The 72,089-nt window shown below is 39.5% G+C and overlaps 2 protein-coding genes across 2 annotated transcripts; both read right to left on the reverse strand.

Annotated features, from left to right (window-relative positions):
- Positions 1-23,785: 23,785 nt before the first annotated feature.
- On the reverse strand, positions 23,786-27,738 carry LOC126068825 (E3 ubiquitin-protein ligase RLIM-like). The gene is given in 2 exon segments (XM_049871521.1): positions 23,786-25,419; positions 27,492-27,738. Coding segments are annotated over 2 exon segments (1,881 nt in total).
- A 5,972-nt stretch (positions 27,739-33,710) lies between these two features.
- LOC126069389 (serine/arginine-rich splicing factor 2-like) lies at positions 33,711-34,772 on the reverse strand. The gene is made up of 2 exons (XM_049872719.1): positions 34,333-34,772; positions 33,711-33,906 (listed from the first exon to the last, which is right to left on the reverse strand). The coding sequence occupies exons 1-2, from the start codon at positions 34,770-34,772 to the stop codon at positions 33,711-33,713; spliced, it is 636 nt and encodes a 211-aa protein (XP_049728676.1).
- Positions 34,773-72,089: the final 37,317 nt, after the last annotated feature.

Raw genomic sequence — 72,089 nt, forward strand, 5'->3', positions numbered from 1 at the left:
AATTTCACTCAGCATAATGCCTTCCAGATTCATCCATGTTATGAGATGTTTCACAGATTCATCGTTGTTCTTTATCATTGTGTGAATATACCATGTTTTCCATTGTGTGAGTATACCATAATCAGATTATCCATTCATCCGTTGATGGGCATGTCGGTTGTTCCCATCTTTTTGCTATTGTAAACAGTGCTGCAATGAACATAGGTGTGCATACATCTATTCATGTGATGGCTCTTATTTCTCTAGGATATATTCCAAGGAGTGGGATTGCTGGATCATATGGTAGTTCTATTTCTGGTTTTTTAAGGAAATGCCAAATTGATTTCCAAAGTGATTGTACCATTTTACGTTCCCACCAGCAGTGTATAAGTGTTCCAGTCTCTCCACAACCTCTCCAACATTTATTATTTTGTGTTTTGTAGATTAATGCCAGCCTTGTTGGGGTGAGATGTAATTTCATTGTAGTTTTGATTTGCATTTCTCTAATGGCTAATGATCATGAGCATTTCCTCATGTATTTGTTAGCCACCTGAATGTCTTCTTTGGTGAAGTGCCTGCTCGTATCCTTTGCCCATTTTTTAATTGGGTTATTTGTCTTTAGTTGTTCAGGTTTTGCAGTATCTTGTAGATTTTAGAGATTAGATGCTGATTGAATTTGTTGTAGCCAAAATATTTTCCCAGTCTGTAGGTTGTCTTTTACTGTTTTGGTGAAGTCTTTGAATGAGCATAAGTGTTTGATTTATAGGAGCTCCCAGTTATCTAGTTTCTCTTCTGGTGTTTGTGCACTGTTGGTAATGTTTTGTATATCGTTTATACCATGTATTAGGGCTCCTAGCATTGTCCCTATTTTTTCTTCCATGATCTTTATCATTTTAGATTTTATATTTAGGTTTTTGATCCATTTTTAGTTAGTTTTTATGCATGGTGTGAGATATGGGTCTTGTTTCATTTTTTTTTGCTGATGGATATCTAGTCATGCCAGCACCATTTATTAAAGAGACTGTCTTTTCTCCGCTTAACTGACTTTGGGTCTTTGTCAAATATCAGCGGCTTATAAGTGGGTGAATTTATGTCTGGATTCTCAGTTCTGTTCCATTGGTCTATGTGTCTGTATTTGTACCAGTACCAGGCTGTTTTGACTACTGTGGCTGTATAATAGGTTCTAAAATTAGGTAGTGTGAGGCCTCCCAGTTTGTTCTTTTCCAGTAATGCTTTCCTTATCAGGGGCCTCTTCTCTTTCCATATGAAGTTGGTGATTTGTTTCTCCATCTCATTAGAGAATGTCATTGGAATTTGGATCAGAATTGCACTGTATCTCTAGATTGTTTTGGGTAGAATAGACATTTTCACAATGTTGAGTCTTCCTATCCATGAGCTAGGTATGTTTTTCCACTTATGTAGGTCTCTTTTGGTTTCTTGCAGTAGCGTCTTGTAGTTTTCTTTGTATAGGTCTTTTACGCCTCTGGTTACATTTATTCCTAAATATTTTATCTTCTTGGGGGCTATTGTAAATGGTTTTGATTTGATTTCCTCTTCAAAGTTCTCTTTGTTGTAGAGGAATCCAAATGATTTTTGTATGTATATCTTGCATCCTGATGTTTTGCCGGACTCTTCTATTAGTTCCACTAGTTTTCTTGTGAATTCTTTAGTGCTTTCTGTGTATAAGATCAGATCATCTGCAAATAGAGATACTTTTACTTCTTCCTTACCAATTTGGATGCTCTTTATTCCTTTTTCTAGCCTTTATGCTCTGGCTAGGACCTCCAGCACAATGTTGAGATAGAGTGGTGATAATGGGCATCCTTGTCTTGTTCCCATTCTCAAGTTCAAAAGGGGAATGTTTTCAGACTATCTCCATTTCAGATGGTGTTGGCTGTTGGCTTTGTATAAATGCCCTTCATTATACTGAGGAATTTCCCTTTTACGTCTCTTTTGCTGACAGTTTCTATCATGAATGGGTGTTGAACTTTGTAAAATGCCTTTTCAGCATCAATTAATAAGATCATATGGTTCTTGTCTTTTGTTTTATTTATGTGATGGATTACATTGATTGGTTTTCTAATGTTGAACCATCCCTGCATACCTGAAATGAATCCCACTTGGTCATGGTGAATTATATTTATATTTATAAATTATATTAAATATTTAATATGATAAAATCCTCCTGGTATATTGTCCCTTTAATCATTATATAGTGTCCTTCCTTATCCTTTGTGGTGGGTTTAACTTTAAAGTCTATTTTGTCAGAAATATTGCCACTCCTGCTCTTTTTTGATTGTTGTTTACTTGATATATTTTTTTCCATCTGAGTTTTAGTTTGTTTGTGTCTCTAAGTCTAAGGTGTGTCTCTTATAGGCAGCATATAGATGGATTGTGTTTTTTAATCCATTCTGCCACTCTCTGTCTCTTTATTGGTGCATTTAGTCCATTTATATTCAGCGTAATTATAGATAGGTGTGAGTTTAGTGCTGTCATTTTGGTGTCTTTTTTTGTGTGTTGTTGATAATTTCTTTTTCCCATTTAATTTTTTGTGCTGAGTAGTTTATGTTGTCTTCTCCTCTTATTTGTTGTTGTCGATTTTGTTTCTGCTGAGTCTCTGTTTTTTTCTTGTGTTTTATTTTGATGAGTAGGATTATTAGTCTCTTTTGTGGTTGCCTTAATATTTACCCCTGTTTGTCTAAGTTTAAACCTAACTTTTATTTCTTTATATCACCTTGTCTTCCTCTCCGTATGAATGATCTATGACTACATTTCTTAGAACCACTTTATTGTTTTAATGTTTTCTTCTTTTACATAATAACATTGCTGCTTCCCTGTTTTGAGTGTTTTTTATCTTGATTTATTTTTGTGATTTCCCTGTCTGGGTTGACATCTGATTGCTCTGTTCAGTGTTCTAGTCTTGAGTTGATACCTGATACTGTTCATTGTCTAACCAAAGAACTCCCTTTAGTATTTCTAGTAGTTTTAATTTGGTTTTTACGAATTTCCTAAACTTCTGTTTATCTGGAAATGTCCTAATTTCACCTTCATATTTGAGAGACTGTTTTGCTGGCAATTGTTTTCCTTCAGTTTTTTATATAAGTCATCCCATTGCCTTCTTGCCTGCATGGTTTCTGTCAAGTAGTTCAAGCTTGTTCTTATTGACTCTCCTTTGTAGGTGACTTTTCGTTTATCCCCAGCTGGTCTTAAAATTCTGTCTTTATCTTTGGTTTTGGCAAGTTTGATTATAATATGTATTGGTGACTTTCTGTTAAGATCTAGCTTCTGTGGAGTTCGATGAGCATCTTGGATAGATATCTTCTCATCTTTCATGATATCAGGGAAATTTTCTGCCAACAAATCTTCAACAATTCTCTCTGTATTTTCTGCTATCCCTCCCTGTTCTGGTACTCCAATCACTCATAGGTTATTTCTCTTGATAGAGTCCCACATGATTCTTAAGGTTTCTTCATTTTTTAAAATTGTTTTATCTGATTTTTCTTCAAATATATTGGTGCCAGTTACTTTATCTTCAGTCTCACCAATTCTCTTCCACTTGCTCAATTCTGCTCCTCTCACTTTCTATGGAGTTGTCTAATTTTTTAATTTTATTGTTAACCTTCTAAATTTCTGATTGCTGTCTCTTTATGGATTCTTGAAGCTTATTAAATTTTTCATTAAGTTCTTGAATAACCTTTTTAATTTCTTCAACTGCTTTATCTCTGTGTTCCTTGGCTTGTTCTGCATATTGCATGATCTCCTTTCTAATCTCGTTCCTGATGTCTTGAAGAGTTCTGTATATTAATCTTTTGTATTCTGCATCCAGCAACTCCAGGAACGCACCTTCATTGAGAAGATCCCTTGATTCTTTTTTTTGAGAGCTTGTTGAAGCGATCATCGTCTGCTTCTTTATGTGATTTGATATTGACTGTTGTCTTCAAGCCATCTATAAGTTACTGTATTAGTTTATTTTGTTTTCTTACTGTATCCTAGCTTCTTATTTTGTTGTTTTTTTTCTGATATGCCCAAATGGGTTGCTTGAGTGAGCTATCTTGATTATTTTTGCCTTTGAAGCTCTGACGTCCTGTCACCAGATAGCTAGAGCTGTTATCAGGTATATGAGCCTAGGAGTCCATTCACTTTTCTTGTATGGATTCAGCTCAGGTGTCCAGGTAGCTGGTCATAAAGTGTGTGGTACAGGCTCTGTCCTACAGTCTTAGAGGGGCAGAGGTGATTGGTGTAGGTACCGGTATCTGGTTGCAGCAGGGGGTCATGCTTGGAACAAGGCAGGGGGCTGACAACCATCCCCCAAGTGTCTGTGAGGAAAGCGCATCCCTGTTCCCTAGAGCATACAGGTGGGTGGGTTCTGCAACGGACCAGGGGCACCCAATGCTTTTGGTTGTAAGCACTGGGAAGTACCAGTCATCCTTGGGCCCCTGTTGTGGATGGCTGGGTGATCCGAGTGGAGGTACCAGTCCTTAGACCCCTGATGTGGTTAGGCGAGGACCCTGTTCAATAGGCAAAACAGTGTCAAACATCAAACACCCACCTCTCCACTGCACAGCTGAAACAATTGCAGTCTGCCAACAAAGGCCTATTCTGAAATAGGCCCGCACAGGTCCATGCAGGGGATAAAGGTATTCAAAGTCCATGGACCGTTTATGCCTGGACAGGAGCTGCTTTTCTCCTGAGGTCCCCAGGTTAGCAGAGCTGGCAAATGATCTTTTCCCCCAGTTGTTAACTTATTCCTTCTTCGAGGCCGGGAAAATGGCTCAGGCTGCTCAGCAGAACCTATCTCAGGCCCAGGGAAATCAACAGCCACTGAAGCCTGCTTCAGGGTCAGAGGGGCGGGGGCACGGTAAAATATACACAAGCACTTAGCTTTTGCCAAGAGCACCGTTCTCTGGTTCCGGAGGTGTGAGTAGGGTGTGTGGCTGGCTCTTTCTCCCTGAGGAGACTGCAGCTGAAGCTACCACCATCCCTCCATAGCCACTCCTGGGAATAGTGCCTGAGCGTTTCCCAGCGATTCAGGTCTGGCAACCCCTCTCCGCTTCTGAACTGTCTCTCCCTACTCCTGCCATTCAGTCCATTTTCTAACTTTGCCTTTGAAGTTCAGGGCTCTTAGCTTGTCATAAATATAATAGTTTCACTTGTTTTTCGGGTCTTTGTTGTAAGAGGGATCGCCGGAAGCATCTGGCCATTCCACCATCTTGGCTCCCCCTTCTTGTTTTGTTTTGATATACCCAAATAGGCTGCTTGAGTGAGCTAGTTTGATTATTGACCCCTTTGTAGCTCTAACATCCTGTCAGCAGGTGGTTAGAGCTGCTACTAGGTATATGAGCCCAGAAGTCTGTTTACTTTTCTTGTACAGATCAGCTTAGGTGTCCAGGTAGCCAGTCACCAAGTGTGTGGTGCAGGCTCTCACCTACAGTCTTAGATGAACAGGGGTGATTGGTGTAGTCACAGGTATCTGGCTGTAGTAGGGTGTCACGTGTTGAGCAAGGCAGGGGGCTGACAGGCGCCCTGAGAGTGTGTAAGGAAAGTGTGTCCTTCTTCCCTAGAGCACCTAGGTGGGAGAGTTTTGCAGCTGGAGTATGGGCACCCAGTGCTGTTGGCTGTAAGGATTGAGAGACACCACTTATCCTTGGACCCCTGTTGCAGGTGGCTAGGTGGTGTGGGTGGAGCCACCAGTCCTCAGGCCCCTAATATGGGTAGGTGAGGGCCTGGCTTAATAGGCAGAGCGGTGTCAAATGTCATGAACCTACCTCTCCACCATATAGCTGAAACAGTTGAAGTTAGACTTCAGGTATATACCCTGTTTTACTGTGATAATGAGGGCCTAAACTGTTGGAATGGGCCCACGCAGGTTTATGCAGGGTGAAAGGCATTCAAAGTCCATGGATCCCTTATGCCTGTGCCTAGGCAAAAGAGCTGTTTCTGCCCTGAGTTCCAGGCTTAGGGGAGCCAGCAGATTATTTCTTCCCGTTTGTTAATTTGTTCCTTTTCCAAGGCCAGGAGAATTACCAGGGTACACATCAGGCCCTACTTCTAGCCCAGGGAAAGTGGCTATCACTGAAGCTGACTTGGGACCCAGTGCAGAGTGGGGAGGATTCAGGTAAATGGGAGAGAGTTTTTTTTCCAAAAGGGGTGTTTTTTGCCCCATGTGGTAGATTAGAGACAAAAACCCACTGCTGTCGAGTCGATTCCAACTCATAGCGACCCTATAGGACAGAGTAGAACTGCCCCATAGAGTTTCCAAGGAGCACCTGGCGGATTCAAACTGCCGATCTCTTAGTTAGCAGCTGTAGTACTTAACCACTACGCCACCAGGGTTTCCAGATTAGATGCAAGTACTTACCCTTTCCCGATTGTGCGCTGCTTTTTGCTAATTCTGGATGCATGAGTGGACTCTCTGCTGCTTGGTCTCTCCTGATGTGGGAAATGCATCTCGAATGCCACTATTGTTTCACTGTGCTCACACCAGTGGATCCAGCCTGTGGGGTGTTGGTTCCTGCAGGGTCAGGTCTGGCAATTTCTCACTGCTTCTGAACCATCTCTCTCTAACCCTGCCACTCAGTCCAATTCCTTAACTTTGCCTTTGATGTTCAGGCTAGATTGCCATATATAATCAATTCATTTATTTTTTCAGGTCTTGGTTGTAAGAGGGACCATAGGAAGTATCTGACTACTTCTCCATCTTGGCCTTACCTCCCTCCATGAGGTTTTCAATAGCTGATTTTTCTAAAGTAGATTGCCAGGTCTTTCTTTCCAGATGCCTCTGGGTGGACGCAAACCTCCAATCTATTGGTTAGCAGCTGAGCAGTTAACAGTTTGCACCACCTAGGGATTCCACTTGACTCCTAGAAGTCCTATAAAGTGGCTCTCAAAACCATGCAGGCATGTGGAGAAAGGACAAAGAATTTTCCCACTGACTGCGAGTGCAGGGTACTGAGAGGGCAGCCTGGGCAGCATCAACACCTGCTGAAGTAAGGAGAGAGTTGTGGTTGGCTTCCTTTGGAGGGATCATGATAGGTAAGTGAGACACCGTCAGGTTGTGTGTATAAGAAGTCCGTCAGCCCAGTAAGCCCTGGAACCTGGGAGGTGTGAAGCCAAGGTGAGGTGTCTGGCACAGATGTATAGTTGTATATTTGTTTTCACTTATTTTACTGGTGTTTCTATGGACTTCTTCAATCTGAGGATTGATTTCTAACTTTGCCTCTGAAAAATCCTCATCAATGATTTCTTCAAATAATTACTACATTAGGTAACTCTCATTTTACCTTCCAGAGCTATTATTAGATGAATGTCAGTTTTCTTGTTTCATCCTTCATTCTTTTATCTTTCATATTTTAATTTCATTTCATTATATTTTTCTCTAATTTATTTTTTCACTTATTAAATTCTGTCTTATATGTATCTAAGCACTTGGCTGTTAACTAAAAGTACTTAAGGAGCTCTAGTGGTGCAGTGGTTAAGAGCTCAGCTGCTAACCAAAAGGGCAGTTTGAATCTACCAGCTGTCTATGAGTTTTGAACTTCACTGAACACATTTTTTTTAATTGTACTTTAGACGAAGGTTTACAGAACAAACTAGCTTCTCATTAAACAGTTAGTACACATGTTGTTTTATGACATTGGTTAACAGCCCCATGACATGTCAACACTCTCCCTTCTTGACCTTGGGTTTCCTATTACCGGCTTTCATGTTCCCTCCTGCCCTCTAGTCCTTGTCTCTGGGCTGCTGTGCCCCTTTAGTCTTGTTTTATGGGCCTGTTTAATCGTTGGATGAAGGTGAACCTCAGGAGTGACTTCATTACTGAGCTAAAAGGGTAACTGGGGGGCATACTTTTGGAGTTTTTCCAGTCTATAAGGCAGTAAGTCTGGTCTTTTTTTGTGAGTTAGAATTTTGTTCTACATTTTTACCAGCTCTGTCCTGGACCTCCTATTGTGATCCCTGTCAGAGAAGTCAGTGGCGGTAGCTGGGAACCATCTAGTTGTACTGGACTCAGTCCGGTGGAGGCCATGGTAGTTGTGGTCCATTAGTCCTTTGGACTAATCTTTCCCTTGTATCTTTAGTTTTCTTCATTATTCCTTGCTCCCAAAGGGGTGAGACCAGTGGAATGTCTTAGATGGCCCCTCACAGGCTTTTAAGACCCCAGATGCTACTCAACAAAATAGAATGTAGAACATTTTCTTTGTAAACTGTTAAGCCAATTGAGCTAGATGTTCCCTGAGACCGTGGTCCCCACAGCCCTCAGCCCAGTAATTTGGTCCCTCAGGCAGTTTAGATGTGTCTATGGAGCTTCCACGTCCTTGCCTTGGACAAGTTATGCAGGCTTCCCCAGTATTGTGTACTGTCTCACCCTTCACCAAAGTTACCACTTATCTATTACTAGTTAGTGTTTTTCCACCCACACGCCTCCCCAGTGAACACATTTTTATGTTTACAATTCCAACTTGGTATTTTTCAATGATGTCTATTCTATTATTCATATTTGGTTTCTTATTTATTAAGATTTCTCTTTATTCCTTCACTTCTTTAATAATATGAAACACATCACACATTTTATATCCTAAGATTATTATTTTATTTCAAGTTACTTTTACCTCAAGATATTTTTCTATCAAGTTTTATGTAAACATGTAAAATATGCTATTTGATGGGTTTCCTGACTTCTTTATGGATTGTTTTCTCATGTGGTTTATAATGAACTTTGTACTCATTTTCAGCAGGGATGGTTTCTTTCTTGGTAGTTCCATGTACTCTGGGTGGTGCAAGAATCCCTAAAGAATGAATTTGTGTTCACTTCTTCCAGGAAACCAGAAGTTTGAAAAATCTGGAATGAGATAGTTTAGAGCAATGTTTCTCACACTGGAGACCTGTGGATTCCACTATGTAAGGAAATTTAAATAAATAAAGCTTGAATCTAATGCTAAATGGTGTCCCTTTAGATGATCTCTTGGCAGCCTTGCAATCCTAATCACAAAAAAAGGGCATAAAAATTACGTGTTAGTATTTGGTTATAAATTTGTAATCCAAGTGATTCCAACCATGCTTCAATAATTACAATTATTTTCTTGAAAAAAATTTAAAGAGTGTTCTGGAAACTTTTCAACTCTTGAGATTGTATTGTATACATAGACTCTTTGGTTGAGAAACATGAACTTGCATAGGACAGTGCTATACAGGCTTTCAGATAGATTTATGAGTTATAGTTATACATGTTACTTATAAACATGTAAACAATGGATAGGAGCAATGAATGTAAAACATAATGATAATGGTTACCTATGTCTAGATTTAGAAGAGATGATATAGGGAAGAGTAGAGTGGACCTACAGCTGTTTCTGTGACCTTTCAGCTCTCTTAAAAAAATTATGTTGATAAAATGGAAAATCAAAGTGCAGAATTTCTAGACCTGTGCTGTTCAGTATAGTAGCCACTGGCCACATGTGGTTAGGGAAATGTAGCTAGTATGACTGAGGAACTGGATTTTGAATTTAAATTTAAAAATCGACATTCATTTCAGTTATTGGAAAACCTTTGATTATATTTGTAACAATTTGGGTATGTCAATCTATTTTTTAAACTGTAAATTTTATAAAATTTAAATACAGATTTAGTATTTTCACTCAAAATTCTGCATCTAAATTGATGTCTACTTTAAGTGTAAAATACACACTGGATTTAGAAGACTTAGTTTTGAAACAAAAATGTAAAATATCTCATGGATATTTTTATTTTGATTACATATTGAAATGATAGAATTTTGGATATACCGGGTTAGATAAAATATATCATTAAAATTACATATGTAGATCATATTGTATTTATATTGGACAGTATTGAATACAATAACCATGGAAGCAGTTGAGAAAGATTTCAAGAAGACATTTTTCTCCCAAAAATGAAGTGATGGGGCTGTCTTATTTCATATGTAAAGTCTCTTTTACTTTTTTCCTGATGCTGAATTTATATTGAATTATATAATTATATTTAGTGTATTTATATTTAAAAACATAAAAGAAAATAGGCTCTGGCTCAAGATGTTGTGCATACCCAGCCATTTCTTTTTCTTCACAAGAACCCATTGAATGATGGAGAGAAAATATGAAAGAAAAGGAAGCCCCTTCCTAAATTATGGAGCAAGGGAACTTCAGCTTGAGAGATGTGTATCTACCCAACAGAACTCCTGAGTAATTCAGGTTGGCAAGAGGGAGAAGTGGACTGAAAGGCAACTGTACGGCAGAGTGACTCCACTTACACCTTTCTGCCCCAAATGCCTGGGAGAAAGGCACTTCATCACCCACTTACCAATTTTATTTCTTTAAAAATGAATATTTTTCTTTAAAGAAATAAAAAAGCCCTCTCCACAGAGAACTAAAGTGGCCAGTATGGTTGTTATATCCCCAGACCAAAGCCTCATTATTTCAGCATCTGCAGGTCTTCAGAACAGTGGGAGCTCTCCATGTATTCATGGGAAAATTAAGCCTTTCAGAAGCCAAGCCCTAACTACATACTTAGAGCTCATAGTGCTCATTCTTGAATATGGATGGAAAACCAAGTATCACTAGAGGTCAACGAGAATGTAAACTGCTACAAAGCAAGAGTTTTATTTTTCACTGCAGTATTCATAGCACCCAGAATACTCCATAAGTATTTGTTGAAATAGTTGAGAAAGGTGTGAGACATGAGAGAATAAGATTTAAAAAAAGAAGAAAAAAATGAATACCAGGAGTTGTAGTGTGCCATCAAGTCAATTCCAACTCATATTCTGTGACAGAGTAGAATTTCCCCATAGGGTTTCCTAGCCTGTAACATTTACTGGAACAGATCCCCAGGTCTTTTCTCCCGCAGAGCCACTGGTGGGTTCAAACCACTGGACCTTTTGGTTAGCAGCCAAGCACTTCACCATTGCACTATTAAGGCTAATTCGTGCAATAGGAAGGAACTTTAAAAATGCATATCAGAGAGAGATGAGAAAAATATGGTGTCTGTAACAAATGAAAATGATGCTGTAAAAATAATTAATGAAAATAAGGTAATGGAAATTAAAAACACGATTTCAAAATTTAAAAACAGTATCAGAAGTCACATAGATATCCATTAGTGGTGGAAGTGATAGTTTATGTTATATCTATATTATGGGATTCTATGCTACAGTTAAAAAGAAAGATATTTTTATATTTACTGAAAAAGAACTACCTTCATTTAAACCCCAGAACCAAACCCACTGCCGTCGTGTCAATTCTGACTCGCAGCAATCCTAAAGGATAGGACAGAACTGCCCCGTAGGGTTTCCAAGGCTGTAGCCTCCACAGAGGGGGACTGCCACATCTTTCTCCCTGAAGAGTGGCCAGTGGGTTCGAACCACCGACATTTTGGTTTGCAGCTGAGCACTTTAACCACTGCACCACCAGTTAGATCTTGTTAATTCAGAACAGCTAGTTGCAGAATATTACGCTGGAAAAAAAAATCTCTATGCATGAAAAAGGTTTAGATGGCTACATGCCATAGTGGTGACAGTGATTAAAATAGTGGGAGAAATGGAACTGGAATTGGAAATGAGGGTGATCTCAAGAGGGACAAATTTATTTGTATTTGATGTTTTGTGACAAGTATGTACTGACTCATTATTACTTGTTGAAATAAACACAAATAGCAGTTTTAAAACTCAACGTACAAATTGGTGGTTCTTAATTGGAAAATATTTTCAAAATGTTTTATTTTCTGGGAAAAATAAGGAATATGTGTAGCAACTAAAGGAGTAAATATGAGTGGTTAAATCATCGTGAAAGATGTTGAAAAAGGATCCAAGAAATACACTCACAAAAAAGCACTTAATATGGTTTTTTTTTAAGATGAGCAAGAAATTAGTAATGTTCAAAGAACAGAACATTCTCAAATAATATAAATTAATCCTGGGGTTTTTGTAAAAGCTTCAAATTCATTTGACCTAAGGAACATAATTCTCACATTAATACCTAACTTTGGTAATACAAGAATTAAAACGGGAGGCCAAGCCCAAAGCCTAGAATAATAAGCCCAAACAGCACTTGTTCTATTTAATGCAGGGGTGGTAAAAATATGACTAATAATAATGAAATCAGTTTCAGTACGTTCTCAAAAGTCATTTTGCAGAATCCAACATCAATTTCAAATTTTAAACTGGAAAATTGATAATTTCTAACTTGATGGAGAGTATCCTCTTTAAACAAACAAGCAATTTCTCATTTGGTATTAGAGCACTGGTGGAATTCCTACTTAATTAGAAGAATTAAAAGGGTGCTAGATGTACCTAACTACAGCAACAGATACAATAGTTTCAATATTACACAATGTTAATGAGGGAAGTTTAATCTGAGAATCAGATTAAAGGATTAAAGAGTTAAATGAATCTATATTAAAAATAAAAAGCAAACAAAAATACTTATTCGATTTCTAAATGAGGAATTACCTTTTATGTATATGAGCAAAGGAAGAAATAATAATGGAAAAATCATAGATTTAACATTATTCTGTATTACTTCTAACCATTAACAAAATCATAAACATAAAAACCAATTTGAATCAATTCTGACTGAAAGAGACCCTATAAGGTTTCCAAGGCGTAAATCTTTATGGAAGCAGACTGCCACATCTTTCTCCAGTGGAGCCACTGGTGGGTTCAAACCACTGACCTTTTGGTTAGCAGCCAACTGCTTTAACCACTGAACCACCAGGGCTCCTAAACGTATAAAGGTAGAAGACAAATTGTGCAACATATGAGCAAGCTGCATGCCAAGGTATTTAAGTGGATAGCTGCCTTTAAGTCAACTCTAACTCATGCCATATATATAATGTACATATATATTTTGAGAATATATGCATACACATATATATGTGTATATGTATATATAATTAAGTGATCTCATCTGAAGTAAGAAAATATCTATCATACTATTTAAAAAGGTGGCAAACAACATAACCAAGTAATTCATCAAGTCCCATGATGATATGCCAAACTAAAAAAAAAAAAAAAAAACTAAGTTCACTAATAATCAAATGGTGTCACTGGAGTCAACTGGTAATAAATAAATTAAAATGAAAGCAATGGGCATTTTTGCCTATCATGTTGACAAAAGATTGCTGATGTTTTGGCATTGTATAACAATAACCTTTAAATGATTTATAGCTTTTGACCTGGTAATTCCAAATCTATGAATTTCTTTTTAAGAAAATACATAGATATAGCCACAAATAATTTTTTCAGTGTTACTTAAGATAGCAAAAATATGTAAAGATTTTAAATGTTCAATAATATCAGAATTTCTTATAAATTGTACTCATCAGCCATCTTCTGGAGTACTAAGCTTGTATTAAAAATTGTTTTGAAATAGAGGATCTTAATTTTTTTTAATATATTTAATCGTTTTTAAACTAGAGAAACTTCTTCAAATGGACTCTCTGGGCATTCTCCTGGAAGTGTTCTATTTTCTGGTCTTGTGTGACATCACACTTGTATGATTCTATTTTTGCCTTTTTTTTCCCAACGTCTGGATTATCTTTGCTATATCCTTCCCCTATGTCTGACCTTGTAACTTCTGTTCCTTGGAATTTCATCCATCTCCCTCCATTAATACCTTATTTGAATTCAACTAGCATCTTTATTCTGATTTTAGAAGTTGCTTGGTATTTCATGATAGCTAGATAGACATTGCTACTAAAGTATGACTCTGACATGTCAGGTCTTACAGATTGCAATCTAGCCCACTACTGTGACAAAACAGTTACACAGTTTAAGTCTTTGTTTAGGAAAGAATGTCCATCCAATTTACAGACAACTGGTACTTGCCTTTTAATGTGATGTAAATTTGCCCTCACTTTGAAAGGATTGAACCAACCCCCCACTGCAGCAAACTCTTCATCACAATCACCTTTGCTTACTGCACGTGTGGCTTTTAAATGGCCGAAAAGGCTTCAAGCCTTTTCTCGCACTAAAAGCCAAACCAAAACAAACCCGTTGTCCTGGATTCCGACTCATGTGACCCTATAGGACAGAGTAGAACTGCCTCATAGGCTAAATAAGAACCGTATGCACCCGTTCTGACTTCTTTACAAATCCGACTTAAAGACACGCTTAAGAATGGATCTCATTTGTAACTGCATTTCTTGTATGAGTGGAACCTCCTACCATCCACTCCGTTGCCCAAGCCAGAAATTTGGGATCGTCTTGAAATCAGCCAAGTAGTCACCAGATTTGTTTGATTCTACTTCTTTAACATGGCTTGAATCTGCATGCACTGACAGCCCAACTGCCATGGCCTTATTTCAGGACTTTATACTTTTTCATCCAATTAATACCACCACAAGGCCATAACTGGGGCAATTTAACTTTCCCGTAATCTATTCCACACATTCTGCTAGTATGACAGCCCTAAAAATCTAATCATTTTATCTCTGTTACTAAAATCATTATTGGCAGTGCATTGCTTAAAAGATCTAGTTCAGCTCTTTAGTGTGATATACAAGGCCACTTTTTACCTCTCTCTGCACTCATCTTTTGATCTCTTGTTAATGTATTCAAACCTCTTCTTCTCTTCCCCTGGGCATGAGTCACTCCTAACGTATTGCTTACTGATCTTGAATTTTCTGTGCTCTGTTACGCATCTCTACTGTTGCATGCATTGTTTATTTGACGTAGAATAAAATCAAGGACTTCATATCACTGGCTAATTGCTACTACTCCTACAACATACCACTCAGATACCACCTACTGTAGGCAGTTTCGACTTATTAATATAGGTTGCTCCTCCTAGATCATTCCAGTATATCCTGTGAAAGAACCTCCTTCCTGGTGGTTTGATCTCTTTAAAAAAAAATTACCATGTGTTTAATAGGAAAATTAATAACAGACATCTTGCTTGGATTTTAAGGTTTTTCTTATCCATGAAACCAAATTATTAACCATGAAAAGCCCAACCCAAAATGCGAAAGTCTGCCCGATACTGCTCTACAGCAATGTAAATTTGTCTTATCCTGCTAGAAATGGATAGTCATCTAACAATTACCTCCTAATTTAAATCTTCAAGAAGTCTCATGGCTGCAGGTGGGTGAGGGCTAACTATTTGCAGCCTGGCCAGAAGTAACCTGATATCAGTAGATCTCAGGAAAGGGGGAAGGCAGTGTTCCATCAATCATGTTAAGATTAGCCAATGGTTGATCTTCTATATTTCTCCTTCCTCTTTTCTTTATAAGCCTCATCGTACCTACCTTCTGTGAGCCATTTGCTTTTTCTGGAATCAAAATGGTCTCCCTATATGGATATAGAACAACTGCTCAGAATAAACCTTATGTTCAAATTTTGGTGAGTTTTGGTTATTTTTAACACATGTAACATCCTTTTCCTATGTATTTTCCCCCCGATGTCAACTTTATCAGATATTACTATAGCCACTCCTTTTTTTTTTTTTTTAATGTTTGTGTTGTATAATTTTCTACCTCCTTTTGCTTGTAACCTACGTCTGTCATTGAATTTGAAATAAGGTTCTTGTAAATAGAGTGGGGTCATATTTTTTTTATCGACTCTACAAATCTCTCTGCCTTTTAATTTAAATTTAAGGTAACTATATTAAGTCTGACATTTTATTATTTGTTTTCTATGTGTTCTTGCTGTTTTGGTTTCTGTTTTCTTTCTGCCTTTCTGTGTGTTACTTAATCACGTTTAGGACTCCATTTTGATTTTTAGTGTTTTTCAGTGTATTCCTTTATATTGTTTTCTTGCTGTTTTTTCTGAGTATTGCAATATACATATGACTTATCATAGTGAGATGGGCAGTCTGCCTGCCATCTTAAATAGGGAAAGGACTCTGCCTGCCATCTTCTGTGATACAGGAACTAACTCCTCGTCTTTAAGCTATCTCCTTATTTAGGTATACATCCAGTTTCTGGCCAAGTTGAGGAAAACAAGACACGGGGGTTGCAGGATCAGCTGAAACTGGCAAGAACTAGATCTGGCCCACCTGACATGTGCAGAGCCATCGGCCCCATCCTCTGGGAGACCCTGGAACTCTTCTCCCACTGGACAGAACTAAACTTTAGTGACCCAAAATTGGGGGAAGTCTTTCAGAAGCAAGGGGTCTGAGCCTAAGATCTGGTTTGAGAGACCACCCCCCCCCAGCTTTTTAGACTGAGCAAGTGCAGAAAGGCTGGATTGCTCTGGTAATGGCTTTTTAGGCCAGGTCAGTCAGCAAGCTGGCCCCACCTGGAGGTGTTCTGAAGACACCAGACCCAATTTACTTCACCCATATAAACCCCTTGGGCTACTGTTCTGGAACCCATCTTGGCGATGCAAGTCCTGGTATGCTCCTTTGCTTGGCCAACCAAATAAAGCTTCTTCTTTCACTTTCACCCGTTTCATGTCTCTGTGGCCACACCGAGCAGGCATGGAACAATTCAGTTCCAATAGTATACTGGTATCAGTATTTTACCATGTCAAATGAAGTATGGAAACTTTACTTCAGTTTAGGTCCCTTTACCTTCCCAAATTTTAAATATTGTCTTGGGTATCCAGTGGTATTGAAATTTTTGTATCATTTATCAAATATGACTTAGAGAACTTGTAAGGAGAAGAATAGTGTTGTATTTACCATATTTCTGCTCTTTCCATTGTTCTTCTGGATGCTTCAAGATTTCTTCTTTTATCACTTCCTTTCTGTTTGAAGAATTTTCTTTAGCCATTCATAAGGGTATGTCTGTTAGGGACAAATTCTTTTAATCTTTCTTTATCTGAGAATGTCTTTACTTCCCCTGTCATTCCTGAAGCATATTTTGCAGGATATAGAATTCACAAATGAGAGCTCTTTTAGCACTTGAAAAATGTCGTGACACTTCCTTCTTTCTTCCACAGTTTCAAATGAGAGATTATCTGTTATTCTTATTGGTACCCTTCTGTCCTAGTCATCTAGTACTGCTATAACAGAGATACCACAGGTGGATGGCTTTAACAAAGAGAAATTTATTCTCTCACAGTCTAATAGGTTACAAGTCCAAATTCAGGGTATCAGCTCCAGGGAAAGGCTTTCTCTCTCTGTCACCTCTGGAGGAAGGTCCTTGTCCTCAATCTTCCCATGGTTGAGGACCTTCTCAGGTGCAGGTACCCCAGGTCCAAAGGGCACACTCTGCTCCTGGTGCTTCTTTCTTGGTGGTATGAGGTCTCCAACTCTCTGCTTGCTTCCCTTCCCTTTTATCTCCCCAGAGATAGAAGGTTGTGCAGGGCACACCCCAGGGAAACTCCCTTTAACTTGGATCAGGGAGGTGACCTGAGTAAGGGTGGTATTACAATCCAACCCTAATCCTCTTAACATGAAATTACAATCACAAAATGGAGGACAACCACACAACACTGGTATCATGGCCTAACCAAGTTGATACACACATTTTTGGGGGGACATAATTCAGTCCATGACATTCCACCCTTTGGCCCCCCCAAATCATATCTTTGCAACAAGCAAAATATATTCACCCTATCATATCATAGCAAAAGTCTTAACTCCAAGTCCAAAATCCAAAAATTCTTCTTCATCTGTGAAATCTAGAATACCAGTTATCTGCTTCCAAGGGTACAATGGCAGAACAGGCACAAGCTAGACATTTCCATTACAAATGGGAGAAACTGAAGGGAAAGAAGGTATAACAGGCACCAACAAGTCAGCAGAACACATTACATTAGCCTTTCAAGCTTTGAAAACAATCCTCTGTTCTCTGAGACAATTTACACAATAGCCCTGCCCTCCAGCCCCTAGGTATTGGCCACACTCTCTGGATTCTAAGTGGAGGTCCCTTGGCTCTGGGCTTCAGCTCTGCCTTCCAGGACCACTGGGACAGCAACTCTGCCTCCTTGGCTTTAGGTGCACCATTCGCCTAGTCCACCTGAGTGGCAACTGCACCCTTAGAAACACTAGAGGCCATGGCTCCACCCTTTGAAACCCCTGAGGTCATGGCCATACCTTTTGAGACTGAGGCAGCTCAGCTTCTTGTGTTCCCTGTCTCTTCAACTTCTGTTTCCTGGTTTCTTGGCCCCTTGGCTCCTCGGGCCTCACACCTGCATCTGCTCTGCTGGAGCAAGTGTTCCAAAGCTCAGTAGCTCCACCAATAAGTGCCTGGTGGCACCCCACTCCACCAAGAAGCCTCCTGCACACAGGCACTCAGCTCTCGCTCTGTGGGTCGGCTCCAGCGCTGTCTGGCGCTGGTGTCCTGGTTCTGCTGCTGCTGGTTCTCTGTCACCGCTGCCTTTCTGCAGGTTCTCAGCTACTGCTGGCCCTCTGTCGCTGCTGCTACTCTATCCATTCACAGTTTCAAAACTGCTTCCACATTTAAGGTATCTGTTAGAGCAGCACCCCACTCTCTCGGTACCAAATTCTGTCTTAGTCATCTAGTACTCCTATAACAGAAATACCACAAGTGGATGGCTTTAACAAAGAGAAATTTATTCTCTCACAGTCTAATAGGTTACAAGTCCAAATTCAGGGCATCAGCTCCAGGGAAAGGCTTTCTCTCTGTCACCTCTGGAGGAAGGTCCTTGTCCTCAATCTTCCCAGGGTCAAGGAACTTCTCAGGCGCAGGGACCCCAGGTCTAAAAGATGTTCTCTGCTCCTGGAGCTCCTTTCTTGGTGGTATGAGGTCCCCAACTCTCTGCTTGCTTCCCTTTCCTTTTATCTCTTGAGAGATGAAAGGTGGTGCAGGCCACACCCCAGGGAAACTCCCTTTACCTTGGATCAAGGAGGTGACCTGAGTAAGGGTGGTGTTACATTCCCACCCTAATCTTCTTAACATGAAATTACAATCACAAAATGGAAGACAACCACACAATACTGGGAATCATGGCCTAACCAAGTTGACACACACATTTCTGGAGGGACATAATTTAATCCATGACACCCTCAATAGCTAATAAGTCATTTCTCCCTGCAGGCTTATAAGATTTTTGTTGTTGTTTGTTTCAGAAGTTTAATTATGATGTGTAATATTATAAATTTCTTAGGGTTTGTCCTACTTAGGGTTCAATTCACTCAGTTTCTTGAATTGTGTCTGCCTTTTGCCACATTTGGGAAATTTTCAGGGTCGCCATCAACTAGACAGCAACTAACAACAACAATTTCTTCTAATACTCTTTCAGGTCTACTCTTTCTCCTTTTTTCTGGGACTCTGATAATACAAATTTCGAGTATTTTATTACTATCCAACAGATCACTGAGGCTCTGTTCATTTTGTCCTTTCAGTGTCTTTTTCTCTCTGTTGTTCATTTCGGGTAAATTCTATTGATGTTTTCAAGTTTACTGATTCTATCTTATCTCACTCTACTACTGAGTCATCAGTGAGTCTCTTATTTGTCATTGTATTTTATGTTCTATAATTTCCATTTGGTTTTTTAAATAATTTGAATAATTTCCATTTCTTTGCTGTGATTTTCTATTTTTTCATGTGTTTCAAGAGCATTTGGAATTGTTGAATTATTTTTGTGATGGCGGCATTAAAGCTCTTGTCAGATAATTCCAACATCTGATATATTTAGGAATTGGCATCAGTGAATTGTCATTTCTCAGTCATGTTGTGATTTCTCTGGTTCTTGGACTGATGACATTTTTATTGTATTTTGGAAACTTTAGCTATTATGTTAGAAGATTTTGGTTCGTATTTTTCAGGAGGCAGTCATCCTGTTTAGGTTATCATGCAGGTCCTGCCATACTTTTGTGGGCTGTGGTTACAGTGACAATGTAATTTTCAGAGCTTTGGTTTATCTTGTGCAGGTAGGCTAATACTTGTCCTTGCTGGTGCTGCTTAAGGGGAAAGAAAGAGCTTCCCAGTCAGGGACATCTCTTGACTCTAGGTGGGAGAAGGGACTGTTTGACCTACTGGGATGTAGTGCCCTTCCTGGCCCAGGCATATGTTGTGGCAGGGTCTCCCCTGCTTTTGGGGGATGGGAGCAGCTGTGACAGGATTCTCCTTGCCAGAGCTGGCTATACAGCTTACCAGTGTGTGTGGGTGGGGACAGGGAATCTCATGCCCACCAGGAAGGAGAGCACTTTCCTTGACTGTTTATTGTCACAGGGCTTCCAGTTGTTCCCCCTTGCTGGTTATACTGGGGTCAGCCTGGTGTTTTCAGTGGAACTCTCAATTCTCTCTGGGGAAGGAATGAGCATACCTGGACCGCCTTCTGGCATTAAGTTGGGAGTCAGAAAATGCTGAGCTTGGGTTACCTTTTTCTGTTGGGTGGGTGAGGGGGGTCACTATATCATTCTTCCATTCCCAGGGTCCCTAACTAACTCAGCTTCTTCTTTACACCTTCAGAGGTCTCCTTTAGTTGTCTCATGTTATTTTCAGGGTCTAGAGTTGTACTTATAGGAGGAACACGGAGAAAGGCATCTAAGTCATCTTATCTGGATTGGAAGTCTTTTCTGTGCCTTTTAAAAGGGCTCACTTGATTCGGTCAGGCCCACTCTGGATAATCTCCCTTTCTTAAAGTCAACTGTGTCATATAAAATAACCAAATCACAGGAATGATATCCTATCATATTCAAAAGTCTCTCCCACACTGAAGGGGTGGGGATTATATAAGAGTATGGGTACTTGGGGATCATGTTAGAATCCTATTTACCACAGAAGGATGTGTGAATGTACTGGCAATTATCCTGTTGAAGGTAGAAACCTGTTAAGATATCAGAAGAATACCTTTTACAATCAACTCACTTCAAATGAAGTCGATCTGGTATTAGAAATACTTAATAAAATTCAAAAGACTTTCAGAATTTAATGTGAATGTCATAGGTTTGAGCTATTTAAATATTTCTGGCCATGGGAATACCTTCTGTGTGAAAAACGTGCTAACTCAAAGATGAATTAAAAGCTTATTCCCCCCACCCTGATTGTATTTTATAGTATATGTAATTACAGTGGCTGCCAGCAGTTCACGTAGAAAATAAAGGTCAGCGATGATTCTGATTTTAAAATCTTACAGCAGGTTTATGCTTAACGTTGTCCACATTTATATGGGTTGCACATTGCACAAAATTTATGACTATATATTGCTTTAGGTTATAATACAATGTCCTCTCACCTAAAATAAGATTAATAATTTTAAGCAAAATTTGCTGGGCTGGCCAATATGCCAAAAAAAAAAAAAAAAAAAAAAGGAGTCAAGTTTCCAGGCTAAATTAGAATCTGAAGGGAAATCCTTCACTATGTTTGGAAAGGAAGTAAGACCTGAAATTTAATTTTAAATAGCAATGGTCTTAGGGTGATATTTTTTACCAGGGACAATTAGAATTGAATTAGCCAGATACGATTTAGAACTCACGTTTTGCTTCTAAGGCTTTCAGATTATCACTTGGGAGGCTCCCAAACAGGAATTGGGTGCTTTTGATAATGTGCACAAAGATGAAGAGTCATAATACCAAAACCCAAAACCAAACCCACAGCTATCAAGTCGATTCTGACTCATAGTGACCCTACAGGACAGAGTAAAACTGCCCCCACAGGGTTTCCAAGGCTGTAAATCTTTATGGAAGCAGACAGCCACATCTTTCTCCCATGGAGCAAATGGTGGGCTCAAACCACTGACCTTTTGGTTAGCAGCCGAGTGCTTTAACCACTGCACCACCAGGGCTCCTGAAGAGTCATATACAACCCATAAAACCCTTCATAAAAAAATAAGGATCTGTTTTTTTTTTAAAGCTGCATTACATAAAGTTAACTATAAGAGGAATTGAAACATGAATATACCCAAGAAGCAAAAATTAAATACCTATGCTGCCTTCTGTCTTTAGCTGTTTTCAATCACAGTAAACTTAAGTGGGAAAGCTTTAAGAGAAAGGTATTAAGTTCTAAGCATTTGCCATCTTCTCATCGCTTCTAATGATGAAATGTACTTGTTCTCTCCTTTATCATACAAGATCTGAGTAATCAGAGAAAAGGAAAATTAAAAGAGCAGAGTTGAAAGAATAAAATGGAGGGCGGGGGAAGAGGCAAGAAAGCCTACGTGGACTGGGTTTGAAGAGAGTTGGGAATGCTAATTGTGCTAGATGGTCTCTGATTTCCTTTCCAGATCCACTCCCTAATCCTTCTCCACCCTGTTCTGTGACCCCAAGAGACTGACCTTTATGGGCTTCATCAACCAATCTCCCTTGTCCTGTGTCTTCATGTTGGCTTTGGCTAATGGGAACTACTAACAGGAGATTAGAGGGCAGGAGGAAGGAAAGGGTATTTCCCAGGCTCCACCCCCTACAAGCTTTAGGTTGGTAGTGGCTACATTTGGCACAGTCTAAGGTCACAGCTTCTGTTGGGTGGCCTTCTACTACGCCTACAAGACGTGCTGGGTTTCAGGAACTGCTACTTCTCCTTGCCCCTTCAAGCTTGGTGGTAGAATGGCTTCTTACAATTGCCGGCTGCAGGGTACTCCATTTCTTGGTTTCTCTTCATTCTTTACATATTTTTTTTATTGCACTTTAGATGAAGGTTTACAGAGCAAATCAGTTTCTGATTAAATAACTAATACACATATTGTTTTGTGACATTGGTTGCCAACCCCACCACATGTCAGTACTTTCCCCCTCTTGACCTTGGGTTTCCCATTACCAGCTTTCCTGTCCTCTTCTGCCTTCTCGTCCTTGACCCTGAGCTGGTGTGCCCATTTAGTCTCATTTTGTTTTATGGTCCTGTCTAATCTTTGGCTGAAGTGTGAACCTCAGGAGTGACTTCAGTACTGAGTTAAAGGAGTGTCCGATGACCATACTCTCGGGGTTTCTCCAGTCTCTGTCAGACCAGTGAGTCTGGTCTTTTTTTGTGAGTTAGACTATGTTATGCCAATTAAGCTAGGTGTCCCCTGAGACCATAGGCCCCAGCCCTCAGCCCAGTAATTCAGTCCCTCAGGGAGTTTGGATGTGTCTGTGAAGTGTCCATGACATTGCCTTAGTAAGTGATATCTTCGTTAAATTCACCCAGCCATCCCTTTCAAGTGTGCCATTTATTTTCACGCAGGATCCTGACTGATACTTTGGTAGCAGGGGATGGGAGAAACTCTAAGGCAGCTACGGGGGTAGGATAAACTGATGGTGAAAGAGATAGGAAGAGAAGATGCTTAAGGCTTTTTACAGCATGCTATTAATGTTAACACCCCTTCTTCGTAATTCTTAAACTGCGTTTTTTTCCGGCTGGGTTGGTGTTTCTTTATATGCATGTTCAAAATAAGACAGGTCCATTAACTGTCTTGGATTTACATAATTAAATAAGACTATTCAAATCCATCTGGTGGTACAGTGGTTAAAGCGCTTGGCTGCTAACAGGTCAGCAGTTCGAACCCACCAGCTGCTCTGTGGGAGAAAGATGTGGCAGTCTGCTTCTGTAAAGATTACAGCCTTGGAAACCCTATGGGGCAGTTCTACTCTGTCCTATAGGGTTGCTATGAGTTGGAGTTGACTCGATGGCAACAGGTTTTTTTTTTTTTTTTTGATTCAAATCTATCTAGAATTGAGTGTATCATTTTAAGACTTTCTCTCATGGAATCAGGAACATCCCAACCCTGTGTACCTGCTATGTTTCTAGAGAAATTCAATGACACATCATGGTATCAAATTGATTTCTACTATCAGGCTAAAGACTTTTTTTTTAATATTTCCTTTTATTTTGGAACAGCAATTGGGAAAATAACAATGATTCCTTCAGAAATCAATGACTCCATCCAGGTTGTTACTTCAGGTGTCACTCAAAAAATGGACAAAAGGCAAGTGATTGCTATTTGTCCATCATTATACCAGCCTATAGAGCTGAGAGTTCAAATCTCAAAATTTTCTCCATCACCAGAAACTATGACTTCTCTTCGACAAATTGGACAGGTAGTGTTTTCAGCCAGCCAGCGATCGATACAATGGAGATGATAGTCGTGGGAGCAAGGCAGTATGCGAAGCTTGGTGCCCTCCGTGTAGTCTGTGATACAAATGCTACAGGACTTCAATGCATCGGGTCCACCGAAGCTTCGCATTTCCAAGGTGTCAATCTGTTCTTTGGTGAGTCCTGTAGGTTGATCCTGATGACTTTCATTTAGGTGGAAAAATTCAGCAAGGTTAAGAAAAGGCCAAGGGTCATTTTCATCCCATATTGATGGGGACCCATCTTGACCCCCTTGCCTGGCCTCTGATGAAGACCCTGATGTTGCACTATCTTCATTACTGCCTTCAAACAACTCTGAGCTAATTTCTTCACTGGAACTGGATATTGGGCTAGAACTTGAACTGTGAGCATAACTGGAGTTTGGGCTGGGAACTGATATAACACTTGGACTGTAACTGGAACCAGCATGGCTAATACGATCAGAACCACCACCGCTTCCATTCTCTGACTGTGCATGTTCTGTATTTTGACTGGGAGATGAGCCACCATATTCTAAATTAGGATCACTCTGCATAAACTCGTTTGACTCATCAAATCCTGTCATTACCTGCCTTAATGTGCTCTGAATTGCAACAGGTGTAGTAGTATCATTTAAATCAGTATTTGAAGCACTATGAATGGGGATTCTGATTGTACTGACATAAGTTCTCACACCTGGCTGCTCAGATTGTGAAAACGTATGCCTGAAAACTTCTTGTTCACCTTCATAAGTGATGTCATTGCTTGGTGCCTGAGATGTTAATGGAGCTCTACTAGCTATGCTGTCTGTCTGCAAATATTCTTCAGGATAAACTCTTCTTACTTCAAGATCTAAGAGTATGGTTGGGTTTCTCTGTTCTGATATCGAAGATTCTTCATTGCTGGTTGTATCTGGAGAACTTTCTCCTTGAGAGGCATCCCTTGCTCCAGAAGTTGTAAAAAGGCCCCTACTTTGGAACTCAGTTCCAGTTATTTGCTCTCTTGGTGTTTCATGATGCTGAGTTCTAGAAAAAATCTCAGTCTCATTGACTAGAGGATGCTCAGACGTCTGAGACGAAGTAATATGATGAGATCTTCGTGAAACTTCACTCGTTGGATTCACAGGTGACCCACTTTCAACTCTTGCTCTGGTCCTCCGATGCTCTGGGCTCCTGCTTCTCGGTCTTCTCTGTCTTCTAAGGCAGACAGGTATGGGTTCTCCTGTTGATGATGCACTTAGTTCAGCTCTAGACTGCCATGGAGGTGTTGATTCAGATGCTGGATTTCTCACCTGCCTTTGGCTGTTATTTTCCATATTTTCTCCACTGGAATATCTTGCAGATGGTGCATATTCATTCTCTGGATTTGGGCTCCGATTACGGTTAAAACTTATTTCTAAACTGAATCTGAAATCCCCACTGTTAGGATCAGTCTGGCTTACTACTCTCCAAGATTCATTTCTTGTTTGTCCACTTCTTGTCATATTTTCAGTTTGTCGAAGTGCATTAAGCCAGTCTAAAACAGAGTCACTATTAGACACTTCCTCTGAAGAGTCTCCACCTTTTAACAGAAATGCGGGGGATACTAAAATTAGGACAATCATGAAATAGTGCTCTGACACAATATTGCAAAAACAAACAAAAATGAGAACTTAAAATCCCAAGTGTTTTAAACAGGTTTTACGTTTATAGAATTCTTTTGTAAACTACACTGTCTAGATTTACAAGTAAAGGTAGGAAAGTTTCGATTTGATGTTTAAAAAGTGAACTCATCCTAGAGAAACTTAGAGAATTTTTTTAAGTAAATCTGGAAGAAGTCTACTTTCAGTATTTAATATTTCTTTATATACAGAGCCTAGCATAAACTGTGGGGATAGGAGGAATATCAAAAGACAATTTTTTTTAATCCACTATCAAAACACTAAAGCAATTAAACAAAGTAAGCACTAGTAAGGTATAGTACCAGTATTTGAGTTCAAATTTTCATCAAATTCTCATTAGTCTACATTAGTTCTTCTAGGCTCTTAAGTGCCTTTGATAATAATCATGAGGTTAAATTAAAATACATGACTGTTTTAGCTATTGCCAAAATATTTTTTTAAAAATTGCCATCGAGTCAATTCTGACTCGTAGCGACTCTATAGGACAGAGCAGAACTGTCCCATAGGGTTTCCAAGGAGCAGCTGGTGGATTCAAACTGCTGACCTTTTGGTTAGCAGCCTGAGCTCTTAACCACTGCACCACCAGAGCTCCATTGCCAAAATAGACTTATATATTTGAAAGGCTTATATATTTGAATGTATTTGAATACCTGTTATTGAATTGAATTGACATGGAATGGAAGGTCAGACCAAATGAACAGGCTGAACCTAGCATCATACATAAACAGACATGCTCAAGAACCACACTATTATAGTAGCCTCTTAGAAAGTAAAATTCTCTTCTTCACACTGGGAGGGAAACACCAGAGGCGAGGTTAGAGTAGAGTTTCTCAGACTCAGCACTACTGACATTTGGGCTGGATAATTCTTTGTTGTGGGAGGCTGCTCTGTGCCTTGTAGGATATTTAGCAGCATCTCTGCCCGCTGCCCACTAGATGCCAGTAGCAGCAGCACCCCCCCCCTCCCGCCCCACGGCCTCAGCATCATAACCAAAAATGGCTCCACCAAAACCCGGACATTACCAAATGCCTCCAAGGGGCGGCGGGCAAAACGGCCTGTCTTGGTTGAGAACCACTGAAATGAATGGATCTAGAATTCCTTTGACGCTTACTCGATATACTTCCTAAATGTAATAGAACATTCTTTGCCCCTCTAATGGGAGCTGTGAGGCCTCGTGTGACAACCAAAATGTCTGCAGACATTGCCAAACATCCCCCAGGGAGGGGGAAGCAAAATCACACCCAGTTGAGAACCACTTAAAAAAAAAAATCAAAACAGTTGCCCTGGAGTCGATTCCGACTCATAGCGACCCTAAAGGATAGAGTAGAACTGCCCCATAGGGTTTCCAAGGAGCTTCTGGTGGATTCAAACTGCCGGCTTTTTGGTTAGCAGCCGTAGTTTTTTTAAAATAGTTTTTATTGTGCTTTAAGTTAAAGTTTATAAATCAAGTCAGTCTTTCACATAAAAACTTATATACACCTTGCTAAAAAAAAATACATACTCCCAATTACTCTCCCCCTAATGAGACAGCCAGCTCTCTCCCTCCACTCTCTCTTTTGGTGTCCATTTCGCCAGCTTCTAACCCCCAGCAGCGGTAGTTTTTAACCACTGCGCCACCAGGGTTTCCGAGAACCACTTAAAATATGCAATATTTCTTTTTGTCGGTGACGAAGTCACATGTCTATATAGAAGCAGTAATTCAGTAACTAGGAGAAATTTCCAAAGGAGGTGGGAAGCCAAAAATTTTTTTTCTCTGTGTCCCAATTAAAATAGCCCAAATGTGAAGCAGAAAAAAAAAAACAACTGACAACAAAAAACCCCACCTTGACATTCTCACCAAACATCAATGCCGATTTTCTTTTAATGGGCATTTACTTAATTTCAAATTAATTTGTGCCATTTCTGTATATCTTTGATATTTACTATTATGAAGTTCCTCATCCATTTATTTTTACCCCATAGCAAAATATACTTCAATTTTTACCTGAGTCTTCCTGTGGCGGGGCCTCTTTAATTTCTTGTAGTCTTTTCTGCAACTCTTCCTCAGTAGTTTCACCTGGGATGCCTAACAAATTGTTATCCCTCATAAGCCTGTAATCTTCGACGCTCAAACTATCGACAAATCGGTAGAAAGCTTCTTCCCGAAGTAGTCGGTCCATCTGACTTCTGCGGCGGGCTGCGGATTCATTTTCTTCATCGTCGGAATCTGAGTTTTCCATCTTGATGAACAAGTGGAAAATTACTTAATTACTAAGTGATGAAAAACAATAAACCGGATTTTAGCATTTTTCACTTTCTGCATAAGTTTTAGTGGTCGGATCCGACTCAGTCTGTTCCGCCACGGGAAAGGCTCCTACAGGCCTCCCCAACTCCAGCCTAGGCTGACTCTCTGGTTCAAGCCGGTCTCTAGCCCAGCCCCTCTAGGAGCGGTTGCCTAGGCAGCCATTACCCTCCCCTTTGTTACAAAACAGAAACCCGATTCAGATTAGATTTCATTTCATTCAAAACCAGTAAATATTGCCGAGCACTTACTGTGTACTCGGAGCCCCGATGGCGCGGTGGTTAAGAGCGCGGCTGCTCACTAAAATGTCAGCAGTTGGGCTCCACTAGCCGCTTCTTGGAAACGATAGGGGGCAGTTCTACTCTGTCCAATAGGAATCGGCTCTCCAGCAACAGTTTTGTTTCCTATTGTGTAGTAGCAGTGTCTGTCCTCCATCTCCTCACACCCACAGGAGCCTATTTTCAGACTTTTCAGAAGGCTTTTTCAGGCTCTGATATGCTCCAATTATTTGTAAGCTAAATTACAGGACCCCGAATGCATTCAGAAGTTATGTTTCCTACGCCTGACTTCTTCAAAGCGCCGTACATAAGTCCTCCTAGTTAAATGCAGTAGTTCTCATCTTCAGGTTCCCAGCGACTTACTGTCTTATTTTCATGAATTCCTCAATCATAGATTCTCACTTAGAAATCCCACAATTTTTGATAATTCATCAGGGCTCTAGCTGAACCCTGGTGGCGTAGTGGTTAAATGCGACGGCTGCTAATCAAAGTGTCAGCAGTTCGAATCCACCAGGAGCTCCTTCGAAACTCTATGGGGCAGTTCTACTCTGCCCTATAGGGTCGCTGTAAGTTGGAATCGACTCGACGGCAGCGGCAGCTAGCTGAATCTCTTCATTTGGTCCCTCTCCTTTTTAACTCTTAATGGCTTCATCTCGCATTAAACAATCCCTCCAGCTTGTATTAAAAAGCTTTGGCAAGTTTGCTACTAACCCAGAGAATCCCTTAAGGAATCCTCTACGAAGGTGTCCAGTTTCATTCTTATTCTCCTTGCTCATAAATATTGTAAATATAAGTGAAACAAACCAGCACATCACAGGCGCTTTGAAAACAGATCCATAAGGCTATTTTGCCTCTGGTAATGAATGCTGACTTTGCTTATCTTGTTCTATATGTGTTAGTGCAGCGAGTTTCTGGACTCATTACCAGCCCCTCTTAACACTGATTTTGGAATCCTTCGTTCAGGTTGCTCACGTTAAGCCAGGATTTGGCTACTGAATTTGAGAAATGTTATTCAATTTGACTTTTTCAATAAATTAATTTCTCCAACATAAACTGAGTCGATCGCTGTCCTAGCCACTAGAAATATGTCAGATGTGTTTTCCTTGGGAATACAGACTGGTACTAGAAGGGAAACACATTCCAGGTGAGGGAAACATTCATATAACAAATTATCAAAATACAATCTATTATATACTATAATAGATTTATATATGTAGTATTGTGGAAGTACAGAGAAGTGAGTGACATTGGTTATTTAGTGGGAGTTAGGAAGTGTTTCATAAAGATAGTACATTTAAATCTGAGCCTTTAAATATTGAGAGTTTCTGCAGTGGAAGGTGGTAGTTGGAGGGCGTGTTGGTGGAGAAAGACCACGTCACACAGAAGGAACATATTTGAATGAACTTGGCTTGTTTGGGAAACTGTGAACACCCACATATTCGGGGTTGGGGTGGAAATGTGAAATTAAACCAAGAAGGAATAATTGACACAGACTATAAGTTGGGTTTTGATTTTTCCCATAGGAAATAGGACATGAATTAAGATGTTTTGTTATTTTTTGAGGACAATCAGTGAAATTTTGTTGTTCTTGCCTACCTAGCATGAAGTTAACAGCACCCTGATTTTCTGTAGGGAAGGGCCCATTCCCCAACCTTAGTCCAGGTGGTTTAGGTGCAGCCGATTTCCTTACCATGGCTAAGGGGATGGACACATGACCCGGCCTTATCAAATCAGCATATCACATTTTGTTGGTTATGGTTGTTGCTTTAGGCATGAGCATGTGACCAAAAGATGTCCAATAAGGGTTACATCTGAGATGTTAGCTGGAACTACTGAAAATAAGAAATTATCTTTCCACTATGGTTACTAAGCTGGTAGAACCTAAAGATTTCTGGGATCATCTTGTCTGAGAATGACGAAAACCAATAAAAAAAAAGACAGAAAGAAGAATACAGAGACACAGACACCTGAGAATAATTGAGACGTACCTGAAGCCAGAATGTACCTGAAGTTTTTTAGATCGGTAACACGATGTATTACATCTTTTATATAAGCTTGTTCCTGAAGAATGTCACTCACAATTGAAAGGGCCTTAATAGTTGCACAAGAGGAGTGATGTGATCAGTATTTCTAATTAAATATCAAAAAGTGATTTTTAATAAATCATCATGAAAAACTTACTTGTGATTGCCCATTCTATAAAGTTAACATGTTTGTATAATTTAGGTTTTAATTGGGTTTAGTCTTTTTTGAAAATAATACAGAACACAAGTTTTTTTTTGTCAATTGTTTCATATTGGTTATACTGACATCGTGTATAATTACGTTGAAAGAAATGAAAAACCATTTTCATTTGACTATGAATTAAATGTGGTTATGGCATATAATGTTAATTCTGTTAGATGAATTGCTTGCTTTTCTGTACCATGAAGTCATTTCAGAATGTCCCTATTTTTGTATTTGTTTCATATATTGTACCATGTATTCTGATACCTTGGCCTAATAATATTCCTTTAATTCTCACATAAAGAGAAAATATCCTGAAGTAAAGTACCATTGAACATTTGGTTTAAATTAAGAAAGAAAACGGTCCTGGTGGGAACTGAAATCTTTCACTGATACCTTAATAAAGAGTGAGATAATGTTATGTGACCAATTAGCTCCCTGCTGGGATTGTGGGATGCCTAAGCTTAGCAAAGTCTTAATTAGTAAGAGGAGGGGTGTGTGTGTGTTTAAAATGTTTAAACAGATGTTTGGTTAGGTTAATAACCATTGACTTAATTGTACTTTCTGGCTACTAGTAATAGTAGAAGGAGCCCTAGTGGTGTGGTGGTTAAAACGGTCAGCGGTTCGAACCCGCCAGCCACTCCACGGGAGAAAGATGTTGACAGTGAGCGTCCATAAAGAATTACAGCTGAAAAATGGACGGATGGAAATGGGGAATTGAAGTGTGGAAGGGGAGACTGTTGACACATCGCAGGGATTGGAACCAATGTCACAAAACAATGTGTATAAATTGTTGAACGAGAAGCTAATTTGCTCTGTAAAGTTTGACCTAAAGCACGAATTAAAAAAAAAAAAAAAGATTTACAGCCTTAGAAACCCTATGGGGCAGTTCTACTCTGTCCTGTAGGGTCGCTATGAGTTGGAATCGACTCCATGGCAATGGGTAATAATCCTGTTGCCATCCAGTGGATTCCAACTCATAGCGACCCTATAGGACAGAGTAGAACTGCCCCACAGGGTTTCCAAGGAACGGCTGGTGGATTCGAACTGCTAACCTTTTGGTTAGCAGCCTGAGCGCTTAGATCTAATTCATTTCTGAAATTTCCTCTGCGATGAGAATGTGTTTCTTCTCAAACACCGAGGGCCTGCAACATTATCGTTCTTATCTAAAATAGTATTGTTCTTAATATTTATTCCCAAATACCTCACACACACATACACACACACACTTCAGTATATTGTAAAAACAAGGCAGTATACTGAGACAATTCGATATACAGTAAGTCCCCAGGGTACAAACTCTCAACTTGCGGACAATTCATACTTGCCCTTTAATGTTATGCAAATTTGCCTCAATTTGAACTTCACTGGCTGCACTTGCAGCTTTTAAATCACTGAAAAAGCTTCAAGCCTTTCCTTGCACTAATTTAAAAAAACAAAAACAAAAAACCTTATTGCCCTCAAGTGGATTCTAACTCATACAGACCCTATAGGACAGAGTAGAACTGCCCCATAGGGTTTACCAAGGAGTAGACTGGTGGATTCGAAATACCAGCCTTTTGGTTAAGCAGCTGTGGCTCTTAACTACTGCACCACCAGGGTTTCCCTGAAGTACGGGTAAATAACAACCATATATGCCTGTTCTGACTTACCTACAAATTAGACTTAAAGACACACTTAGGAACAAATCTTGTTTGTAACCTGGGACTGCCTGTATAGGAAAGAGCACTGGTTTGGGGATTGAGACCCAGGTTGAAGTCTACCAATAATTGTCTAATCATTTAATCTACAGTTTCTTAAGTTGGAATATGAGAAAGTTGAATCTATTTTTTAATGTCTGGTAAGTTTCTCAGATGAAGGGAAATGGGCAGTGGGAATTGAAAATAATGCATGAACCCGGGTGCTGAACTGGCAACCATATGAAGATGAAAGGTTGAGTGGGGCTAGAATTAGTATTAGAAATACTGAGCTAAAAGAGTAGCAAAGGAATCAGAGCAGGCCCAAATTCCAAAGTCAAGCCAGGAATAACTGTCTCTTAGAACATTAATTCAAAGCCAGTAAGTTAAAATGGACTACTAAGTCATAGGAGGCTATTCAAGAAGATTCAGAGTAGAATCAGAGTAGCGGAAGGTCATAACAACCTTGGGGAGCAAAGCTGTGAGGTAGTAGCAGATGTGTGCAACTTTGATTATAGCTTGCTGAATTAAAATATTTATACCTTGGATCTCTGAAAGTTGGTACTCTGTTTTCTTGGTAATTTACTGTTTATCAAATATTTGAGATGGATGACCTCAAGGTCTTTTCGTTTCACAATTTTATGAAAGGAAATCACACCGATCTTTTAAAAAATTTTTTAATGTTTAAAGCTAAAACCACAAAAAATATTTTAATTAAACCTCAGAAAGCAGTTACAATACAGAATATGCATAAGCAAACGGGTAACACCATGTTATCAATACTTATTTGCGTCATTAACACTTTTCATATTCAAGTTCATAAATGAAGATGATCAGATTTTACCATTTGGTGGATAAGAGGTAAAAATAAAGGTGTATTCATCATCCTCTAGATGTGCTCACTGTTATTTATATGCAAGGCCTGGGTGACTAGAAGTGCAGTTGTCATTTGTTTCTGCGTAACAGGCCATCTTTATACCAGAGCAACCAGGATTAACAGGAAATAGTAAAGTACTGTGCACTGCAAAACACCACCTTAATAGCTAGGCCAGCATACAACTGCTATACAACTGTGCCTAGTACACAAAAACACAGAAAAGACTAGAATTATGTTTGGTAAATACGCCTTTCAAAAAGTCAAGTATTCTCCCTTGAAGTGTGTTTATACAAATATGGGTTCAGATTACCATTTAGATCTGAAACAGCATACACAAATAAGTTTATATCAACTATTATAGGATTCTAATTTTAAAGAATGAAAACGATATTTAGTCAATCTCTTAACACTTTTGTGCTACTCAACAAGAAATGGTTGCACACATTTTCTTAAAAGTCAGAAGGCCACATATTAGGTTACCAATATTACTTTCAATCAAAAAAGTCAGTATTATATAAAAAAATGCAAATTTACCTTAAATATCCAAACCAATAATGAAAACTGAAGTCATTCACCTCACTAGCTTACAAGAAATTTGACTAACAGCAACAAATACCACATAAAATGTTCACCCCCGAGACAAAACTTAAAAGCAAGTAAAAAGTTAGACAACATGTTAAAACACAACCTTTAATAACTAGTGGCTTGTTCCAAGGACACTTGGCATGACCTGAGTAAATGATCTTGTCTTCTCCCACCCCTCCAAGTCCTCAGTTACTTGGCTGGCCTATGAATCATTACCCTAATAAAACAACTCTCCTTCCTCTTCTGGCAACTTGCAGAGACTCCTGGATCACGATCCGGATCTGTATTCCTTCCTGTATGCTGCTGGAAGGCTTCTGGACCGAAATCTTGACCTGGACCTGGTCAGCGAACGAGATCTTGACACTGAGGAGGACCTGGAACGGGATCTTCGGACAGATCGGGATCTAGAGGTTGATCGAGATCTACTGCGAGGGCGAGACCAGGACCGAGGGCGAGACCAGGACCTAGGGCGAGACCAGGACCGAGGGCGAGACCAGGACCGAGGGCGAGACCAGGACCGAGGGCGAGACCAGGACCGAGGGCGAGACCAGGACCTAGGGCGAGACCAGGACCTAGGGCGAGACCAGGACCTAAGGCGAGACCGGGACCGAGACCCGGTCCGAGGGCGAGACCGGAACCGAGGGCGAGACCGGGACCGAGGGCGAGACCGGGACCGAGGGCGAGACCGGGACCGAGGGCGAGACCGGGACCGAGGGCGAGACCGGGACCGAGGAGGAGACCGGGACCGAGGGCGAGACCGGGACCGAGGACGAGCCCGGGACCGAGGGCGAGCCCGGGACCGAGGACGAGACCAGGACCGATGGCAGGACCAGGACCGACGGCAGGACCAGGACCGAGAGCGAGACGAAAACTTTGAGAGGCTGATGCGCAGTCTGCTCCTGGATCGGTTCCGGCTTCTGCTACAGGAACGGCTGGGACGAGGACGAGGACGAGGACGCCATGGGTAGCGGCCCTTCTTTTCATAGTAGTCGTCTTCATACCCGCTGGATGGCGTTCTCCTGCGGCCACAGGGGGGATCTGCGGGGCGACCGTAGCGGGCCATCTGCACCCAAAGTTTACGGCCATCCAGCACAACCCCGTCTAAGGCGTCTATGGCATCCTCGGCGTCGCGCCTGTCGTAGAAGCGGACAAAAGCGTAGCCACGGGGCTCTTTAGTGAAGCGGTCCCGCGGAATGTACACGTCGCCGATGCAGCCGTACTTCTCGAAGATGCGCCTCAGGGTATTGGGCGAGGTGCTGTTGGTCAGGTTGTCCACCTTGAGAGAGGTCATGCCCTCCACACTGGGAAGAGGGCGACTGTAGTAACTCATGGCTTTACGAGACCTCAGCCTGCCTGAGCCCTGCAGATTCCAAGAGGAGAGGGTAACCGCCTGCACACGCAACCTAGGCGGCTCCAACGGTTCTCTGAGCTTTTTCCGCTCTAGGCTCTGCCTCTTCCGCTTTCCGTGTGCCTTCGGCGTTCAGGTGCTTAGGGCGGAATGCGTGCCTACATCTGGAGCTGAGAACCGCTGAGAAAAAACTCCATACCCATTTTTTAGAAAATAAGTATTCGTGATGATAATACAGTCATTTTGTGACTTTTCCAGTATAAATCCAAATATCCAGATTTAATTATAGATAAAAGAATAAAAAAAAAAGAATAGACATATGAAAATTGGTATCACTGAGTGTGAGTTGAAATACATTTGCAATGCTAATTTATATGAAATGGAAACATTTGGCAATTTAGAGGAAAAAAATCGGGCACAGATAAGAGTGATTCAATAGTATTAACGCTCAAAGAGAGATTGAGAGCCACCTATAGGGTGTGAACTGTAATCAGAAACTCAGTATGTGTTCTCTTCTATAGGCTGTTTGAAGAATTAACTAAATAAGTAAAAGATGTCATGATTTGTGAATCCACATTATATATTTAAGCATAACCCAGATTATTAGAATTGACTGCTTTCTCATTAAAACCAAAAAAACCCAAACCCAGTGCCATCGAGTCATGCCGACTCATAGCGACCCTATAGGGCAGAGTAGAACTGCCCCATAGAGTTTCCAAGGAGTGCCTGGTGGATTGGAACTGCCGACCCTTTGGTTAGCAGCCGTAGCACTTAACCACTACGCCACCAGGGTTTCCCTTTCTCATTAATTGACCTTATATACCACCTGATGGAGTAAGTCTATTTGATGTGGCTTTCATTTTAAGTTATTTTTAGAGTTAATAATATTTCATCAAATTGTTGACAAGACATCTTTTCCCATGAATCATGTTCACTGTACTCTAATAAATGAGTTTGGTAATGATTGGGAGAAGTGGAAAATCATGTTTTATTAAATATTTCTCACCTTCGATGAACTTTGTGTACTCTTTGCAAGCCACAATGTCTTATGCACCTTATGACGTTCTGTATATGTGCTTTGGTTGTAATATATGGATACTGATACATAACGAGCTGCACCAAAGCTTACTGGCTGAAACCAATGATTTGTCAATACTATGTCTAACAATTCTATGGCTCAGAAATTCAGACAGGAGATAATTGTGCTTGTTTCTGCTCAATTATATCCAGTGCATTAGCTAGGGTGACTCTAATGGCTTGGGGATGGAACAACTGAGTGTTGGCTGGTTCTCTTTCTCTTCTCTCTGGCTCTCTTTCTCCCACTTTATGTAGCCTCTCCAGGTATTTAGCCTGGCAGCCACAGGGTAGTCAGGTTTCTCACATGGTGGTTCAGGCTTACAAAGGATTATAGCAGAAGTACCAGTGATCTTAAAGTCTAGGCCCAGGCCAGGTATAGCATCACTTCTGCATCACCTCTGAGGTATTCCATTGAACAAAGCAACCATAGTCCTGCCCAGGAGCAAAACAAAACAAAACAAAAACCCATTGCTGTTGAGTCAATTCTGACTTATAGTGACTATATAGGACAGAGTAGAACTGTTCCATAGGGTCTCCTAGGCTATAATCTTTATGGGAGCTGGCTGCCCCATCTTTCTTCCAAAGAGCAGCTGGTGGATTCGGCCGCTAACCTTTTGGTGAGCGCATAACTACTGCGCAACCAGGGCTTCTTCCCAGGATCAAAGGGAGGGAAAAGGCTCATCCTCAATTGAAAGGAGTGGAAAAGATTTGTTGAGTTGGTTATGGTTCTTATGGAGAGTATGCTCCATTAGACACACACACATGCACTCTTTGTTGAGCTGCTTATGATTCTTATTGGGAGTTCATTCAATTAATCAAAAGCCACACCCACATTTCCTTCCAAGACAGGCCCTGTCTACATTGGGTCACCTGTGAGGCTGATTTGGGACAGCATTTTTAAAGATTTTCCAAGAAGGTTTGTGAGGCATGCTTTGAAATTTTTCTGAGGTCTTAAACAAGGATCTCGTAGCTACACCCTTGACTTCAGGTTCACCCTGAGACCAGGTTCTACTGTTCAAGTTTGGTTCTTTGCCCTGAGGCCATTGTTTGCTTTTGAACCTTTTTTGGAGGTTGGACAGACTGTCCTGGGAACTCTATATGTTGTTTGTATTTTTTTCTGACACTGAACAGTTTCTTCTCTTTCTCCTCATGTATTAACATAGAATTTAGAAGAAGCCAATTTTTTTTTTAACTCTTTCTAGAAATCTTCCCGCCAGATCCCTGAGTTTTTTTAGGTACGCTTTCTGTTTTCCGGAAACCTTGGTGGTGTAGTGGTTAAGTGCTATGGCTGCTAACCAAAGGGTCAGCAGTTAGAATCTGCCAGGCGCTCCTTGGAAACTCTATGGGGCAGTTCTACTCTGTCCTATAGGGTCGCTATGAGTTGGAATCGACTCAATGGCACTGCGTTTGGTTTTTGGTTTTGGTTTCTGTTTTCCACAATACTCCAAGTGATAGTTTTACTAACTATTCTGTAGTATATAACTGAGTTATCCATTTCTCCATGCACTCTTTCCTTTCCTTTAAAGCCTTTAGGCTTTAACAGAATTGTTTCATGGACTACTAAAGAACATATAATGTGCATTTTTTAGTTGTTCAAGCTACTGTATCTATCACTTTCTCAATAAAGAGCACTTTAGTTCTTAATTATACGAGTTCCCTTAAGAGAAACAATCCCACAGTTAAGGTGAATTGATTGATATTTTTTCCCAGTTAACAAAAATGGCAGTGCATGTTAGAATTGTTATAAGAATTGTATGGGCTTTTATCCAGTTAAAGGACTTTACATAAATTAGTTTTATGAGAACAATTCATAATGTCCTTTATCAAAATCAGGCTTGATTTATGTCAGATTGGAGATACTACTAAACCAACTTCTGGGAACTTAGATTCCCATCCTGGCTCTACCATAAACAAGCCATAAATCTTCAGGTTGAGACAACTCCTGGGCTCAAGTTTTAACCTCTGTTAAATGAGGGAGTTGGACCAGTTGATCTTTGTGTTCTATTCCAGGTGTAAAACATTACTTACTCGCAGTTGTTGAAATGTTTTATTTTTAAAATTTGACAAAAATTGAAATAAATTTATTGAAACTCGTGTTGTATTTAAAATAATAAAAAGTCTTCTTCCAAATGATACTTTACGAGTATCTTTGTGTTGGGTTCAATTCTCCGACAATACTTTACTCATTTAAAATGATCAGCACTATATGATTTGAATCAAGTAAAGAATCACCTCAGAAACTTCATAGGTTTGTTATCAGAGGTATGGATCCCTGATTTGAAAGTCAGGAAACACGTGCTCTTGTTTTACATTCTTCCTTCACTGTCTATGATTTGGGACAATAACCCTTAATAAGTATTAACACTTGCTGTGCTAAACAGGATCCTGTAATTTGTGAAATGATTTGAGAATTTGCTAAGTGTGGTATCAGCTTGGCCCTTGCAACTGAAACAATTTGAAGTCTATTGGAATAGTCTCCCCATGGTGTTTATCCTCCTTGCTCCATATTGCTGTTTATTTTATGCAGATATTTGTAGACTTACCACTATATATATAAAACTGTTCTTGATGCCATATGTTTTTCAGTTGGCTTACCTACTACATGAAAAGATAAAAATGAATTGGTTAAAAATACTCTGTGGCTACTCTACCCCAGTGCCATCGAGTCGATTCCAACTCATAGCGACCCTATAGGACAGAGTAGAACTGCCCTGTAGAGTTTCCAAGGAGCGCCTGGTGGATTTGAACTGCTGACCCTTAGGCTAGCAGCTGTAGCACTTAACCGCTACACCACCAGGGTTTGCGTGGCTACTCTAGAACTTCTTTATTTAACAGAAAGGATTAGAAACCTAGGCTACCAAGAGAACACTGTACTGTACATTGTAGGGGGAAAAATTGGTGGCCAATAATGTGAAGATAGGAAAGTAAAATAATAGTGTTTGAGTTAAACTATAAAATTAACATATTGAGTCAGAAAAGAAATATGTGGTTTTGTACTTTATGGAGATAGAAAAACCACAAAGTCTGGTCCATTAACTGATTAAACAAATATGTGAAAAAAACTACTGTTTATAATATCTGTTGAACATCTACTACAGGCCACACACTCGGTCAAGCATTTGAATACAATTATAAATAAAAATACAATGTTCTTTTTCTCCTTGAACTTATATCAAATAATTGCTGTGTTGAGAGAACCAAAAGAAAGGTATTTACTCCCAAAACAGTATTTCAGTGTAGAACAGAGTTAGTCATGTAAGCATAGGAAAAGGAAGGTTGGAGTAAAATATTGGATAAATGCTTTCATTTCTTTCCTGTCAGCAAGGAATATGATGAGTCCAAGGGGTGGATATATATGTGCCTTGCAAATGGATATATACTAGCCACTAGGATATCTCAAAGGATCCGTGTTGATGAAATGGTTAAGCGCTGAGACGCTAACCAGAGGTTGATGGTTGGAACCCACCAGCTGCACCACGGAAGAAAAGACCTGGTGATCTACTCCCTTAAAGATTACATCCTAGGAAACCTTATGGGGCAGTTCTACTCTGTCTTTTAGTGTCCATGTGAGTCAGAATCCACTCAAGGCAGACAACAACAACAGGATATTTCAAGTAACTCCTTTTGCTCCAATTCTTTGTCATCAAGTACCTTACAGTTGTACTTTGGCTTTCCAAGTAGATATGCCTCTTGGGAAAAAAATGTGCTGATCAATATAAAGATGTCCTTTTGAAAGTAATATTTCCAAATATAAAGCAATAAATTCATGGTTTTTTTTTTAGTTTTATTCCCAGATTTCACAAATTTCTTATGACTTTAGTGATGTGAGCCAGAGCTCAAAACCCAATAACCTCTGAGTTCATAACAAATAAGTACTATAACCTAAAAGCCCATATATACTTTCGGAGCATGGTGACCCACTCAAGGTCTTTTCACTTCCTAGTCCTGCGTGACAGGCCGGTCAGCTTTCCCCAGTCAAAGCTTCCTTATCCTATTGTCTTGTTTCCATCCTCAAACTGCAATACTCAGTATATACACTGGGTGGAAGATGATAATATCTTGAGGCAGGGCTGTGATTTACTTGAGTCCAGGCTCTTCAGTCCTAAAACAAAACCATATACCTCTCTGTGAGGTGAATTCCTATAGGGAAATAACTAAGAGGGACCCTTTGGGAGATGTTTGAAACGCAAGTCTCATCACTCTGTGGACCAAAGGAAGTAGGTTGTGACCATCAATTCCAGACTTCTATCCTCTCCTGATCTACCCACTACTTCCCTTAGTAGATTTAGAGGATCACTGGTCTCAGGTCTCAGTAGATGCTCTGTGAAAAACAGGATATGTAACAAAATGTTTTTGGTAAGGGCTACATATGCATATCCTACATATGCATATTTTTTACATGTGCGTATCCTTCCTAGCAACTGTCGAAGAATGTTAGCATATTAAAAACTGAACGACAGAATGTTATGGATTGAATTGCGTCCCCCTAAAATATGTGTTGTGTAGCAGAGCCCCTGGAAAGGCCGATGGCCTAGTGGTGAAGAGCTACGGCTGCTAACCAAAAGGTCGGCAGTTCAAATCCACCAGGTGCTCTTTGGAAACCAATGGGGCAGTTTTACTGTGTCCTATAGGGTCCCTATGAGTCGGAATTGACTCGACGGCAACTTTTTTTTTTTTAGTGGAACCCTGGTGGTGCAGTGGTTAAGAGCTATGGCTGCTAACCAAAAGGTTAGCAGCTCGAATCCACCAGCCGTTCCTTGGAAACCCTATAGGGGCAGTTTTACTTGTCTTATAGGGTCGCTATGAGTCGGAATCGACTGGACAGCAATGGGTTTGGTTTTTGGCGTTGATACTTGTAGTTATAATCTCATTTGGGAATGGGTTTTCTTTGTACTAATGTAGGGTGTGCCTTAAGTCAACCTCTTTTGAAATATAAAAGTGGAGACTGGGGAAGATAGATGTCAAGCCACATGAAGATCGCTGAGGAATAGAAGCTGAAAAGAGACAAGGACCTTCCCCAAGTGCAGATAGAGAGCCTTTCCTTAGAGCCGGTACCTTGAAGTAGTACTACTAGCCTCCTAAACTGTGAGAAAATAGATTTTTGTTTGTTAAAGCCACTCACTTGTGGTATTTCTGTTATAGCAACACTAGATAACTAAGAGAACAAAAATATTTGTCTAACATTTGTGGCACCAACATTTCATAAAAATATTTTACTGAAGAACACATTTTCCCTTCTTGTACTATTATACACACACACACACAGCGCACACAGTATACAAATTGTAATATCCTAATATATCGAAATACTCCTTCCACTTAATATACTTGGAGAAAAATCCAACCAGATACTTTTTTTCCAAATAGATTCCTTTTGATGACATACCAAACTCCTTTGTTCTACGACTTTTGTTTGTTTGTTTACTAGAGTCTTGGCAGAAAACATAATTCACCCCAAGCATTTCAGTTAGGTAGCCCTGGTGGCATAGGGGCTAAGAGCTCGGCTGCTAACCAAAAGGTCAGTAGTTCGAATCCACCAGGGGATCCTTGGAAACCCCATGGTGCAGTTCTACTCTATCCTACAGGGTTGCCAAGTCAGAACCGACTCGACTGCAATGGGTTGGTTTTTTCTCAATTAAACAAATTTTAATGAAGGGGCTATTAAAGAGATGTGTGCAGAGTAAAAGAAACAAATAAAAAACAAAATGATGATTGGTATTTAGAGAGTATCAACAGCATGAAGCTTTTACCCTTTTAGGGCTGAAGGTCAGGGGTTTGAGAAAAGTGTTACTGGAATAAAAAAAAATTTTTTTTCTAGCACCTTGGAGGCGGGAAAACCACCTAATGAGAGAGCTACACATGGAGGGATTTAGCAACTGCCCAAGATGCTCTGGAGCAAGGATGGACTGGATTTGTTACACTCCAACCTTTTCTCTTTTCACTGACATCCAGCTAATGTTCCTCCTTGGCTGAATTCAGCTAGAAGTAAACAAGTGAACCTGGGAGCTGCAGTTTGTATGGAAGCTCCGAAGGCACAGAACGGTTTAGAGAGAAGCAGAACATGGAGCGGAATGGGTCCTGTTTCGCTAGCATTCTGAGTATTTTGAGTCAGACAAACTATGTTACACTAAAATATCTGCTGTAAGAGGTCAACAGTAACCCCTGTGTTCTAGTTTGGTAATTTAAATGTAAGAACTTCATTTTGCAATAAAGGTCTTTCAGAATTGTTTGTGGTTGTTTTGCTTCTTTGTTCGATTTTGCCTTGAAGTCTTGTGTTCTCACTGAATTTACTGCCTATCTTCTAAGTCAACTGCGTTGGTGGCTTTATTGTAAATAGAATGGACTGAAGAAAAATTTCAAATCTGATCAGTGACATTATGATAACGCAGTCTTGAGGATCTTTCCCAATCCTTTCTGTATCCATGCTTCTGTTCAGGTTTGTACTTTCTAAGTTAATTCTTATTTGGAATGAAGACTTGGACCTTGCCTTATTGGCTGGCTCCTATTGGTCATTAAGATGAATTTGGTCATTTTAGCAGAGTCTGCTCCATGGCCAGAGTTCATTTTAGTATCACATACCTCAGAATTGGACCGCATTTTATGACTTTTTGTCATCATCCCTCAAGAAACCACACTTGGAAGAAATGCACTCCTTTCCACTGAGGCATAAAATAGGTTAGATTTGGTGTTCTTTCTGCTGTCCTGATTCTCTTTTCATGAGGAACTAAATATAGAGCAAAAACCCGGGTCATAATTTAGTTCAACGTGTGAAAAAACAGCATGGGACTACTATCTGCATTCTTAGGCCTAATTCTTTCAACGATGGGAAAGGTAGTTTACTCCTCTATATCTCAGATGCTGCATCAATAAAGTATGAGAATTGACCTGCTTTATATTTAATACTACATTCTGCTTCTGAGATCCTTAAACAGGAAGTGAATTGGAGGATTTTTTTTCTTCCAGCCAATACCCTAGAATATGAACAATGAAAAAAGAAGAGAAGGTGACATTGCATTAGAAAATGATTTTTATTTCAAGAGAAAAAGTCGTTTACTCATTCTGTTCGAATACTTGAATCGACTCAACAGCAGTGGTTGGGTGGGTTCGAATACTGCCCTGTTACTTGATTGTAAAAAAAAAAAATAAGTAAAACTTGCTGCACAATAAAAGTCATTGAAGTTGCTGTTTTGCCTTCTTCTGGACTGAAAAATCTTTTCCTAACATTTGTTCACACTCTCAGATCAGCTGAACCAAATCAATTCATTGCTTCTTTCAGCGCAGCACGAACACCTCATTGCAGTGAATGTGGTGATCACAGAGACTTAAGTTTGGCTGATTCCTTCCGTCATGTACATGATGGCGCAAAGATCCACTAAGAGTTCAAGGACGATGAAAAGAAACTTGAAGGTGGAACCAAGTACCTTTTTGTGCCTCTTGGCATTAAAAGATCTTGAAAAGAGAGAAAGTGGTTTGGTCAGGACAAAGATCGACAAAGGATAGAAGAGAATGGAGGGACATGAGTGATGAGAGATCCTGAAGAAAGCAGTCGGACTCTATTGATTTTAAAAATGGCCTGATAGTGAAAGACAAAAAAAAAAAAAAAATCCTAGCCCATTATATTCAATGGTTTTTTCCTCCGTTTTTCCTAATCATTTGGAACTATTAGTGTTATATTAAAAATTAAAAAAAAACACTCTTCAGTAAACACTTCTTATTTAAAGCATGTCATTGGATCATTAAGAATGTTGTGCATTTCAAAAACAACCATAAATCACAGCTAGACATAGCTATTTGAAACTGACCCTAATAAACTGACAGAGAATTTAGTCTGAATTTAAGCTCATTTGTGCTTTCCTCTGGTTCTCATTTCCATTAAGACACTTCCTAAGGGCTATGGGCCATGCCTCCCTAAAATCTATTCATTTTTTTTCAAAATTTAAATTTATTTCTTCATATTCTTGGAGAGCTGGTTATTAGAGCCAACCTCTCCCTTGGGGATGGAGAGGAGCACATTAGTTATAATGAAAGGGCTAAGACCAGTAGCCATTTCTTATTATATGAGTTTGATAATTCTCAAACTCCATGGATTTCCGTTTTCTCAATTACTCCCCTGAGGGATGAATAAGACATTAAGCAGTGTTGGAGGACCTTGGAGTCTACTTTCCTCAGGAAGCAGTAGACACATCTCAATATTCAAGGGAAATATGAAATAGGAGGGAGGGAGATGGGTGAGAGACGAGGAGGGGGAGAGAATAAGAATGAGGCCATCTTAATTTACCCACAATTATTCTTTTAATTGAATGGTTTATTTCCTATTCTAAAACAGATAATCAACTGCAACACTTAAGTCCCTAGAAGGCAACCTGATTCCTCCTTATCACAGCCTCTGTAGATAGTAACCCACAGAATGTTATGTAAGCCACAAGAACACCCTGAATATTTATTTATTATGAGGAACAAGGGGAGAGTTCTAGTCAGATGTTCTCAGAAGTTTCATATTCTAACTAAATTATAAAACAAGTATGAGTAATATAAAAGTCAGGCAGGACAGGACTTGAATCAAGGCTTATTCATTTAATGATGTTTCATTTTGACAAAGTCAAATTAAGTTTCTACATTTCAGTTTCTTATTCTTCACAACTGAAATAAAAGTACCTCTCTGATGAAGTTTTTGTGGCCATTATATAAAATACTATTAAATATTGTGGGCATTAAATCAAATACCAGGATCATGTATGTAAAGCCCATCTTATAGTGACTCCCACTGCTGCTGTGTGGATTCTGACTCATAGCGACCCTATAGGACAGAGTGGAACTGCTCCGGAGGGTTTCCAAGGCTGTTATCTTCATGGAAGCGGACTGCCACATCTTTCTCTCTACGAGCAGCTGGTGGGTTCAAACTGCCAATCTTTCAGTTAGCAGCCGAGCACTTAACCACTGTGCCACCAGGGCTTCTTTTCTTATAGTGACATAAAAGTTCTTGTTAAATGGTAGTTACTTTTATTTTCAAGTGAAATGTCTTATATTCAATATAGCTGCTGTTTACATTTTAGGGTGCCCGATGATATGAAGAGTTAATGGTTTTTCCTGACAAGATTTCAGACCTTATAATGTATTCATTTTTATTCTCTTATTTAAAACAAAGAAGATAGAGGTACTAGAAAGGGATAGAAATTCCTCACCAAATGGATGAGTGCCCTCGAAGCACTCAGCTCTCAAAAATGATTTGCTTTCATTCTATCAAATGACATTAAGCTTGTCAGATCAAAACGAGTGCAGGGACACAGCAAAGACAGAAAGAAAATGCTGATGTCAAGCCAAGAAGGTACAACTGAGCTTTTTTTTTTTTTGTAATTTTTTAGAATGACACTACAAAAGCCTACAGGCTTAATTGTGAATGAACTAATCCTATATCATAGTATGCCAAATTAGAAGAGCACTCATTATTTCCTCGGAACATATGGCCTGACATCCACAATGCTTTTCTTTCTGTTTGCTTTATCTTTTTAAACCTCATAGCTCCCTCCTGTGTTGATAGTGGGACTGGATTTTACCATCTGTTTGTGCTGTGTCTTCCCATTAGTCCCGACTACGTCCACAGGTCCTGCACCTGAGAGAATTTCATTGTACACATTTTCTAGTTGTCAAGTTGAAATTAAAATATCTTATAGCTCCTGACAAGTTGCAGGAGAGCATTGAGAAAGGATTTTCGAAAGTAAAGGGCAGATATTTATTCAAAGTAAAGTGTGCATCCATTCAGTTCTCTCTGTTTCTTTTAAGGTCTGTTGTTTTTTGTTATGAAACTACTTATGTCAAGTAATGTGATATTTTTATTAACTTATTTGAAAGATATTGACATAGATTCCACAGTCGGCATTCTTAAAATTAATTCACCACACTTTTATTAAATGGTTATGTGCAATTTATTGTGCAAAACACCACAGGAAATAAACAAAGGCCCAGTTCCTTTCCGAAAGGCTTATAGTTGTGGATAGGAGCATTATGGTGTGGAAAGAGCACATCACCTTTGCTTTGGTTTTTGACTCTACCTCTAACTACACGTATGATTTCTGAGCTTGGTGCTTATCTTCAGGCAGGGGATTACCGATACCTCACACCGTTACCGTTACCTCACACGTACGTATATTTTGTACATGTAATGAGAGGAGTAAACTGAATCAGTGATTCCCAAATTTGAGTGCTTATGGACTTACCTGTGGCATTGTTAAAAATACAGATGCCAGGCCCCTCCACTGAAGATTCTGATTAAGCAGATTGGCAACAGAGTCCAAGAACCTGTATTTTAAGTAATTCCTCCTAAATTTGTTCTGTCTAGAATGTTCTATGATTTTATGATTTCAGAAATAACTACAGTTCAATAACATGTGTAATAACAAATGAATGATACACAAATACTATTGAAGTTTCTTAAAGAAGTGATTCATTGTATATTAGATGATCAGGGAAGGGTGTAATCTTTAAAACACAGATATGATTTTAATATGTAGAAAAAGAAAACAGTATAACAGTTGGGGAGCAGAATGGGAAAGATCTAGGGTAATGAAAGGAAATATGAAGTAAGTTTGGCAATATACTCTCTAAATCTTAAGGGAATATGGATTACTTAATGGACTAGTGGAAGGTAAAGCTGAAAAAGTAGGTTAGTTTATATTAAGAAGAAGCCTGGATTGTGACAAAGAAGTTAGGACTAAATGTGTAGATAAATGCAATCCATTGAAAAGGGAAGAGGCAAATATTTAATTGCCTGGGGGACATACTGGAAGGAGAAGACATAAAGATAGAACAGGGATAGCTAATAAGATTTTCGATGGCTAAGGTGTGAAATGAGTCACTAGCATGTATACTGAAACTAGAGAACATGATTGTGGTCAAGGTAGAGGTGACAGGGTTGGAGTCAGGGGAGCCTGCTGAATAAAGAAAACTGTAATCTAGGTAGAAACTGTCCTTTCCATCTGAAAATGCAATGAGGCAGCAGATTCTATTTTGTACATTTTTTAATTACATGGCTTTGAATTAAATATCCCTTTCAAATATTAAAATTTATTTGCAGGAGCAATGCAATCATATTTACAATACCCTTTTATATTTTTTTATTTCAGTATCATATTGTTGCTAATAATGTGCAGCACCGTCAATATCCTTTACGTCATTTTACACACGCAGGAATTGTTTAAGAGAAGGACTCTTTCAAAACATTGGCAAATAAGCCTAAATTGTACCATTTTCTCCTTCCTTCCTCTCTGTCTTGGTCAATAATCACCATGGCTCAAGATCAGTAAAAGTCTTTCATAGAGTACTTTTTAATTCCTCCCCCCCCAACCTATCTCTGATTATGAATTCTCCCTCTTTTCTCTGCTTCCTCCCACATCTTTCAGGAAGTGCTTGGATGTATGGACCACAATCACTGCCAGCCTTTCTGATAACTTTTAGCTCTCATTTCAGTCCTGAAAGGCCTCTGGCTAGCATGAATAGGGCTATTTATGTGTTGTCATTAAGAAGCACCTGGGACGATTCACCTTGAAAGTGGCTATCCCAAAGTATCAGCAATCGTAGAAGAGGAAATCCTGGAAGGAAGGTCAAAGCAATCTGTAGTGTAACCATGCCGGAATACTCCTCATTAGGTGATATTTACTTGTTCTACCTCTTGCAGATTTCAGGATTTTGCAAAATGTGTGGCATTCACTCACTATGGCTACTGCGTTCATGAGGTGAATTTGAAATAAAATTGTTCTTGGTATCTACCTATAGTAGTTGTTTTCTAAACTTTTGTTCTTGATGAGGGCTTCCACAGAACCCTGCTATATACAATTCGTAAATATAGAATTGAAATTGGGCCTGGAAACCTCAAACCCTGTGCCTTATCCTACTTCCCGTAGTTGTTTCTGAGGTACCACTATGAAACTTCAGGAAAACATGGAGAAATGTGGACATCGATGAATTGTAGCAAAGCCTAGAAGGATTATTTATCTCAAAAATTACCAAACCCTGCACTTTGAAACTAAAATTGCATTAACTACGTATAGGTCCAATAAGGATTCAGGGTAAAAATTTGTTAGAGTTCTTAATGCCTAGTTGCATTCTCTCCTGAGAGAGTAGCCTTGCAAGACTTTGAATGTCCTCAGGACCCGCCACCACTGCCCCTCTGTGCTTCTAGACCTATGACTAGACTCAAGTCCCAGTAGGTCCCAAAAGGTGAGGTAAAAAGTGTAATCCATGAAGAGGTTTGCTACTCTCTAAAAGGATTACATGATTTTTCTAATTTATATAGACCAAAATCTAGGGAATATGTGGGAATGGGTTTTCAGGAGGTGGAATATTGTTGGAAGGGACATAAAGTTGGATCAGCTGAATTTATTGATATGGCTCCACTAAACTGATATTCTGTATTCAATGTTTTGGCTGCAGAGGTTAGAAAGCACTGGTTGGTTGGCTGGTTGAAGCATGCACCAAAGGTGACCTACACTAAATGAAGTTGAAATGCCAGAGCTGCCTTGTGATACTGTAGAAGAAGGTATCCAAAGGCTTAGGGAGAATGGAATATTAGAGTTGATTTACTACATAAAACCTGCCCACCCACCCTGGGAGTGTCCAGAAAATACACCTTTCACCATGACTGAGGAGCACATTTGTGAAAGGAGCCCCAACATCATTGTAAAGCTTTGTGGTCACTGATCTCTGTAGGTCATATATTACAGTGGGAACTGCTGCCACTGCACTGAGAAACCTAAATGCAATGGAGATAATCGGCATGAGCCAAGTGGCAGCACTTAATCACCAAAGACAAGGTTGGCATGGTAACCATAATGGAGAGCAGAGTCAAAGCAGTAATCACAGTAGCCTGACTTGCGTAGACTTATGGCTACTCATGGTGTCCCTAGGAGTGAAATAGATGAGAAGTCCACTAACTTCTCACTTGATCTGTGTAAACAGAGGAGTTCTAGGTCAAGGAAACAAGTATTACTTGAATTACTAAAACAGGTAATCATAGTCCTTCAGTAAATTCTTAGAATTTAGCCAGTTTATAGACCCAAAACCCCTTGAATGAAGCGGAGGCCAGGTTCCCATAAGGATTCTACTACACTGCCAAAATTTTGCATAAAAAATCTTTCTCCAAGCCTTTCCCACAGAGATCTATGAAGAAAAAGAAATATTCAGGCTTTTCAGGAATTTCTGGACAGGGCTCTGAAGCCTGACATAAAAATGTCACTGCAGTCCACCAGTCAGATTAGGAATTTATGGAGATCAGGTGAACAATGAAATTTTAGCCCAGGTCCATCTCATAGCGGGTCTAGTGGGTCCCTGAACCCATCCTGTGGTTATTTGTCCAGTTTTGAAATGCATAATTGGAATAAACATTCTCAGCAACTGGCAGAATTCCCACAACATATTCACAAACAATACATTTAGCAGCTTTTTGGTGTATTTTATTGGGGGCCTTCCCTGTCTATAGTCTAAGTGTATTGAGGATTGGAAGGATAACATTTATGTAACTGTCTTATTTGTGGCTGTTTCTCCAATGCCTAACTTAGTGCTTGTTTCATATTAAGGGATCAATTAAATCAATCTCAATTAAGAAAAGAAGAAATCTTACACAGTGAGTATTATATATTACATTCCCTATCCTCACACTAGAAGCTGGTGTAATACCTTAGCCATGTCTTAGGTGTGTTTAGGATATTATTTCTTTTGTAATCCAGCATACGTCCTACTGCTTCTAGTTCTCTTCCACATACTATGTTGTGATCTTGCTCCCACATCATCTATGCTGGGATTGCAGCTTCCTTGCCTAAAGATATTAATAATAGAAAATCTTCAGTCTTTTGTAATGCAATTGCTTAACATTCGGACATTAAACAGAGAAATACTGCCGAGATTGTGTTTCTCCAGGTGACTTCAGCTTTTGACATATTCTGATTGAGACCACTCTGCTGTCTATTTATTAATCATTGCTTTTCCTTTCCTGAAGCCATGGGAAGGGTCTTGTATACCTCTTATTTTGACAGCATAAATCGGTTCCATTTTTGAATCTTCACTGAAAATGAGTGCCACTCCCCTTTGAGCACACGTATGGATTCCATGTGGTACTATTAAGTATACTAAGTGGCAATAGCAGTTTAGTTCAGGGGCTTAGTATTCCCAAATCTATTCAGGCTACCTCAGAAGACATAATACCCCAAAGACACAACTGTTAGCCACGTTTCTATCAACAACAACCCAGTTCTTTTTGTATATGTGGAATCTGGGGTCCCTACCTCTTCGACACGATGGGTGATACTATAGCTAATATTATACTCAGAGGTGACATTTCTCAGATTAACACCCTTCCCCAGCAGCTTGTTCTGAAAAGTTCCTAAATGCTCTTGGTTTCTAGATAAATTTTCGCTGTTAGTAGAACAAAACCACTTAAACGTGGAACATCTAATATGTACCCTGAGCACCACCCAGTGGCAAAAGTATATATTGTAATAGATTTATGCTTTATTTGGGGATTGGCTGTCGTCAAGGCTGGAGGAAGAAAAAGTGAGCTCATGAAACCCAACTGGTGTTAATTTGGGACTAAAAATGTCACAGAGCACCTGAAAAACTCTCAAAGCCCACATGCTTAAGTTCCGCCTGTGAGGCTGAACGTTAGCAAGGAGAGAGGGTCAAAAAATAAGGTAAATGGGAAGGAAGCAGAGTAACTGAGGTGAAGTTGGAACAGTAGAGAAGAAATGGGAAAGAGAAAAAGAACAGGGACACTTTTAATGGATCCAGTGTCATTGGTGGCAGGATAAATGTACAGAAAGGAGGAAAAATAATTGCATTTCTTAATAATGCTTATATTTCAAGTACCTTAACCTTAACTCCATTTAAGGTACATAGATACCTAATGGGGTATGTAGTATCATTCTCATTTAAGAGACAAAGAGGGAAACATGTAGCCTTAGGGAAAGTACTGAAGACATTTAACTCAGTTTGATCTGATTATAAAGCTCAAACTCTTTCTTAAACTCTCTAAAAGTTTCTAAAAGCAACCCTAGTTAGCATACTAAAACACTGGTTCTTAAAGTTAGCTGCACATTAGAAGTTTTAAAGCACATGAATTCCTGGGTGTCGCTGAAGCAGATCTTGATTTCATTGGTCTGGTAGATAAGGCCTGATAATCTGGATTTTTAGAGCTCTCAAAGTGATTCCAATGTGCACCAAAATTTGAGGACGACTTTTTTTTTTTTTTTTGTACTCAAGTAAAGCTCCCTGGGTGGTGCAAACAGTTAAGCATTTGACTACTAACTGAAAGGTCGACAGTTCAAACCCACCCAGAGATGCCTCAAAAGACAGGCCTGGCAATCTGCTTCTGAAAAGTCACAGCCTTGAAAATCCTATGGGGGCAGACCTGCTCTGCACACATAGGGTCGCCATGAGTTGGAATTGACTCACCGGCAATGGGTTTGGTTTGTTTGGTTTGGTATTCAAGTTCTTCACTTTTTTGCCCACCATCTGCTCCTAGTTCAGTAGATTGCCAAAAGCTTTTAATAATTTTATCAACATTCAATGTGTCAACTTAATAATTCAAACACAAGTCATTTAATAATTTTTTGAAAGAAGAGGTTGTGTTCCAGATTATTCATGTCAGGAAGGTTGTACTTTTGAGAAGAATTAGTGAGAATGAGCATGGTTGTTAATTCTCATTTTCTTGTATCAGTACGCCCCTTTTGTTCTCTCTTTTTCTCTGGTAAAGTCAACTGTATCCCTATGATCCCAAGAGGCAGAAGATGCCACCTACATTTCTCTTAGGACTGTTTTCTATCTACTGACATGGAATATACATATAGCTGCCACCCTGACAGCAGTTTCCCCTACTCCAAGTGTCCAGGCCTTTTGTACACCCTTGGACAGTCTATACATCAGAGTACCACTGCCTTTTATGTCAAAATATAAGATGAAAGAAAGTTTCTTCCACCACTGATGATACACAGCTACTTTGTATGAAATCTGTTCTGTACTCAGATTTATTGAGATATATATATATAAAAATAGGGTAGAATTATTTCAAAATCGTGGCCTACTTTTAGAGTGTCACCTCCGATGAGCTTTTTAATGTCAAACATGTGTGTGTGTTTGAGGACCAAATTTGGTCAAGCTGTTTGCCCAGTGCACATCTGTGTCTACTTATATTTGGTTTTTCAGTCTCTTAAACAAGCTGATTCATCTCCTAGGCTTCAGCAGTTTGTTTTGTATACGTGTAGGACTTAAAGTGCTTGCTGTACTTCCAGTTAGGATTGTCGCTCATGTTCTGCTTGACTCTGCGAAATCCCACAGAGTATTGCATAAACCTCAGTAAAATTGCATAGAAAAAAGAAAAATGTACTTCAAAATTTCCAGACCAGCAATCCCAAAATTTCTGCACACCTGTAAAACGTTATACAAGCATATGAATTCCTACAAATTCACTACAAATGTCTTATCAAAAGCAACCATGAAAAGATTATTAAGTTATATTTAGGATCTATTACACTGTCAATAGTATCTTCTGAAGAATTTTGAAAATGCTATGGTCAAGCAAGAGATAAAAATTCCTTTTATGAAATAAATCCCCTCAAAAAAACATTTTCTAATGAGCATTATTTCACAAAAGTTTTTGTTCTTTATTTCAAGTACCAAATCAAACATTTAAAATCTGTGTGTACCACATATATCGGTATTTCTTTTACATTTGTGAGGAAGACCAGCCAAAGAGCTATTAATTTCTATATATGTACATATGGGGGGCCGTACTATCATTATATTGTCTTTAAAGTATCCAACGTTGTTGTTAGGTGCCATTGAGTTGATTTCGACTCATAGTGACCCCATGGACAGTATAGAACTGCCCCATAGGGTTTTCTTGGCTGTAATCTTTATGGAAGCAGATCACCACCTCTTTCTCCCTCAGAGCCACTGAAAGACTCAGAGCCACTAGGTGGGTTTAAACCACCAACCTTCTAGGATTAGCAGATGAGTGCTTAAATGTTTGTGCCACCAGGGCTCCTTAAAATATCCAACAGCTAACATTTATGATGTGTGTGAAAGCTGGACAATGAATAAGGAAGACTGAAGAAGAATTGACGCCTTTGAATTATGGTGTTGGTGAAGAATATTGAATATACCATGGACTGCCAAAAGAATGAACAAATCTGTCTCGGAGGAAGTGCAACCAGAATGCTCCTTAGAGGCAAGGATGGTGAGACTGCGGCTTACATACTTTGGACACGTTGTCAGGAGGGATCAATCCCTGGAGAAGGACATCATGCTTGATAAAGTAGAGGGTCAGTGGAAAAGAGAAAAACCCTCAGTGAGGTAGATTGACACAGTGGCTGCAACAATGAACTCAAGCATAACAACGATTGTAAGGATGGCAAAGAACCGCGCAATGTTTCATTCTGTTGTGCATAGGGTCGCTATGAATGGAAACCGACTCTACGGCACCTAAGAACAACATTTATGAACACACTCTAGGCACCAAAATAGGCTTCACTTTCCTAAGTAGAAGAATAGATTTTCCCTTTGTCATGGATTGAATTGTGTCCCTCAAAAATATCTGTAAACTTGGCTAGGCCATGATTCCCAGTATTATGTGATTGTCCACTGTTTTATCATCTGATATGATTTACCTATGTGTTGTAAATCCTATCTCTATGATTTTAATGAGGCAGGATCAGAGGTAGTTATGTTAATGAGGCAAGACTCAGTCTACAAGATTAGATTTTGTCTAAAGCCAATCTCTTTTGAGATATAAAAGAGAGAAACAAGCAAAGAGACATAAGTACCCCCTACCACCAAGAAACAAGAGCCAGGAGAATAGTGTGTCCTTTGGACTCAGGGTCCCTTTGCTGAGAATCTCTTCAACCAGGGGATAATAAGGATGATAAGGACCTTCCTCTGGAGCTGACAGACAGAAAGCCTTCCCCTGGAGCTGAGATGCTGAATTTGGACTTCTAGCCTGCTGGACTGTGAGAAAATAAATTTCTCTTTGTTAAAGCCATCCACTTGTGGTGTGTCTGTTATAGCAGCACTAGATAACTAAGACAGCCTTAGACTTTCATTCATTTTCTGGCACTTACCAATGCCATTATATGGAGCACTTACTTTATTCCTGCATTGATACTTATTGTTCAATTTCAACACTACTCTTTGATTTGTTTATTTCCTTCCTCTTTCAAGAAAGGGATTTGACATAAATGTATATTATTAAATAAATTGAGACACATGCATACTTTAAAAGGATAATTTGGAGGGCAACATTGACTTAGAAGGGTAGTTGGAAAGGATGGTGTATTCCTTGAATAGGGTCTTTGCAGATGTAATAGGTAAGTTAAGATGAGGCCATACTGGATTAGGGTGAGCCCTAAATCCAACGACAAGAATCCTTATAGGAAGGCCATAAGAAGACACACATATGAAAGAGGGCCATGTGAAAATGCAGGCAGAAATTGGAGTAATATAATCAAGGAACACCAAGAATTACTAGGAGCTACCAGAAACTAGGAAGAGGCAAGAGAAGATTCCTCCTCAGAGCCTTCAGAGAGAAGATGTACCTGCCAACACCTTGATTTTGGACTTCTAAGCTCCAGAACTGTGAGAGAATAACTTTCTGTTGTCTTAAGTCATCCAGTTTATGGTACTTTGTTACGGAAGCCCTAGGAAACTAATACAGATGAAGAAGTCAAAGAAACTTAAAAGAAAAAAAAAACTTTCAGAAATATGTTGAAGATGAGAAGATCAATGCCTTTCCTTTAATAAAATAACAAAGAATAAGAGAAAAGAAAATCAAAATTGCCAATACCCACATTTTAATTGCGTGGTGATTCCTATGACACAGTACTCTTCTGTGAGTTCCCAACTGAGTTTTAGGCCTACCTCTGCTACCATATTGCTCTCTGACTTTGAGAAAGTCACTAAACCTCCTTGGCCGTTTTTTTCTTTTCATGTATAATCCTTATGTGCTTATGTTAGGTAAGAGCTTTTCAAAGTGAAATAGTATCTCGTAGTTTTTTTTTTAATGGTCAAGAACACAAACCGTGGAGCCACAAGGCCTAGGTTTGAATCTCATTCCTGACACTTGCTAGTTGTGTGACATTGTGCCTCTGCTTTCTCAGCCACAAATGGAGATAATAAAATTATTTTCCTCATGGGTTGCTTGAAAAGATTAAATATGTTAAGATTTGTTAGGTGCTTGGAGTAGTGCCTGGTATCTAGTAATAACTGCATCAGCTACTATTATTGTTATTATTTCAAACTGTACTCAGTGGAGCCAAATGACTCCTTGGCTCTCCTTCTCAGGGGAGAAAAAAAGTGCTATTAAGGATATAACTATACAAAATTAAAGTTTTAAAATAATATGATTATATTAGCATAAAGCATATCCTGAAAAAAGCTATAGATTTTCATGGTTCTCACATTTTGAGTAAAAGGATCATTTTTCAATACCCTAAACTTTCAACGAACATCCTATCCTTGAGGGTAGTTGAATTTTTAGCATCCATTCATTGAAAAAATACAAAGATTTTGGTGAAAACTTTTAATATAGGCAAATTTATAGCAGAGGGTATGACAAGTTCCATTAACACGATTAGGAGACTTCTTTCAGGGACATGTCTGAGATCCCAAATCCTTCTATTTCAAAAGATTCAAAGTTAAGAAAACTTATTATAGTATGCAAGGAGCCCTGGTGGTGCAGTGGTTAAACGCCAGGCTGCCAAGTTCATCGGTTCGAATCAACCAGCTGCTCCATGGAAGAAAGATGCGGCCATCTGCTTCCGTACAGATTTACAGCCTTGGAAACCCTATGGGGCAGTTCTACTCTGTTATATACAGTCCCTATGAGTCAAAATTGACTCAATGGCAGTGGATGTTACAGTAAGTAGAGCTATCCCTATCCAAGTTGCTAAAAGTACAATCTGTGAAGGTCTGTGTATTAGCTAAAATACCATTAGATAATATAACGGACAAATTCTAAAATCTCAGCAGTGTAACACAATAAAACCTACTCATTCACGTAATATGGAATGTGCGTGTTCCTAATCAGATGGTCTCCTACAATTGATGATTCAGGACCAAGGCTCCTCAGTCTTGTGTCTTCCTTATTTTTAAAACATGAATTCCCAGTTTACCTGGGGTATCAATGTACAGCCAGTAGAGAGGGAAAGAGAGATGGTGTAGAACCACAAAGAGCAAGTGGCATACCTCATGTCTTCTGACACCCCAATGGCCAGAAACCAGTTTCATGGCCATATCTATATTAAGAGAAACTTGGAAGTGTAATATAGCTGTGCACCCAGGAAAAAAGGAAATGGGCTTGGTGAACAGCCACCCAGTGTCTATTAGTGGATAAAGATTTTATCAGGTATAAAGTCACTTAAAGTCCCTGTATGGAACAAACAGATTGTGCTCGACTTCTAACCTAAAGGTTGGTGGTCTGAATCCACCCAGCAGTGCTTCAGGAGAAAGACCTGGTGATCTGCTTCCATAAGATTACAGCCAAGAAAAACCTTATGGGGCAGTTCTACTCTGTAATGCATGAGGTCGCCATGAGTTGGTTTTTATTTTTATTTTCATTTTTATTTTGGAAATGCAGCTACACAGAATTGGGTGGTAGTACAGGGAAATGGAAATTGTGATTTAATGAAGTGGTAGAATGTGTCCCATGCTAGTTCTCCTAGGGGACAGGATTGCCCCCTGGCCAAAGAGCTGTGTGAATGCATTTAAAGAACTGAAACTTTGGATCCTTAGGCCAATTTTTTTTACCCTTATGGCTGAGTACAGTCTCAGTGAACCTGGACTTGAAACATGGCAGACTTTGACAGGTAGGTGCCCAGTCAGTGATGACAGGGAAAACAGCCCTAAGGCAAAGGGCTCCTTTGAATCTCCAAGGTGTTCACAGGAATATATCAGCTCTCTGTCTGGGCAGCCACATACATGCCAGTGGTGGTGGCAGAGTCTTCCTGCCACATCTAAGTTTCTACTGCAGTGATGGGTGAGAGCCACCAAGATGAACAATTTGATGTGAGTCAAAGCTCCCTGGAAACATTTTGACTTTATCACGGCAATTAGGGGAAAGAGAAAAACTTATTTTTCCAGTAATGAGCTGGAACATTGAGCTGTTTAGTGAGAATTTAAATGGTTTTATGCTCTTATTTTTATCTTGCTATGGGTGAAGCGAGGCATGCCAGCTGCATTAGTCATGAAATCATCTGTAGACATTTGACAAATATTAATGTGTTTATTTGTGTAGACATGGGATTTTTCAGTATAATGACAATGATAGGAGCAGATATGAGGGAGCCTTGGTGGCACAATAGTTAGGGACTTGCTTGTTAGTTCGAACTCACCCGGTGGCTCCATTGGAGAAAGACCTGGCAATTCGCTCTGGTAATGATTACAGTGTAGAAAACCCTATGGGGAAGTTCTACTCTGTCACATGGGGTTGCTATGAGTGGAAATCGACTCGATGGTACCCTGCAACAACAACAGGAGCAAATATGAAGTCATGTACTCATTGCAGTAATTCTAAAGCACTCATGAATTTCTTGGCATCAGGCTGGAGATTCCTGAGATACTGAATTCACATTAACTTATGTCCTGGATCCTATGTGCCAGAAATATTCTCATATGGGGAAAAGTTTAACAGTGTGTTGAAAACAGGTGAGAAAACAGGAATGGAATACTGTGAGCCAAATGGCTCTTCTAATTTTCAGATAGAAAAGGCTGGCTCAGATAGGCCCAAATTCTAGGAGTGTGGGTAAATCCAAATGAGACAGATATGAGTGAGTTTAATTGGTTTACTGAGGTTCCTTTAGCACAGTGGGCTCCAAGGAGAAAGTGGAAATCTTGTGACTGCTTCTGGAAGTTTTCCGTGGGTTGCGCAAGCGTTTTACAATTGACTGCTAACCTAAAGTTTGGCAGTTCACACCCACCCAGCAGATCTGTGGAAGAAAGGCCTGGCCCAAGAAAACCTGAATCGACTCAGTGGTAACGGGTCAGGTTTGGTTTTGGTTTTCTGCAGGATTAGATACTCTATAAAAGCACCAAGGTCATTTTAGCCCCATACCCGCCAAGGCGTCAACTGTTTCCCTGGTTTCTGAGCTGGTCTCAACTCTACGGTCTTTAAACTTATGGATAACCTAAAGATGCCCTTTGTGCTATGACTAAGTTGATCATATAACTTATCTCCAAAGCAGGAAACTTTTAAAAAACAGATGCTATTAATAATTACATAAGACAATAAGAGTAAATCAGGTGTTTCTGTGCAAACCAGGGCCCCAAATCTCCCTACTTAATGCAGTGTCTTTTTCTTTTTTTAATAATATTTTATTGAGTTTTTGGTGAAAATTTACACAGGAAATCAGGTTCCCATTTGAAAATTTCTACACAAGTTGTCCAGTGGCATTAGTTACATTTTTCACAATTTGTCAACATTCTCATTGCGCTCTGATTGTTCCATTTCTGGTACTCTAGTTCGCCTGTCCCCCGTTGTCTTCTCGTCTTTGCTTTAGAGTAATTCTTGACTCTTTGGTCTCATATAGATGTTTTTTTAATGGAGCCCCATATGCATGGGTAATATCCTTTATGTTGTGTGCCAATCTATTATTTTTGCTAAAAGATGACCTCACGGGATAGTTTTGGTTTAAGGTTTAAAGAATATCTCAGGGCTGTAGTCTTAGGGAGTCCTCCAGTCTCAACTGGTCAGGACTTTTTAAGAGTTTGATTTCTGTTCTGCCTTTTTCTCCTGGTCTACTGGGTCCATCTATTGTGCCTGTCATCAGAACGGTTGGTCGTGGTAGCCAGGCACCATCTAGTTCTTCTGGTCTCAGGGTAGATGAGGCTGTGGAAGGCAGAGTTTCTTAGCGTGTTGTGTGAGGGATTTACTGCCTTGGAATCTCCAACAGAGTTCATAAAATGAATATTCCTGGCTTCTAACCGACGCCAAATAATTAAGAACTTCTGGAAACAGGGCCCAGGAAGATATATGTTAACAAGCCTCCCAAACTCTCAACTCAGGTGTTTCTAATGCATGCTAAAATTGTCATGGACTTAGGAATAAAATCAATGGGAACAATGTTGAAATGAGTCTGTTTCGTCCAGCTGAAATGCACAGTATTAGTTGCAAATGAGTTTTGGCCAACATAAAAGGCAGTTTGTTTTATTTGATAAAAAATTCTCTCCTTTCATTGCTTTCCTTATTTTAATCTCAAATTATGTATAATAGACTCTACTGTCACTGCCACAGGACTAGAATAAAGATCTTTTGAGTTTTGTAATATTTTGCATTTTTCCTTCTGGGCTTCTAGAAGTTTTGTGTGGGGTGGTATTAACGTATCACTTTAACTTTTCAAAAAGGGTCACCTAATAAACCTATGAAAGCTGGAATCTGTGCAAGGTGGAAACCTGTCAGAGTAGGAAAACTGAAATATTTTCCACTAACAGAGAATGACAGAAAAGTGGTAAGACTGTACTCTGTTGAAGGCGGAAATCTTGCGAAAGCCAGAAAAACAAGGCAGTCTCATCGAGTTCCGGCTCTCACAGGTTACATTGTGCTATAATCTCAGACTTTCTAATTTAAGATTAGCCTTAATAATGCAAAGTTCATATTTAAAGAGCTTTTAGGTATAAGGTATTATGGCTAAATTATAGGTTGAAAAACAAAGAAACAAACCCAAACCCATTGCCGTCAAGTCGATTCCCACTCATAGCAACCCTATAGGACAAAGTAAAAACTGCCCCATAGAATTTCCAAGGAGTGCCTGGTGGATTGGAACTGCTGACCTTTTGGTTAGCAGCTGTAGCTCTTAACCACTATGCCACCAATATTCCTTTAAAAATAAAACTATAATCCAATGAAAAAAACTTCTGTCCACATGTGTCTATTCAATCATGGGCATTTATTCACTCTCAGTACACAGTTTAGAAGTTTAAAAAGCTGTGTAAATTCACAGTGGCTGTTTTGTTCAAGGCCCACAGTGGGCTTTCTTGCATTTGTTCCAACGGAGTTGGAAGGATGGCAACTTTCTTGGAGTGACAGTGAAGAATGTAAGTCTATATCATGCTTTTGACATTTATTCGATGCCTCATTTAACTTAAGCTGGAAAATCAATCTTCCCCCTGCGGATCAAATCTCAGCAATTCTTTGGTTGAGAACAGAATTACCAGACCACCTAGTCTCCTTTATAGACTTCTGGGTGTATTTGTTAACTCTGACTGCAGATACTTTTTCACTGGAGGAAGTCTGCTTCCAGCTCGATGATTGCCTTCCTTCAATCAAAACTAGTAGTATTATGAAAATTCTGCATGAATTTGGACTCCAGATTCAGGAAGCCCTAACAATTGTGAACAGACAACTTGATTCACTACAGTTCAAGTATTTAATCAATACAAGTACTTAATGTTTATCAAATGTCAGACACATCACTAGAAAAATGCTAGGGATTAAAAAAATGAATACATTTTAAAGAATTATTTGTTATTACGGTAGAACAAAAATTGAGCTACACTGAGGTAATATACATGTATAGTTAATAGCAATAGTTTTGAGGAGGGAGTGATTTAATTTGAGAGGGAGAAAAAAGTTTTACTGATGAGGTCATTTGTGAGTGGGTTTTAAAGGCTCGATAGGAGTTTTCTAGGTGAATGAAAGGGGAGTAAATATTCTAGATAGAAGAGCAACTGCTACCAGCTTTAAAACAACAAGAATAGTAGGTTTTAATTACTGGCATATAAAGTGTGAAGAAAATAGTAGCTAAATTGGCAGACCAAGTCTCAGAAGTTGGATTTTATCTTTGGGGCACTGGAAACCCATTGAAGGTTTTAGACAGATAATTGACATGGTCAAATTTGAAATTTTGATAATGGTGTTGAGGATGAATATGAGGGGCAATGGTTGAGACTGGAGGGACAGAAATAGAAGTAGGCTGTGATGGTTAAGGTTGTGTGTCAACTTGGCTGGGCCATGATTCTCAGTGGTTATGAAATTTGGCAGTCATGTGATGATGTAATCATCTTCCGTTTTGTGATCTGATGTGAGCAGCCAATTGGTTGAAAAGGGAGTTTCCTTGAGGGTGTGTCTTGCATCCAGTATATATAGCTGTTCTGGCAAAGTTCACGTGCTCTGGAAACTACATCCAACTTGTCATACTCTGACCTCTGGTTCTTGGCACATGAGCTAACAGTCTGCTGTCTGACCTGCAGATCTTGGGATTCGTCAGCTCCTGCAACCCTGTGAGCCAGCAGCCTTCCACCTGACCTGCAAATCTTGGTATTTATCAACTCCTACAACCTCATGAACCATTAGCCTTCCACCTGACTTGCTGATTTTGGGTTCATCAGCCCCTTCCTGCAACCACGTGAGTCAGGAGAAGTCTCCAGCCTGACACCAGACCCATGGATTTGGGACTTGCCAGCCTCCATAACCATGTGAGCCACTTCCTTGAGTTAAATCTCTCTCTATATATTTATCTATATATGCTTCACTAGTTTTGCTCCTCTAGAGAACGCAGCCTAAGACACAGAGTGGCCACAAGAAGCCTAAGATGATGACAAATATCTGAGTTGGGGCAATGAAACTTGATTAAAATGAAGGAATTTAAAGAGATACCTGTAAAACAGAGTTGACTACCTTTGGTGATTTACTGGGAAGTTGAGGGATGTAAGGGAAATGCAGGGGGTGAGGAGTACTGCCATATCTCTGTCTCTGTTTATTGGATACCGGCACCAAAACTAAATAACACCTGATTCTGAGGCCATATGGTTTATCCTAAGAAGAAGAAGCAAGAGTGCTTGCAATAAAAAACATTTGGCAAGTTACCTCAAACTCAGGAGTTAGTCTTACTGTCTGTCTAAAATTAGAGACAAAAATACATGAACTAATATCCCTAGGTATTCCCTGAGGTAGACACAGAGAGGCAATGACTCTGGCTTCTTAAAGTATTTTGTCCTTGGTTAAGCCCCAACTCTGGTGCAAGTAACATGGTATAGAACTCATCATCCCAGAAACCTATTTATTGATCTATATTGTTCGGATAGAAACCACCAATATAGTTCTGCTGTACACTTGGTTCTCTTATCTCTTGGCTTTTCTTCTGAATGCTGCAGTGTAGGTGTGGTTGTTTTTCCTTTGCTGCTTTAGTTTCCCTTTGATTGCTTGTCTGATTTATACCTGAACTCTTCTAGAGATGCCTCTTCTACACATCACATTTCAGAGACAGGAGGTGCATCAGGAAATCTGGAGGTTGACTAGAGAATCTTCTGTCACCATAAGTTGAGTTAGAGGGGATGAAGTTGAAGATGAGAGTTGCCTACTTTTAATCAGTCAGATTCAAGCACTTAGAACATTTGGTTCATCTGCTGTATAAACCTGGCAAAGTAATGGGGTGCGTCTGAGTGGAATTTGACAGTTCCATTTTTTGTTAGTTATCATACTGATGATGGAATTTTGGAATCTAGAATTCTCTTTTACTAACTCTTGGTCTAAGGAAGATTCTGAACAGATTCTATGACTCAAAGGGGTAATAAAAATAAGCAAGAGACCTCATTTCAGCTGCATATGGGCAGAAGGAGTTCTGTGGCGTTAGAATGAGAAGACATTATCAAGGCACATGTTCCAGTTATCTATTGCAGGGTAATGAACTCAGTGGTAGACACAGCAGAAAAACATGTTATAGTCAGAGCTTTGTGGGTCAAGAATTAACGTAAAGCATACTGTGAAAGACTCATCTCTGCTCCACAATAACTGGGACCTCAGCTGGGGTGGTTTGAACGGCTAGTGATAGATGGGATGACTTGACTGGGTTTTTTTTAAATATGTCTGGAGGTCTTTGTTCTGGCTATCAGATGAATTCCTAAGTTCTTCTCTATGTCACATCTCTCAAGGCTGAAATATATAAGATGACATCTTCACTCACATATCTGGAGTCTGGAATGGGATGACTGGAAAAGCTGGGGTGCTCTCTCACTGTCTCTCTCTCTCTCACACACACACGCTTCTCCATGTAGCTTTAGTGTCCTCATAATCTGGAAACCTCAGATTATTTGGAATTTCTATACAGTAACTGATTTTATCCAGAGTGAATATTCTAAGAGGCATGGGTAGAATCTGCAAGACTTCTTATGGCTTAGCCTCAGAAGTTCAAGAACACAATTTCTAATACATTCTGTTGATCAAATAAATCACTGGGCCAGCCCAGATTCAAGAAGAGGGAGTTGGACTTTTCAGTGGAAAGAGTAGGAAAGATTTTATGGCCATCTTTAATGTACCATAACACATGATGAGAAGGCCTTATGAAGATGGCTTTTCAGTTGAAGTGGAACTCATTTTTCTACTGTGTGAAGTGCAAGTCTCTCTGGGTGAGAAGGAAAAAGGGAGGGCATAGTATTTGAAATTTTTTGCGTTCAGCATGATTTTCAAGATAATCGATTAAGGATCTTTTCATTATGTAGTAGTTTTCTCACATAAGAGACCAATGATAATATTAGTAGCTATTTACTAAGTGTCTTAGTTATCAAGTACTGCTATAACAGAAATACTACAAGTGGATGGCTTTAACAAACAGGAGTTTATTCTCTCACAGTCTAGGAGGCTAGAAGTCTGAATTTAGAGTGCTGGCTCCCGGGGAAGATTTTCTCTCTCTGTTGGTTCTGAGGGAAGGTCCTTGTCATCAATCTTCCCCTGGTCTAGGAGCTTCTCAGCACAGGGATCCCAGGTCCAAAGGACGTACTCCACTCTCAGTGCTTCTTTCTTGGCGGCATGAGGTCCCTCTTCTCTCTGCTCGATTCTCTCTTTTATATCTCAAAAGAGATTGACTTGAGCAAGATACAACCTAATCCTGTAGATTGAGTCCTGCCTCAATGACATAACTGCCTCTAAGCCTGCCTCATTAACATCATAGAGGTTAGGATTTACAACACATGAGATATTCACATCAGATCACAAAATGGAGGACAATCACACAATACTGGGAATCATGGCCTAGCCAAGTTGACACATATTTTGGGGGGACACAATTCAATCCATGATACTAAGCAACTATAATTGCCCCACACTCTGCTTGTGCTTTACTTATTTAACCTCGAGACCCATGTAAGGTAGGTATTGTTGTTGTTGTTAGTTGCCACGGAGTCAGCTCTGATTCGTGGCAACCCCATGTACAACAGAACAAAACATTGCCAGATCTTGCATCATCCTCACGCTCATTGGTATATTTGAGTCTATTGTTGCGGCCATTGTGTCAGTCCCTCTCATTGAGGGCTTCCCTTACCTTCGTTGGCCCTCCACTTTACCAAATATGATGGCCTTCTCCGGAGATCAGTCCTTGCTGATAATGTGTCCAAAGTAAGTGAGTCAAAGTCTCGTACAATATTCTGTGATCCATAGGGTTTTCATTGACTAATTTTCAGAAGTAGGTCACCAGGCCTTTCTTCCTATTCTGTCTTAGTCTGGAAGCTTAGCTGAAACCTGTCCACCATGGGTAACCCTCCTGGTATTTGAAATACTGGTGGCATAAGAACAGCAAGCCACCACAGTATGACAAACTGGCAGATGGGTGGTGGAAGGTAGGTATTACTACTCCCATATTGCAGATAAAGACACTGAGGCCCAGACAAATTAAGTCCTTTTCTCAGAGTTACATTGATAGAGAATATGTTCAGATTCAAACAAGGTATATGTGATGCTCTTGCTGTTTCTACTAACAACTACCAGTTTTAATGAAAACACAATTTCACGCATCATTATACAGAGGCAATAAAATCTCAGGTAACTGAAATTTTTGAGTGATATTTGATCAATTTTCATGTAAAATATTGTATTGCAGTTGCTATTTTGTGTGTCATTTCAATTCTGCTTTAGAGTTAGTCCAGAATATCTTTGCTTTAACTTAATGAAAAAGTCCTTTTTTTGTATTTTTAATTTTTTGTTGTTCTTATTGTTGAGAACATACACAACAAAACATACATTCAACCATTTCTACATGTAGAGCTCAGTGACTTTGATTACATTCTTTGAGTTGCGCAACCACTCTCACCCTCCTTTTGTGAGTTGTGCCTTTCCCCTTAACTCATTGCCCTCTAAGTTTCCTATCTTACCTTCAAGTTCCTGTTGTCAGTTTGATCTCATATAGATTTCTTTTTATGTGCATATAATTTTATTTTGTGGTTGTTGAGAATATACCAGCAAAACATAAACCAACTCAACACTGTCTACATGTACCATTTAGTGACATTGATTACCGTCTTAGTCATCTAGTGCTGCCATAACAGAAATACCACAAGTGAATGGCTTTAACAAAGAGAAATTTATTTTCTCACAGTCTAGTAGGTTACAAGTCCAAATTCAGGGCGTCAGCTCCAGGGGAAGGCTTTCTCTCTCTGTCTGCTCTGGAGGAAGGTCTTTGTTCTCAACCTTCCCCTGGTCGAGGAGCTTCACAGGCACAGGGACCCCGGGTCCAAAGGACATGCTCTGCTCTTGGTGCTGCTTTCTTGGTGGTTATGCTGCTTTCTTCTCTTTACTTTTATCTCTTAAGTGATAAAAGATGGCACAGGCCACACCCCAGGGAAACTCCCTTTACATTGGATCAGGGAGGTGACCTGAGTAAGGGTGGTGTTACAATCCCACCCTAATCCTTTTAACATAAAATTACAATTGCAAAATGGAAGATAATCACAGAGTACTGGGAATCATGGCCGAACCAAGTTAATATACACATTTTGGGAGGGACATAATTCAGTCCATGACAGTTACATTCTTTAAGTTGTGTAAGCATTCTCACCCTCCTTTTCCAAGTTATTCCTCCTCCATTTACATAAATTTGCTGCCCCCTAAGTTTCCTATCTAATCTTTCGAGTTGCTAAATTGAGTAATTTTTAATCAAGGAGTGAACGTAATTAATGCATGATAAGCTATTTCAGATTTTCTGTGGTTTTTTTTTCTTTCCCATCAGAAGGTGTGAGTGAAAAGTTTGAAAGCACTGATGCAGAAAATGAAGATAAATATGCCTGCCTCGTGCCATCTCCTGGAATTGGTGCTTTGATATAAATACTTTTTTGAATCTAAAAATGGAACTCTGATTAATTGGACATCATAACCCTTCCACTTGCATAGGCTTGACACTTGGGAATCATTTTGAACTCTTTCTTATGCTTACATCTAATGATGAAAATAAAAATGTGTTTATTTTGCAAGGTCTCATCCTTCTTCTGATTTGTTTTCTTTCTGGCTCTGCTCAGGTTTAGACCCTTGATAGCTTGTCTATTACTGCTGTCTCAGTGAATGTTTTCTTCACTTTTGATCCACCTAATACTGTTCTCTGTGCCATTGTCCAAGTCTGTTACTTCATATCTCTGCAAAGTAATCTCGCTATTTCTAAAATCTCACCTTCTAGTATTGTTGTAAAAATTTAGTATTGTTGTAAAAATAAGTATACACACACAAAAAAAATCTCACCTTCTAGTATTGTTGTAAAAATAAGTATACATGTATATGTATATATATATATATATAATTTGATATGTATAAAAACCAAAACCAAACCCAGTGCCATCAAGTCAATTCTGACTCATAGCGACCCTGTAGGACAGAGTAGAACTGCCCCATAGAGTTTCCAAGGAGCGCCTGGCGGATTCGAACTGCCAACCCTTTGGTTAGCAGCCATAGCACTTAACCACTATGCCACCAGGGTTTTCTTGATATGTATAGATACAATTATATATATGTAAAGACTAATTTTGTGGTTCCAATGATGAATATAATATCAGGCTTTTATTTCTCAAAATGAATGAGCACCACAAAGGCTCACAAGATACGAGTGAAGCCAAATCAAGGATGTCTACCATGTACAAACCCCAGGGGGCATATTTTGTGTAAGCAATAAAGTGAATGGCACTGCTATGTATATGCAGTGCACAACCTGTACAACTGATGGTGCTGACCCTGAAAGTAAGCTTTAATACTACCTTCTGCCCTCCTTAGAGCCAAAGAGAAGAGGAGAGGAAAGGAAATAGTTACTTATTGCTGGGTCTTCTCCAGGCCTAGCACTGTACATGCTCATATTAAAGGGAAGTTGTTGATTACGTTCAGCAGCCTGCGGTTGTAGGGAGCTGGGCTGCCTCTTTCACCCAGGGGAGGCAGAGCATTTCCACCAGCAGGTGTAATAGCGATGAGAGGGTCATGTGTAGGTAAGTGGTTACGTCACATCTTTCCCATATAGACTCTTCCCTTGATGGTGCTTATTGGGTATTACAGTAATTCTTCTCAGAGTCACCACTGAGTGTTGAGAGTCTAGGTTGTTGTTACATCACAAAAGCTGTCTTGATCCAGTTTTAAGGCCCTGGTTAGAGGCCTGTCAGTTCTCCTTCTTGAGCAGCTGATTAAGTCCACACTCCAGACAGTTCCATTATCTGGCTCACATACTCAGGGCCCACTATGCACCCACCCTAATCGCCTAGGGACCAAGTATCAAACAACTAGGGACAGCATCTATGCCCCAGAGCCTGTAGAATTATTCAGAATATTCAATCCCAGGGAAGCCCATAAAACCTAGACAATCCAATTCCAAAGCCCTGTGCTGCCCTGCCTGGTAGCCTTCACTTGTTTGGAGCTGTATGTAACAACGAGTCTACCTTTCAGCTATGTGAGTGTCTTTATGCTGCGTCCTGCCATCCAAAGAATCTATAATAATACCTAGTATCATATGCTTGTAAAACAGTTGTCCATCCAAAGAAACCTATCAAACTTTTCAAATTATATTACAAAAATGTCCCTACATTTCAAGCATAGGATTTTACTTAACTGCAAACTACTCTGCTATAATCAAGTTGCATCTGCTGCTAAAATCTTAAGGCCCACAGTCTTCAAAAAGTTTAGTGGACAGCAGGGTGACCAATAGGAGATAGCCTCTTAAAAAGGGTGATTTGCATTGGGAGTGAAGGCCGGGCTCCATAATGGTGGGACTTCCTGGGGCCTCTTGTATATTTTAGGCTTAAATACAACTCCCCACCCCCTCAATTAGAATGTAACTTTCCTTTTCAAATATTTTTGACAGTTTATTACATATCGAATAAAGTAAAATGTGTAAATTCTGCCTGGCATCACTCTAACTTTCCTAGCACTAATGCCATTTCATCTTTCAAATCTGAGCTTAAATGTCACTTCCATTGAGAGGCCTTCCTATCACTTGCATTTACACATATCCTGAGTGAATCAGCCTCCTTTTAGGGTTTTCCAAGAAATATAGATGTTTCCTAGTTGACAGTTATCTCTATATGCACATGTGAACAATTTGCATGGTGTTTTTATAAGTTTATTTTTAGGGAAGTTTAGAAAAGCTTCAGATCAGCATAGAAGGTACTGGTAGGCAAACTTTATTCCTAATCTAGACCAAAAAAAAAAAAAAAAACAAACTCAGAGACTGCAAGATCATCAGAGATCTGGTCTTTGGGTAGTAGCTGAGTAGGAAACAGAAAGGAAGGAAATCATGGAACTAATTCAGTTGGGAATGGGGGGATGGTAAATGCCCTTTGCTCAGAAGAAAGATGGATTTCCTACTTGAGAAAGAAAACCTCTCTAAAGTAATTAGCTATGCTAATGCTTAGCTATTTAATACAAATTGAGATGCATTTGGCATGTGCTGCAAGAAACAACTAGTATATGTGTCTTGCTATAGTCAAAGACTATGGTAGACAGAAAGCATTTCCCATTTATCTTGTTATCATATACTCTGAGGATAGAGCAGCTGAATAGTATTTGTAATTTTTTGTATGTGTCAGCAGACTTGTCTTTGACTCCAACATCCATTTCCTCTGACTCAAAGACAATACCTTAACAGATAATTGTGGTTGAAAGACCTGGTTGATACCTGACAGGAGGTTCTTATATTGATTACATGTAAAAATGTCTAGGAGGAGAAACAAGCTGTGGAGATGGGGCTGATGGGTAACTGTCACTAAATTTCAAAGCTCAAACAAGAATCCTGTTGACAGCAGAGCATTCCTCACAGAAAATAGTATCAGCAGTGACATATTTTTTTATCTACTAAGGTGCAGTATATATCTATCTATGTAACAAATATCTGCGCAGACAGTGAGCTGTGGTGGAATGAAAACTGAACTTGTAATCAGGACATGTGGATTAGATTCCAGCTATGGTTCTTATTGCTTGTGCTGTCTTGGACAGCTTTAGGAAGTAATTCTTTGCTTTTAAAATGATGTCTAAGGATCTTTTGAGCTCTAAATTTCTGTGTAACTCTGATCCTATTTTATCATTGTAGTGGTACCTTATGTAGAAAGATAGCAAGTCATAGTAATGGATGTACGGGTGAGTGGGTGGGTGAAAAGATTACATATATATATAATATATATATATTTATATATATACCAGTTGCTGTCAAGTTGATCCTGATTCATCGTGACCCCATGTGTCTCAGAGTAGAATTGAGCTCCATAGGTGTTTCAATGGCTGATTTTTCTGACTTAGGTCACCAGGCCTTTCTTCTGAGGCACCTCTGGGTGGACTCGAACCTCAAACCTTTTAGTTAGCAGCCAAGCATTTGCACTACCCAGGGACTGTCTCTCTATACACACACACACACAAACACAGGTACACAAATTGTTATTTAAAAATATATGTATTTATATAGAGTGACATCACAAATTCTCCTGGTTTCCAATTTCGTTTCACAAATGAGAAACTTTTTGATTTGCAAAAATAATAGTAAGTCACCTATAACCTATTATTAAAGATGCAAATGGGTCTTGAAACATGTTTTGGGTTATGAAAGATGGTATATTTATCTGTAAATATTTACATTTACTTGTTGATAAAATATTTTTTAGTGGCTACAAAATATAAAAAATGAGTAGGGAAAGTATCAAGAATAGATCCATAAAGAATTCTAATATTATTGCTAAGTATCTGACCACCTTAAATCTGACCCTGACAAAATGATAACTTTCACTCTTGATAATGGTGAACACACTATTACCAGAAACATTTTTCTAGCAATGACCTTAGTAAAAAGAAAGCTCATGTAAATAACAAATGGTATAATCCACATTTTACTCCTTTCAGCAACATGCTTAAATCCATGGGACACTAAAGTCCCCACAGTCATCAGTCTTACGGTGCATTTTATTAAACGTATTCCATTACGCAGTGAGTGAATCGACATTTAGCTCTGCCTTCTAGATGTTTAAGTCTTAGGCAGACAACTTTAATTTATGCAGATATAATACAGATGTACACAACTATCAGAAAAAGCAATGAAATTTTGTCACTAAATATTTAAATAGCGTTATGTAACAAAAATGGGTAAATGCATTTTTTTTTCTAATTTCAAGGTTGGATCGTGTACATTTCTGTGAACAGTCGGCTTTACTTGAGTGGAATAGACCTATGATGAGATGTCATAATTAATTAACTAGCTATGTATTTGTGAGAGTTTAGAAATAAAGGAGAGCTTAGATGGGAGATTTTTAAGATTTGAAACTAAAAATGACCATATAATCATAGAACTTTAAAATTGGAAAAACTCTACTTTTTTCAGATGTAGAAAACAATAGCTGAGTAGTTAAATGAGTTTTTTTTTTTTTTAACTTTTATGGTTAGAAAGCAACATAAACAGGACTTCAAACTGATCCTCTGGCACCCAATGTGAAGAGTGCGCACGCGCACGCGCCCGCGCACAGTAAGGACTCAGGGGTCACTCTTCAAATAAATTTGCCTGGAAACTATATGAATTGAATCTTTTAGATATATTTTAAAGCAAGTAAGCTCATCTCTATTTTTTGAATTTACCAGCCGCTCCTTGAAAACCCTATGGGGCCGTTCTACTCTGTCCTATAGGGTCGCTGTGAGTCGGAACCGACTCATCGGCAACGGGTTTCCTTTTTGGTTTCTAAGTATTGTTTAGCTTCTTCCAAAAGGGGTATAGCTGCTCCTTAGAGATCCCACCAGTTGTTCACATTGAACTTTGTGATGGCCATACTATAGACTCTATTGTCCTGAGAGGAAAGTCAGTAGCCTTACATGGTGAAGCACTTGGGTAAGTGAAGAGAACACAAAAGACGGACTAGAGGAAAGACAGAAGCCACTGTGGCATAAAGATTAAGTGCTGGGCTGCGAACTGAGATGCCACCTAGCGGCTCTGTGAAAGAAAGACCTAGCAGTCTAGTCCTGAAAGATTAACGGGGGAGAAAAAAAAAAAAAAACCTTTGCCATCGAGTCAATTCTGACTCAGCGACCTAGAAAATCCTGTGAGAGAGAGAGAGTTCTACTCTGTCACATGGAGTCACTATGAGTCGAAAGTGACTCCACGGCACCCACCAACAACAGAGGGAAGGTGTTGAAGAACAGGTGGTGAGTTGTTACTTTTCTACCCTGAATATGCCTGAATGACCATTTTTATTAACATGAGCTCACACTACATGCTTGACTTTCCAAAACAAATGGCAGATACCTTTCTAGCTACATGGCTTGATATCAAAAAGCCTAGGAGCCCCAAGGGCCATGCAACTTTCTTGATTTTAGAGTTTTTCTTTTTGTCTTGTGAAATTTGAATAGAAATTCAACTTGAAAAATCTCTCCTTTCTTTACCTGGTAACTTCATTTACCCACTTTTATTTGGGTAAAGCTTTCGCTAAGAATGCTTTCTTGTTTCTTTGCTTCCCAGGAATGGATAGGTTCTTCTTCTCTTTATAATCAAAGCTTCCTGGGAAACTCTTTCTCATACCCCTCCCCTTATAGCAAGATGTTGAATAGTGGATTTAATTTAAACTGTGAGAAAACTGAGTGCTGAATCTTTCAAAACTGTATCTTCTAGTGCCAAGCACGAGAACAAACAAATGCAGATCTTTAAAAATGTACGTTGTATATATTGTAAGAGTTCAATACATCAAATATGAAAGAATTGAGGCTACTTATACTGGGTGGCACAAACGATTTGCACTCGACTATTTTTTTTTACTAACATAAAGGTTGGTGGTTAGAATGCACCCAGCGGTGCCTTGGAAGAAAGGCCTGGCAATCTACTTCTATAAAGATTACAGCCAAGAAAACCCTATGGAGCGGTTCTACTCTATAACACATCTGGATGCCCTGAGTCGGAACTGGCTTGACAGAAACAGGTTTGGTTTGGATACACTAGGAAATAATTAATGCTAGGAAGCAGGTATAGGAGAGTGGAAAAGAGGATTTAAGGTAAG

This window comes from Elephas maximus, chromosome X (assembly GCF_024166365.1).
Source record: "Elephas maximus indicus isolate mEleMax1 chromosome X, mEleMax1 primary haplotype, whole genome shotgun sequence".
NCBI lineage: Eukaryota > Metazoa > Chordata > Mammalia > Proboscidea > Elephantidae > Elephas > Elephas maximus.

What these genes read in the sequence shown, in the direction of transcription:
- LOC126069389 (XM_049872719.1), bottom strand. Translation starts at nt 34,772, where the DNA reads ATGAGTTACTACAGTCGCCCTCTTCCCAGTGTGGAGGGCATGACCTCT. An exon ending in AACCGATCCAGGAGCAGACT is followed by an intron (nt 33,907 to 34,332) that starts GCGCATCAGCCT and finishes GTCTCGCCCTAG; the next exon opens with GTCCTGGTCTCGCCCTCGGT.